Source organism: Leptodactylus fuscus, chromosome 5 (genome assembly GCF_031893055.1).
Source record: "Leptodactylus fuscus isolate aLepFus1 chromosome 5, aLepFus1.hap2, whole genome shotgun sequence".
In the NCBI taxonomy this organism is placed as follows: domain Eukaryota; kingdom Metazoa; phylum Chordata; class Amphibia; order Anura; family Leptodactylidae; genus Leptodactylus; species Leptodactylus fuscus.
Genome location: NC_134269.1, coordinates 203,025,972 through 203,098,060, shown reverse-complemented (window position 1 = coordinate 203,098,060; position 72,089 = coordinate 203,025,972). Strand labels below are relative to the sequence as shown.

The 72,089-nt window shown below is 43.0% G+C and overlaps 1 protein-coding gene across 1 annotated transcript; it reads left to right on the top strand.

Moving 5' to 3' along the window:
- Positions 1–27,526: 27,526 nt before the first annotated feature.
- On the top strand, positions 27,527–70,252 carry RGS14 (regulator of G protein signaling 14). The gene is made up of 15 exons (XM_075275020.1): positions 27,527–27,656; positions 37,294–37,315; positions 39,122–39,276; positions 41,198–41,290; positions 44,096–44,239; positions 46,708–46,872; positions 49,363–49,486; positions 58,384–58,493; positions 59,174–59,377; positions 61,153–61,229; positions 61,580–61,706; positions 65,974–66,055; positions 67,007–67,059; positions 67,794–67,962; positions 69,470–70,252. The coding sequence occupies exons 1-15, from the start codon at positions 27,612–27,614 to the stop codon at positions 69,841–69,843; spliced, it is 1,944 nt and encodes a 647-aa protein (XP_075131121.1). The 5' UTR covers positions 27,527–27,611; the 3' UTR covers positions 69,844–70,252.
- Positions 70,253–72,089: the final 1,837 nt, after the last annotated feature.

Genomic DNA, 72,089 nt, shown 5'->3' with positions numbered 1-72,089 from the left:
TGTCGTAGCTGAATAACAGAACAGCAATGTCTTAGTAATGGTTACCTTCTATAAAGACATACTATAAAAAAGCGACATTCCTGAGAGATCAGTGAATTTTACAAATTTACATTTACAGATGCAACAATAGCAAAAAAATTTTATTTCTTTTTTTTTTTTTTACTATAAATTCAACTACTAGTATATATTTTTATTAGAAATAGGGAAGTGTAGTAAATTAAGTTTTTAGTATTTTTTTCAAACTTTCTTAAACTTTTTCCCCTATAACAGGGGTGCCCAATACGTCGATCGCGATCTACCGGTTGATCGCAATGGACCTATGGGTCGATCGTGGGATGCAGCCAGGGATCCCCGGTGTCTGCTTGTTCACAGCGCAGGCTGAGAGTTATCTCTGGACACTGGCAGGCTGGGGCTGCAGCAACCCCGCCTGCCAGTGTCTGTAGATGACTCTCAGCCTGCGCTGTGAACAAGCACTCCGGACACTTGCAGGCTGCTCTTAGGGAAGGAGAGAGCCGGGGTGCTGCTTGTTCACAGTGCAGGCTGAGAGTCATCTACAGACACTGGCAGGCGGGGTTGCTGCAGCCCCAGCCTGCCAGTGTCCAGAGATAACTCTCAGCCTGCGCTGTGAACAAGCAGACACCGAGGATCCCTGGGCGGCCACAGAACGCCGCTGTCTCCTGCTCTCACGCTCCGCCTGACCCTGCCCACAGACACGCCAACACCAGGATTAGCCAGAATCCCATTCACTTTGCAGGTACTGCTTTTTTGGAACTTTCAGCCTTAAGTATCCATATTGCATTTCCATATGTTTCCATACGTACCCCACTGTATAGATTTGACTGTCCAGGGACACAACACAGGACACGATGTCTGTATGTTGATGGTCTGAAAAGCTCTTCTTCAGGTTTATAACATGTCCGCAGGTCTTTTGCTCATCCAGAGGATAAACAGAAAGATGTTTCTTGAATCCACAAACCAAAAGATGTCGTCTGAGGTTTATTGCGATGCTAAAGATGGGACCTCCGAGCTGAGGGACACAAGCATGTCAAATAAACTAATAACATTAACCCTGTAGACTCTGTAACTATTGCTCTATAAGAAATCATATGACTATATGGATGAATTCCTTTAAACTTTAAATAGCCGCTAACTTTTCAGCAAACTAGGCCAAAATCAATAGGACACATGACTATAGGAGACTTTGTAATATACTTTATATCCCTTATACTCTGCACCTACCAGGCTTTATACCAGCACCCTTACCCTCTGCTAAAAGCATCAATAAGCATCAGGTATATCAGTGCACATAAGATCATTAGAATAGATCAGGCAACTATTAACAGAACAATGTGGCATCAATAAGTGTCAGCTCTGCAATACGCCCCCTTGTGGTAGACAATATAAATGGCTTCCCATATAAAGCTGTACGACTAAAAGAAGGAAAATCAAACCAGACTTGCTTTATATGTTTTACTTACTGTAGTATTGAAAAACAAGTGATGGTTAGTAATAGCTGAGCCCAGTATATGATAAGAGAGGCTTAATATGGCACTCTGTCCAGTAGGCAGTCTAAAGATTGCTGGTTTTGACCATAGAAGTAATAACCTAGTGTGCAAGGCTGCAAAAGACAGGAGGTAAGGATGGAGAATAAGGAAAATTAAGTCATCAGCTATCTGGGTGCACTCATCATTGTGGAAGGCAGGATGGATCAACACAAGTATGCATCTATCCTTGCGGACCATGTTCACTCCTACATGCGAATTGTTTTTCCTCAGGATGATGGCATCTACCAGCAGGATAATGCGACGTGTCATAAAGCTCGCAGTGTACGTGCCTGGTTGGAGGAGCACCAGGATGAGTTACCGTACTCCCTTGGCCAGCAAATTCCCCGGACTTGAACCCAATCGAGAATCTGTGGGACCACCTCGATCGGTGGATGCTCAACCACGTAACCTAGCACAGCTGGCCACGGCACTAGAGTCGGCATGACTCAACATCCCAGTGATCATCACCACAACATCCCCTCTCTTCCTGCACGTCTCACAGCGGTCCGCTCTGCCAAAGGTGGTTATTCTGGATTTTGACAGGTGGTCATATTAATGTGACTGGACTGAGTACATAACCAATGGTTCCTCCAGTTCATAAAGTTGTTGTATGCCTATATACATCTATACCTACCCTGACCTTATCGAACACCACGGCTCCAGACGTCCAGACAATCAGAGTACCATCATTTGATGAGGAGAAGACTAGCTTTGTCTCTGCCCAGTATAAGAGGTTGGTGACCATCCCCGAATGTTCTGCTGCGGACTGACACAAGCGTCCACTGTCCAGATCCCACCACTTTATCGTTCCATCTAGAAACAGGATCCAAGAGATAAATTGATCGGTGGTAATGTGTCAATTCACAAAAAGTAGACTCCTTAGGGACTAACAATGAATACATTGGGTCCACAAAATTATGGTGATGGACCAGAAGGATCCATTATGTTCTGTTTTGACTGATAATGGGTCTGTCAGGATTCCAGGAAAGAGAAGGAAACCGGGTACCGGTCATATAATGGAAGGCTACTCCTGTTATTTCTCTATTGTATGTGTATTTCATTAACCCCTGTGTGCCAACAATCTAACTACAGTGTACTTACCCTCAAAGCCTGTGAGAAACTCTCTTCTGGCCATGTGGAACCCAAGTGCGGTTATGGATCTTTGGTGACAATCTCGAACAGTAAAATGTTTCTGCATAGCCATAGCGCTTTGGGTTGTGACGCTCTGGATATACGGGCTGTAGATATCTTAGCATTGGCTCAAAGTCACATAGTCACTGTCAAAGTATTCTGAAACAATAAGCATAAGAAGAACACGTACAGATATGTCGGAGCCTCTGTGCATGACCTTGAATGTTTAGACCTGACTTGGGTAGTCCTATAAGTCTTACATGCCATCAATAAAGTACAACTGATAGGTGCGGATTTAGGCCTGAGCACTATAAGGTACTGGGGTCGGTTTAATAACCTTTTTGGTACTGACAGATTCCCTTTATAGAAGCCCATGGCCAGCTCGACCAGTTAAAGGGGGTGTCAGAGGACCTGAATGACAGAGAGTCCGTCGGCTAAAACAGTGGCTACCTGCGGACACCCTATAATGGGGTCACCTGGAGACTCTGACACAGATGTGAACCTAGCCTTAGTCCAGCAGCCATTTCCTTGTGACTTTATCTCCATTATGTTTCGACTTCCCATTATCTTGTGCTATGATGTGAATAAGTAAAGCCACTTCTCCGTCGTCTTCAGAGATAAAAGAGGCTGCTGATGGCGCCGCTCTCTGTCCTGTTAGATGAACTGCACCTGACGTTGATTTATAGCATTTTGTCTACTGACACTGTTTTATAGATGACACATTTTTAAAGGTGTTGTCGAGGAATTTCAAAAATTTTGCAAAAAGAACAGAAACGTTGAAACAGTAAAATACTATCTCTGTTGGTTTTATAGAGTTGTAGAATATGGTATTTTAATGGTATTAATGATGTGGAATATGCTGGAAAATCAGCTTTTGGACAGTTACCCTCCAGGCGCATAGCCTGGCAGAGGGTGCACATTATTTTTAAAGAAGCATGTATTGCTCCATAAATGAGCAGCATCCCCCACTCACTCCGGGATTAGCTGAAGTCATCTCCTTCACATCCGGGTGCAGCCTGTCACCATTAGACATGCTCAGTACAGTTAATAGGCTATGCTGAGCAGCAGTTAGCAGCGGCAAATAGTAAAGCCCATGATGGAAATCAGCGTCCATACAGCCCATTTACGGGAAGCATGATGGTATTTTATTGAAAATTGGAGCCAAAAAACTGCATCTAAAAACTGTGGAACAATATCACAGTTATGTTCTAAGGTTTTGAATATTTATAGAAAACCATGTGCTCAAGTGACAAGGCAGATGGTCAGTATTAGCTGCTCATGATCCATGAGCCCTAAGGTGGCGCTACATTAAAAATAGGCATGAATTGGTAACACAAATGACTGTATTCTACAAATGCTTCCAGAAATTGTTGTCTTTTGACATCGTTTAATCAGAGGTGAACCAGGCCTCTCTGCCATCTGTGGTCAACTATAGAAAGGTGCCCCCTCCAAAAAAAATGGATACCCATCTCGGCTGTCTTTGGTTGCATGATTGGGCCCACCTTCTGATATGTGCCCTAAATTATATATTGTGTAACTTTCACCTTCTGATATATGCTCTGTATTATATAAAGTGTAACTTTCACCTTCTGATATGCGTTCTATGTTCTATTAAGAATAAAATACGATTCAAATGAGATTTCCAAATTATTGCATTCTTGTTTTCTTTACATTTTACACAATATCCCAATATTTTTGGAGTACTGAACTAAGTATTACCCTGGCATGACACAAGGACCCCCCTCCCCCACACCCTGTCTTCATTCTAAGCAAATGTTATTCTGTTAAAACCAGTAAGTACATAAAAATCTTGGACAGGAATATACAACGTATCAATACAGAGAGGGATTGATCATCATTGTCTGGAATACCTGTATACCAACTTCTGTCACAGAGAATATATTTACCGTAACTAGTGTTGAGTGAGTAGTATTCGTTGAATCGAAGCCTTTAACCCCTTGATGTTCGGCCAATTACATGCATTCCTATGCCGGGCAAGGTATTTGACGAATACCACTCACGCAACACTAAATTTAACCTATACCAAGTATTGTTTATTTGCATTTTACACAATAGAATTACATTGTTACAATAGAATTTTGACACTATTTTTCTTCCAGTGTTTTCATTATATACGTCTTCCTATCCACATCCCTTTCTAACGGCAGATGGAGCGTGTCAGTGTATAATCCCTACGTCCAGGTGTCCTATGCATTTATGCTATATTCTTGAGTGCGCCTCTTATCTGCAGTACAAGACCAGAGCCTTGCACAGATTCCATTACCTGAGTGAGCAGTAACTTGGTCCGTGTCCCCTGTCTGGGCCTGTAAGAAGACTTTATGCCCCGTCCATGTTGTACGACTAGTGTTTGGGATATTTGTATTGCTTCCTGCTGTTGTCTCTATGGGAACCTTTTTCTAGACACTCGCCAGCTTTAGAAAAGAAAGTGACTGCTGAGTGATCCTGTCCTCGCCCCGGCAGCCATGTGTCCTGCACAATACACAGCCTTGTGCCAAATGAGCTTGTATATCTGGCTGCTTATTACGTCTGTCTGGTCAAATGCTATTACTAGAGAGAAGGGAGACGAATACAAAGTATACAGCACATTGAGGAGCGATATATAATGCTAAACAAATTATTACAGTAATTCGTTTTTCTGTCCGTATGTTCCGTATGGACACCACGCGGAAAGCACACGGTCAAACTTCAGCTCATACCTTTTATTTATTTTTATTTATTTTTTTATTTATATTATTATTTTTATTTTATTATATATATATTATTTTTATTTTATTTTTATTATTATTTTATATTATTTATTTTTATTTATATTATATTTACCTAATTCATATAAGTTATGCAGGTAGTTATAATTTATCATATTTTCTTAGTCTTGTGCCTACAGCTCATATATAAACCTATATGTCCCAGGTAATGATCTACGTATAAATCTGCGATAGTATGTTGTGAGTTTGATCCCCAGGATATCCTTAAATCCACCGTGGAGAAATCCGCCGCTTGTGTGTAGGGTTGTGTTTCTGTAAAAGATAAGCTGCTGTCAGAGGTGTCGGGCCGCAACGTAATCCCTATTCATTACTGAACTAAACATGCATGCTTAGCCAAGTTACAGTCAGATATATGCGGGTATCGCCTATGAAGGGTCGGCTTTACTAGGACTGAATTTGGTCAGTTGTCAGAAATCTTTTTAAAACAGAAAAAAAAAAATCTAAAAAGATGTATGTACCCCATAATGGTGCTAATAAAAACCACAGTAAACCTCACATCTCACCTCGCATAAAGAGCCCTTATATATACAGTTCTGCATAAAGTATAAAAATATTTGCAAAGCAAATTTTTTAAATTTAGAATTTTAATTTTTTTTAAAACTATATAAATTTGTAATTAATATGATCAGACCGGCCCACAGAAGAAAGGTAATGTCATGTCTAGAGATGAGCGAACAGTAAAATGTTCGAGGTTCGATATTCGTTTCGAGGAGCCCCTCAATATTCGACTACTCGAATCGAATATCGAACCCTATTATAGTCTATGGGGGGAAAATGCTCGTTTCAGGGGTAGGCAACATTCGATCAAATTATACTTAACAAGTCCACGAGTGAGGGTCGGGCTGGATCCTCCGATAAGTCTTCTCCTTGCAGCGTCCCCGCGGCATCTTCCGGCTCTGAATTCGCTCTGCCAGGCATCGGGCCTGGACAGAGCCGACTGCGCATGCCCACACTACAAGCGGACATGCGCAGTCAGCTCTGCCCAGGCCCGATGCCTGGCAGAGTGAATGAAGAGCCGGAAGACGCCGCGGGGAAGCTGCACGGAGAAGACTTCTAAAGGTAGGAGAAGAACCAGCGTTGATTGGCTGACTGTATAGCATTCGGCCAATCAATGCTGGTTCTGCATCGAACTTTTACATTCGAATAGCGAGTGGTACTCAATCGAGTAGGAGTATTTCGAATATTGTAGTATTTGATCAAATACCTACTCGATCAAGTACTACTCGCTGATCTCTAGTCATGTCTATTGCAAATGTAAAAACAGCAAAAATCAATGGCAGGATAGATTTGTTTTTATAGATTTTTTTCCCATTTTTGTCACAATTTTTTATTTTTTGTACCACATTATATTGAAAATGTTATGGTTAGAATTAGGAAATCCAGCTTGTTTTGCAAGGAACAGTTATAGTTTAATAGTAAAAGTTATAGTTTTTGAAATATAGGGAGAAAGAAAACCCAGTAAAACCAGAAAATCATCAAACGTGTCCTCAAGGGGTTGAAGATACCAAAGTAGGGAGCCACAGTTTGTCGCGGCCCTCCAGTCTGCCTTACCTAGGGTTTTGAGTGTAGTGACCCTGTATGGAATTGGTTCACTCTACGGCTGGGGCCCCACGGGCCGGAAACGCCCCGATTCGCAAATTTTCAAAAACGCCTGTACTGTAAAACACAGCATTTTTTGCTCCAGCGTTTCTCAAGTCGTAAAAACGCTTAGTTTTCACAACATTAGCCTTTCACACCCGGATATTTCTATCAATTTAATGTATGCTTCAGGAAGACTCCCACTGGATGCATTGAACTGATCCATCCTGTGTAGGCGCCATGTTAAACTTATACTGTGTAGTATACATTTTTGAGAACCTCATGAAAGTGTGGCATTATATACCGCTAGAAAAGCCGACAGTGCACTGAATATTTGGTAGGTGCCCCAGTGCTGTAAGATATCGGTTCGGCACCGATATCTCCCCACTGTCAGAAGGGTGTTCCTCATAGTTCACCATAGCCTTGTACTGCCAGTGGGGGCGTTCCATACAGCCTAGTGATGATGGTGAGGTATGAGGAATGCCCTTCTGACAGTGGGGAGATATCAGTGCCGAAACTAACACCACTGATATCTCCAGCACCGAGGCCCATACTGGGATAGCCAACAGTGCACCAAATTCAGCACACTAGCGGTATATAAAATCCCATACGCATGAGGACCACTTAAACTTGATACAACTGCCTTCTGAGCTTTTGCATTTACTGAAAATACGCAAGCCAGCTGGATTTCACCAAAACTAGATTCTTCATAACAATATTGTTAGATACATCAGTTTTAATAGAACTTTCCCATTATGTTACTAGACCTTGAACTGTTCATTTACTGTATTATGCATTTTAAAGTGATTGTCCATGTTTAGAATAGAAGGTGTACTTTTTTTCCAGAAATATCGCCACCCTTATGCATGGGCTATGTTTGGTATTGCAACTATTCAAGTGCATGGGACTGAGCGACGGTACTGGATGTGGGCGATGCCGTCTCTGGGAATAAAGGAGATCCTTCGGTGTAATTCTGGACTACTCCTTAAAGTTCTAAAGAACCATATGTATTACCATACGTTTATGGAATATTATATAATACATAGTGGCGCACACTTGCAAATACTAATACAGTGCATTTATTGGCTGAGCGGCAATAGAAGGGCGCTGATGCTTCCCTGTCTGTTTACCAGCTGACATACTAGTCAGGGTTCAGTCGGAGCTGGGAAGCGTCCTCAGCCTGGATATGGAGTAGCCGCAGCCTCTGCACACTCCGCGGGCTCTGCTACATGCCGGCTGCTTGTTTTGGTCCAATGTACTTTCTTTCCATAATCACAGTGTTGTTTACTTTCCTGACAGAGCGGGAGCCTGCACGCTTCTTACAGACGTCAGCATCTGTGCAGATTTTTTTTTCCATAGTTCAAAAGTCTCTCCCTGTTCGGACTTGTATCAGCTCACGTCCTGATGTTCCTCCGGCTCCTGTAAGGATCATTCCCAGGATGTTCTCCGAACCCGAGAGGAAGGTACGGAATATTTATGACATGTATTCTTTCTGCACTTACGCTCACCTTCTGGCGTCACTTCAATGTCTAGTTTATTCTGCTATCAGGGCTTGAATGCGTCTCCACATGTGTCCGTCATAGGTTAGTACATATAAGGCTGTGCTGGATCAATCCCAAAAGAACCCACTGACTAACGGGGCAGTCAGATATCTGTTACATTACCTGTCATTGTGTCGGACGAAACACAAATTTTAGACGGACCCTGTGACAGATTCACGAAACCGAACCTCTGCCAGATGCGGATACTCCCTACGCAGTTTGCCATTTGTATCCAGTGTTACGCTAGATTCACACCTGCGTTCGGGTTTCCATACCAGTGCCTTGTTAGACTGTCTAGTTTTTGTTTATACAACCTGTAGCCTGTATAAGTTTCTGACAAAATGTGCCGTAATTCTTTGGCATTTTTGGTGCAAAGTGGTACATTGTAAGCCACATCCATTTCACACAAGCCCTGCCTCCTTTCCAGTAAGTTCCACCCACCTGACACGCCAAGCAGAGCAATGGCCGCAGGGGGTCTTACCCCACACAATGTTCAGGTTTGCACCGAGTGCTGTTTTTGCTTTCAGATAGTATACCTTTACCTGGGGCAACTTTTTGCAGAACTTTATGTTGTGCTGTTCCCCTGTTGTCCCTCCTAGGAACATATATAAATTGATAACTAAGGCCGGGTTCACACGATGTATTTTGGTTCGTAATGTGGCACGTAGACGGCGCGGGAGCTTTTGCGGGCCGTATACGCTCCCATTGATTTCAATGGGAGCAGGGACCATATACGCGACACAATCACGGCCGCAAAATAGCGCCACGTATACGATCCACGCTCCCATTGAAATCAATGGGAGCATATACGGCCCGCAAAAGCTCCCGCGCCGTCTACGTGCCACATTACGAGCCAAAATACATCGTGTGAACCCTGCCTAAGTGTTACCAGTTGGGGGCATGTTTCTACCCAGTCTGATGCTGTCCAATCAGTATGCCAGTCTCTGACTAAGGACACACCCCTTTGTCAAGGGAAACTGAAACACCCAATTGTCAAATTATTGATACAGTTCGGGATTAACAGGAATGGTACAACACAAGTTACCATATATCATCCGCTTTAGGCAGAATTCCACCATCTTTGTCTACCTAACAACTTGACTCATTTTGGAAAAATTTTTTCATGTGTTCCATCCTATGTACGTAGATAGCTAGATGTTGTTGGACTCCCTTGGAAACAGACATCCGATTATCTGTTTTACTGTCAGACTTGTGAGCTAAGCTTATTTTATCTTCGCTTACTTTAGACCAAAAGAGGAGGCTTCACCCCAAAGCAAATCTATGGGTCTATGGAAAAATGTGGATGTCTTCCATGTGATGTCCATTTTTTTCAAAGTCCAAGAGACTTGGAAAATTTCTAAAAAAAAAGAAAAATGAACCACGCACAGTACCTGCCCCGAAAATAAGCAGGGTTGTGTCATATACTGGCCATGATTATTGTAGATTCCCCATATGGATCTGAACGATGGAGAACCCATCCGCTAAGAAAGTGGTTACCTCCGGAGATCTGCAGACCCCATAGATTATAATGGGTTCTGCAGAGTATCCATGGCGTTTCTGCTGATTTTAGATCTAGATTGTCAGGAACGCCCTCCTGACGGTGGGCAGAGATGAGTGCCGAAACCAACGGCACCGATATCTCCAGCCCTGGGGCCACCTAACGGGAAAGCCAACAGTGTTCAGAACTCAGCGCGCTGTCTGCTTTCTAGAAATATATAAAACCGCATGTGCCCGAGGACGTGAAAGGTTCTCTTTCAAACTCGGCAGCCTTTCCGCGAAAAGCAATGCGACTCTATAGTCAATGATAATTGATTAAAAGGCAACATACCTGCCCCTTTAACAAACGCCTTATGGTATAACCATAGCACAACTGGTGTCATGTCATGTTAAGGAGTGATAGCGGAGTCCGTCAGTGCTTGGGGTTGTACCATAGGCCAATATCGGAATTGTGGAGTATGAATTATCCATACCTGACAGTAGAATATTTTGGGTGCCGAGGGCCAACCAGTAATTTATCCCAGGGACCCACGATACAGTCAGATGCAGATATTACCTAGTTCTCAATTTCGTAACATATCAACAACATATCGACTAGTGACTACAGAATATGGGGCCTAGAGAAGAAGGATTCTGGTCGGCCTGACTCTGCACCTAGAGGTCATCATGGCTACCCAATGTGTCTACAGCACATAAAAAGAAGCGGAGACGTTTCTTAAATAATCTACCCAATATATTATAGTGACACATAGCCTGGGTGAGATTCATTGCAATGAGCGTCTGTATGAAGTACAATGGCCTAGAGTTACTAAGAATTAGACAGACCATCTGAAAATATGGCAGATTCATCACATGACTGATACTGGATGATAAATCTGGTGCATCCATAGACTGCTCAGTCTGGGTTTATACTATGTTTTACTTTAAGCCAGAATTTTTCGATACTATTTTGCATATTTAGCGGATTTAAGTTACAAGAAAGGATGGCACAATACAGAATTTTTAGAACAAATTTAATATTTTATGTCATATTTTTGTTATGTATGTCACTTTTGTACATCTGGAGAAAAACAAGTCTTAGGCAAATGAACCAATTGCTGCACTGGGTGTGGGATTTAGGCTCAATGGAGCACGGCCATTGCCACTAAGACCGATATCATCTACTGCCTACACCACCCTGTACAGTGAGAGTTGATCCTCTTATTGCTATGTTGTCACCCATACTGCTTGAGATGCAAGAGCAATGCTCTGAGAGATGAAGACCCGCCTCCAGTGCACCAACTTCCTCATTTCCATAATTAGGGTTGAGCAATCGGGAAAGATCGGGTCCCGATCGGCGATCGAGCAAATTTTGTGATTGGGATTGGCTGGAAAATGATCGGAAATCAGATTTAGAAATCTCAAGATCGGCTCAATCCTAAAAGTAACTTTTCCCATAGAGAAGCATTGACTAGGGTCAATCTTTCCCGATCGGCGATTGAGCAAATTTCACGATCGCAATCAGCTGGAAAATGATCGGAAATCGGATTTTAAAATCGTTCCTGAAATCTCAACCCTATCCATAATACTTCAAAATTGTCTTTCTCAGTATCTACAAGGGTGACATAAATAAAAAACGCTCATCACTGTAATATGCTATGTAACATGGTGGTGACATCTGAATATCCCTGGAGGACGAGGTAGACTGTCCTATAATCTAAATGACATTGACCATTGGTAAGGCTTTCTTTCCACTGGTAACTATTCACACTTTCCAGAGTTCTTGTGACACAGTGGGATGTTATTAATTAACTTCAGACGCTTTGCATATATATGACTGGCCTCAGGAATTAAAAATAGCAGCCAGAGGATGTAAGAAAGGAGAACAATAGCAACTTCATGTTCTGTAATGCTTTACCTACCATCGTCCGCTCTTGCCAAGTGCCATTTTGCCCCACCAAAGGTGGCGATAAACATTAGACTAAAGTTATCGTCAACCGATGATATCTGTTGTATGAAATGTAACACAGAACAATCTTTTCGAATGAAGTCTACCACCATGTTTGAAATATTTGGCCAATAGTCTCCAGAAAAGTCTTCCCCTTTTGTCAAGGAACATTCCTCAAAAGAACATTACCTAAACTTTACCAGAATGACTAGGTGTCCTTTACTGAAGATGTATGGTCATGATGGACAGTAATGGCCAATATAGAATGTGTAAGTTGTGTCTACAAAGCAATTGTTCACCAGATCTACTTGTACTTACCTTTCACTTGCATAGGCCTTGCGAACAAAGAACATGATGGCACTTGGCCTATAACGTGAAATGACATTCAGGGTTCAATATTTTTCACACACATTGCTTCATATATCCTTGAAGTGAAGAGAGAAGGGAAGGGGACCAAGGTACGCAGCTATAAGTTAACACTTATTGAGCTCTGAACTTGCAGGTCCACAAGCAGTCATGTTGGAGAAAGCAGATTTTCAAGCAACTTGATTCCCTTCCATAAAGATCACAATTTTCGGTTGTCCTTAAATAAAAATACATCTAAATTTTACTATTAAATAATTCACAATTTACCTAGTATGGTAGAAACATTGTGCTGTGATAACAAAATACAAATGGTTTCGTAGTATATTGGTTTTGTCACATGGTACGGATGGCATATACTTTATCCTTGAGAGTATAATCACATCCCATTCAGTTATTGATCCATAGTGGAAGACATTGAAGAGATTCTTTGCAGATCGCAGGCCTATTTCGCGATCCATGTTCCAAGACATTTGTACACACAACCGACCATGTTCTACTTGTAGTATAGTAATGTCCTGTCAATGGGGGTTGGTTTCCATGAGCACAGATGATCAAGGGCCGTCACCAAGATATGACTAAGGGCCTTGGTGTCATGTACTGACGTGAGATATGGAAGAAGGGTTGTTATAGCAACTTTCCTGAACAAATATTGGACAATCTGCCTGCCCTGTGTTTACCTATCACATGAAGTAAGAAAGGTTCAGCGGGATGTGCGGGGCTAAAGATATTTTATTAAATCTATTATAGTCCTAAGTCAGGAAATCAGCCTATAGAATAAGCACATCTCAGAAGTTCTTACCACTCTTTGTAGCTGTACATTTATCTGGGTCGTTGAGTCAGTTGTAAAATATTCTATGAAATAATCAATGCAATGTAAACATAGTAAAGGCAGTCGGCTCGTGACCCGAAGGATATTTCACTTACTAGAAATTCCTCAAATTACTTTCCTATACAGCAAGATCTTGTCCGAGGCAACAAACCTTTCCTCGAGAGTACTATTGTGGGTTTTATTTTATTCTACCAGCTGATATACTGGATATGTATTCTTTCTGTAAAACATAATACTAAGACCCCATACTAACTATTACTACTTATACATACTACTACTACTTAATACATACTACTAATAACTACTACATACTACTAATACATACTACTAATAACTACTACATACTACTAATACATACTACTAACTACTACATACTTCTACTACTAATAATAATATTAACTAATACATACTACTAGTAACTACTACATACTACTACTAATACATACTACTAACTACTACTACTTAATACATACTACTAGTAACTAATGCATACTACTAGTAACTAGTACATACTACTACTAATACAGTCCTATGAAAAAGTTTGGGCACCCCTATTAATCTTAATCATTTTTAGTTCTAAATATTTTGGTGTTTGCAGCAGCCATTTCAGTTTGATATATCTAATAACTGATGGACAGTAATATTTCAGGATTGAAATGAGGTTTATTGTACTAACAGAAAATGCGCAATATGCATTAAACCAAAATTTGACCGGTGCAAAAGTATGGGCACCTCAACAGAAAAGTGACATTAATATTTAGTAGATCCTCCTTTTGCAAAGATAACAGCCTCTAGTCGCTTCCTGTAGCTTTTAATCAGTTCCTGGATCCTGGATGAAGGTATTTTGGACAAACAATTCAAGTTCAGTTAAGTTAGATGGTCGCCGAGCATGGACAGCCCGCTTCAAATCATCCCACAGATGTTCAATGATATTCAGGTCTGGGGACTGGGATGGCCATTCCAGAACATTGTAATTGTTCCTCTGCATGAATGCAGAGTTGATTTGGAGCAGTGTTTTGGATCATTGTCTTGCTGAAATATCCATCCCCGGCGTAACTTCAACTTTGTCACTGATTCTTGAACATTATTCTCAAGAATCTGCTGATACTGAGTGGAATCCATGCGACCCTCAACTTTACCAAGATTCCCGGTGCCGGCATTGGCCACACAGCCCCAAAGCATGATGGAACCTCCACCAAATTTTACAGTGGGTAGCAAGTGTTTTTCTTGGAATGCTCTTTCTTTTTGGACGCCATGCATAACGCCTTTTTTTTATAACCAAACAACTCAATCTTTGTTTCCAAAATGAAGTTGGCTTCTCCAAATGTGCTTTTGCATACCTCAGGCAACTCTATTTGTGGCGTACTTGCAGAAACGGCTTCTTTCTCATCACTCTCCCTGACAGCTTCTCCTTGTGCAAAGTGCGCTGTATTGCTGACTGATGCACAGTGACACCATCTGCAGCAAGATGATGCTGCAGCTCTTTGGAGGTGGTCTGTGGATTGTCCTTGACTGTTCTCACCATTCTTCTTCTCTGCCTTTCTGATATTTTTCTTGGCCTGCCACTTCTGGGCTTAACAAGAACTGTCCCTGTGGTCTTCCATTTCCTTACTATGTTCCTCACAGTGGAAACTGACAGGTTAAATCTCTGAGACAACGTTTTGTATCCTTCCCCTGAACAACTATGTTGAACAATCTTTGTTTTCAGATCATTTGAGAGCGGGCTGTCCATGCTCGGCGACCATCTAACTTAACTGAACTTGAATTGTTTGTCCAAAATACCTTCATCCAGGATCCAGGAACTGATTAAAAGCTACAGGAAGTGACTAGAGGCTGTTATCTTTGCAAAAGGAGGATCTACTAAATATTAATGTCACTTTTCTGTTGAGGTGCCCATATATTTGCAACAGTCAAATTTTGGTTTAATGCATATTGCACATTTTCTGTTAGTACAATAAACCTCATTTCAATCCTGAAATATTACTGTGTCCATCAGTTATTAGATATATCAAACTGAAATGGCTGTTGCAAACACCAAAATATTTAGAACTAAAAATGATTAAGATTAATAGGGGTGCCCAAACTTTTTCATAGGACTGTACATACTACTAGTAACTACTACATACTACTTGTAACTACTACATACTACTTGTAACTACTACATACTACTAATACATACTACTAACTGCTAAATACTAATACTTATACATACTACTACTACATACTTCTAATAATAATAATAATAATAATAATAATAATAATAATAATAACTAATACATACGACTAACTACTACTACATACTACTAACTACTACCTAATACATACTACTAGTAACTACTACATACTACTAATACATACTACTACTACTACTACTACTTAATACATACTACTAGTAACCACTACATACTACTAATACATACTACTAACTGCTACATACTACTAATAGATACTACTAACTACTACATACTACTACTAATACATACTACTTGTAACTAGTACCACTAATAATAATAATACTACATACTACTACCTAATACATACTACTACTACTACTACTACTACTACTACTACTAACTAATATATACAACTATCTACTAAATACTACTTACTACTACATACTACTACTAATTCTACTACTACTAATACATACTACTAAATACTGCTAACTACTACATTCTACTAATACATACTACTGAATACGTCTAATACATACTACTACTAAATACTACTAACTAATACATACTATTAGTAACTACTACTACATACATACATACATACATACTACTACTAACTACTACATACTAATTACTACTTACTACTACATACTACTAGTACCTAATACATACTACTAACTAGTACATACATTAATAGATCATTTTAATTTCAAAAATGTTTTCCAGTGACAAAAAAAAAGGGTTTGGATTATTTGCAAAAGTAGATTAATAACATTTACAGATATAATGTTATTATAAAATCTGTATCAATCCCCTCATTTTGGCACCTTCTATTGATCTCAGGGCCTCCATTTGCGCTTTTTTTTAGCATCACAGGCAAAAGGTTTCCTCTGGCTCAATTCATTGACTCAGTCAGTGCCCTCCTCTATTTCTGCACTGGCCACAACAGAGAAGGGAGCTGGTTTAGATAAGGAACTGAGACAGTCAACCAGCCACCTCCAAAAGCACAGAAAAGGAGGAAGGTCCCTGCTTGTGGTGATGTCATCAAAGAAATTGAGATTCTGGGACCAGGGTGTGGCCTCATTTAAAAATTATTATACGTATGTATGGATATGATTATATTTTTGAGGATATGTGAAAGACATTACAAAAACATTGAGTTATTATTATTATTGTCCTGATCCTATTAGTATGCATGCAATGATTTGGAAACCTGATATAACCATACCTTATTCACATTCAACATAAAATTGCAAAGACTTTCAATATTCCACCATCTAGAGTACATAATATCATTAAAACTTTGAGAATTTGTATACATCCATGTACAAAAGGGACTAGGTCGATGGTCAGTATTGGATGTTCATAATGTACGGGCCGTCAGTACTGTATTAAAAACAGACATGAATTGGTAATGCAGATTGCTATGAACACAATTCACTGTGTAATCCACAAGTGCAAGTTAAAGCTGAATCCTGCAAAGAAGAAGCCATTTAGCAACATAACCAGAAACGCCACCATCTTCTTTAGTCAAAGCTCATTTGAAATAGACTGAGGCAAAATGGAGAACTGTTCTGTGGTTTGATGAATCAATATTGGAAATTCCTTATGTAAACCACGTCCACCATGTTCTGTGTACTCCAGATGAAAGGGAACAACCAGCTTGTTATCGGTGGACAGTTCAATAGCTTACATCCCTTTTTTATATAAAGAAGAGGGGAGACATGGTCTTGTTCCAAATTTTTGAGATGTGTTGCCGTCTTCATTTCCGAAATTAAGTAATTTTTGAAAATGAAAATCGAGAAATATCTCACTTTTTTCTTCTGATTTGATCTTAGTTCTACTGTGAATAAAATATGGTTATATGAGATTTTCAAATCATCATATTTTTATTTTCTTTACATTTAACACAGGAATTGAGATTGTCTTCATTATATGACTGTGTAAGTGGTGTTTAAATGTTTCTAAGTGAAATATGAATATAATGTATGTTTTAATGGATTGTCAGTAGAGATGAGCGAGTAGTATTCGATCGAGTAGGTATTCGAATGAATACTACGGTATTCGAAATACTCGTACTCTATCGAATACTACTCCTATTCTCAGTAAAGATTCGATTCAGAACCAGCGTTGATTGGCCGAATGCAGGCAGTACGCGGCAAACACACGGAGTCCATTATATGCTATGAGGTCCGTGTGCTTAACTGTCTAGCGCTTGCAGTTGCACTGATATTCCCTTTGGGGGTGGGTCTTCCTGCGGACTCCTTCCGGACGGGAGGCAAGCACTAATGTGAACCAGCCTTTACTCATCCTGCAGAACCAGCATTGATTGGCCGAATGCTATAATCAATTCTGGTTCTGCAGCAGGCTCGTCTTTGCTAGTCGGGAGAGTTGGCAGCTTGTGGTTATGCGGAAGCTGACTTTTTCTCATAGGAATGTATTGACCGGAGTCTAAGATCGGACCACAATGGAGACTGCTGTGGTCCGATCTTAGACTCTGCCTCGTCAGAGACGAGACTCCGGCAGAACCAGAGTTGATTGGCCGAATGCTGTACACTGTATAGCATTCGGCCAATTAACGCTGGTCAATGCATTTCTATGAGAAAAAGTCAGCTCCCGTATAAATGCAAGCAGCCAGCATTCCCGACTAGCAAAGACGGGCCTGCTGCAGAATCAGCATTGATTGGTCGAATGCTATACACTGTGTAGCATGCGGCCAATCAATGCTGGTTCTGCAGGACGAGTAAGGGCCGGTCCCCATTAGCACTTGCCTACCGTCTGGAAGGAGTCTACAGGAGGACCCCCCCCCCCCGAACGGAGTATCAGAGCAACTGCAAGCGCTGGACAGTTAAGCACACGGACCCCACAGCATATAATGGGCTCCATGTGCTTGCCGCGTACTGCCGACATGAATCATTCGTGTGGGCAGTTCACTGTAAGCACACGGAGCCCATTATATGCTATGGGGTCCGTGTGCTTAACTGTCCAGCGCTTGCAGTTGCACTGATATTCTGTTGGGGGGGGGTCCTCCTGCGGACTCCTTCTGGACAGGAGGAAAGCGCTAATGTGAACCGGCCCATAGTCTATGGGGTCCATGTACTTTAACTGCACAGCGCTCCTCCTAAACACTCTCCTCCTGCTACTCGTGGACTTGGTGATTCAACTTTAGTCGAATAGTGGTTTCCCCTGAAACGAGCATTTTTTTCCCATAGACTGTAATGGGATTCGATATTTGATCGAGTAGTCGAATACGAATATCTACTTGAAACGAATATCGAATATTTCACTACTCGCTCATCTCTAGTTGTCAGTATGTGCGGTTAGATAATTCCTCTATGCTGTAGGTATGGTGTTTTTCTTCCTGCATTTTACCGGACTATAAAACACTACTTGTATGTACAAAATGAAAATTGCTGCAAAAAATGCTTGATGAAAATGTGTGTGTAAATGGTTCCTGAGATTAACTACATGAAATTATTAAACACATGACGCGTTTCGGGAAAACGGGTCCCTTTCGCAAGTGTGCCACACTAGATAGGGACCTGTTTTCCCAAAACGCGTCATGAATTTAATAAAGGATTTCCACTTGGTCCAGCATTCCCTCTGCCTCTTCTAATGGATAGGTCATCAATATAATAGTCTCAGAACCCTCTGTTCTGTTAAGAGGACCTTTCACCAACATCAACTCTTTGCATTCTTCAGTAGGTGCTGTTCCTCTCATTCTGGCACAATTTGGATTTTTTTCTCTAATCCTCACCATTACTGAGTAATCACTTCTGTTACTTTCAACATAACCATACACACTCTCAACAGTAGAGGGCAGAATTGTGCTGAAAATCACCAAAAGGATTGCTCGGGAATGGTGAGGGCTAGAGAAGAAATCCCAACCACACTGGAATCAGTGAAGCAGCAACTAGTGAAGGAGGTAGAGTTGGAGTTGGTGGAGATGGTAAAAGGTTCTCTTTAAGGTATGTAAGGATGTATTCAGTTGTGTAGATGACTGGTAGCTAATTTGAATGAAGAATGAAATGACATGTAATGTGACTATGGGGTCTGATACTGGGAGAAGCAGAGGGCTGCCAAAGTAGCAGACCAAAGTCAACCAGTCCAAGTTTGTACAATGTCATTTCAACTATGAAATAAAGTCCTCTCCACTATAGACATGTTCATAGAACCTGCAGCTTAACCCCTCCATGAGACCTCCTCCATCTCCAGAATTAGGAAGTCTAATATTCCATTCTTGACATTCTTAGCCATCACTTTCTGCTATTATGAAGAAGAGATACTAAGGAAGTAACCACCAACTGGCTGCGGCTAAATGTCATTTTCCAGATACGTTATCAGTGTGTTTGTCAAGGTGCCAGATTTATTGAAGTTTTCATTAACCACTGGAGAACCAGCACTGTGGTGGCATAGTACAGGCAAGAGTCTTTGGAGTTCACTGCCACTGTACCCATGTACAAGGACGTAACTTGAGGAAGTGCAGAGGGTGCAGTCGCAGCAGGGCCCAGGAGCCTTAGGGGGGCCATAAGCACTGGCATCGGTATTGAGGTTGCAGCTTCCATCTGGCCCATAAGCCAAGGAGACCCACAGATTACCCGAACCACACTAAGGTGAATTAGACTCCTTAGCACCTGTAACCATCACTATCAAGAATTCGCTGTAGGGATGAGGTAGGGAACCCGGACAAAAGATTGCACCGGGGCCGACAAGACTTTAGTTACACCACTGCCCATATAACTTGAAGCTCCAGTACAATGTTTGTATTGGAACTCCTACATTGTGCCATTTACAATAGTGGTATAATTTATGTGGTTGAGGGTCCTTTGGTGATCCCCTCAGGGTCCAGGTCTGGTAGCGACTACTCTCTTTGCATCCCCTAAAGCTATGCCCTTGTCTTCAGCTGTTTACACAACCAATAGGCTGCTGTAATGGCTGTCGTCTCCAGTGTTTAACCCCTCCATATGTCACAATGAAAGTAGGGTTGAGTGATCGTGTTCGGCAAAGATCGGATTCCGATCAGCGATCGAGAAAATTTCACGATCGCGATCAGAATTCCGAACACGATCTTTTTATGTGGGATCGAGATTGGTGATCTTTTCCCACAATGCTTTTCTCAGCCTTCTCACTGAGTATATGCTGTATACTCAGTGTGAAGGCTCCGCTGCAGTTCCATAGGAATGAATGGAAGCAGCCGACACACAGCCTTAACCCCCTGCACGCCGGCTGCCTCCATTCATTCGAATGGGAGGCTAAACTAAACATCTCTAACAGCTACTTATCTCTAGAGATGGCTGCTCCAGTGCCCTCCTTCTTCTTGCCTCGCTGCCTTTGTGCCTTAGGAGAGTGTGGGCGGGTATAGGGCGGGGAGACGTGACGTCTCCCCTCCCAGTACCCGCCCACACTCTCCTAACTCGCCCACACTCTCCTAACCTGGGGGGAGGGGGAAGCGAAGGGAGAAGAGCAGCGTGGAGCGGCATCGAGGCAAAGAAGAAGGAGAAGACCGGGCACCAGAGCAGCCATCTCTGCAGATAAGTGGACACCAGGGGGGACTAAGTAGCAAGAGGATTAAAATAAATCCTCTGGCTACTTTAGTGATTCAATACACAGCGTGGATTCTAACAATTGTTAGATTCCATGCTGTATAGTGAATAGGATTGCTTTTAAAATCCGATCTCCAATTAATAAAAAAATCCCATTGACTTGCATTAGGATCGGAATTGGGATCGAGATCGGGTTCGAATGAAAAATGATCGGAAATCGGATTTTAAAATCGATCCTGAAAAGTCAAGATCGGCTCAACCCTAAATGAAAGCTGATGGCGAGATATTTGGGGGGAAAAAAGGGGACAATTCCCCTTTACTTGTACCGTACATTTGTCAATATGCATTGACTGAAAGAGTATAAAGCCGTAGAGTAAATCTTCCTCCGACTTAGGCCACCAATGCTGCCGACACTCGCGGCTGTATCTGCTGCGGATATATTTAGAACTTTTGTCAAATTTGTTTAGCATTTTTATCTTGACATGTAAAGCTCTTAGGAAAAGCGAGAATTCACTTGATGTAGTAAACAGTGGTTTAAGAACGTCTCGAAGCTGTAGATGAATCACCGAATTATTTTCCACTGAACTTGACTGCTCACATTAATAATTGTATATCTCTAAACATGTCCCTATCTTTTCATTCCTAGCGTTCCCTTCAGTTTTTGGAGTTCTCTTTCTGGGACGTTAGAAACCCAAAAGGTCGACTGTCCACGCTAAGGAATAAATTCAGAGCGTCCAAGTCTTTCTACATCAACCGCTCACTGGAGAAGAGGGAGGTGAGAAACTTTAAAAGCTTTGACTGAACGCCAAGAGGTGACAGCTCTGCCCGCCACAAAGTTAAAGGGTCGAAGGCATCAGTTTCAAATATTTGACTTATGACATGAAGTCTTGAGATCCAGTACAACAAGTACTGAAATTCATCGTGAGTGACCTTAAATGTATCCCGGGGACTGTCCTTCTCTGCTGCATGCTGAACCAGATCGCTGTATGGGCAACCGTTCCCTTTTACTTGGGAAAAAAAGTTAAAGTAAAGGTATATTAAAGAGATTCTATCATTAGAATTAGAGATGAGCGAGTAGTATTCGAAACGGCCGTTTCGAATAGCACGCACCCATAGGAATGAATGGAAGCGGCCGGCATGCAGACTTTGCCGGCAACCCCCTGCGTGCCGGCTGCGTCCATTCATTCCGATGGGTGCGTGCTATTCGAAACGGGAGTTTTGAATAGTGTTCGCTCATCTCTAATTAGAATCTCTTTTTGAACAAAGACCCCATCGGAATAGCCTTAAGAAAAGCTATTCTTGTCCTACCTTTATTACCGTATATACTCGAGTATAAGCCGAATTTTTCAGCACAGTTTTTGTGCTGAAAAAGCCCCCCTCGGCTTATACTCGAGTCAAGCAAAAATATATATATATATATTTATTTATTTTGGGGGGAGGGGGTCTATGACCAGCCGCAATAGTAATGAATAGAATCTCCCATAAAATATTGGAAAAAAAGAAGCTTTAAAAAAATTATAATAAAAAAATAAAATAAATAAAAGTTGTAAATCCCTCCTTTCCCTAGAATACATATAAAAGTAGAAAATGACTGTGACACACATACACATTAGGTATCCCTGTGTCTGAGAGTGCCCGGTCTACTGAATATAGGGGATCTGCAGTGCTCCTGTTCTGTCAGGAAGGGGTTAATAGCAGCACTGCAGATACCCTATATACAGCCAGACTGAACTCCAAGTGGGGGAAAAAAAAAAACAGTCCTCAAGCTCAGGGAAGGGGCAGACAGACAACCAAAACACCCCCTCCCCTTTCCCAGCACCCAGCAACTACTGCACCCAAAAACTCCGACCATTTTAATTTTTGAAATTTTCTTGTGGTAAAATTAGGGGCCTCGGCTTATATTCGGGTCGCCTTATACTCGAGAGTCGTCGCTGGAGAGTCTTCAGGGAGCACAAAGGACGCCCCCTGTGCTTTCTGAAGACTCATTTGCATACAGACGAAAAACGAAATTACATCGGAACGGTGGCGCAGATCACAATAAGAAGAAGAATAGCCTTTCTAAAGGCTATTCCAACATGGTCTTTGTGAAAAAAGGGATTCTAATGATGCAGTTAAGTAGTAAAGTAGCATGCCCAAAAATTTTTATTTTCTGGCCTGAAAGGTCCATCACAGAAATTGTAATGCAGGTAATTACATTACTGCAGGCTGTATTTGCAAGTTATATATAACCTTCTGGTCCTTAGCTGTGTCATGTGACCAGCAAGAAGACTCTTCTCAAGTCGAGGCTTTCATTGAGATGAATAGAGAAACTGCCTCTGATTCAACATCAGAGACAACATGTGTCAGCTAGAGGATCTTATTATGTAATAACTTACCATATATACTTGAGTATAAGCCGACCCGAATATAAGCTGAGGCCCCTAATGTTACCACAAAAAACTGGGAAAACTTATTGACTCGAGTATAAGACGAGGGGGGGAAATGCAGCAGCTACTGGAAAATTTCAAAAATTAAAATGGTCGGAGTTTTTGGGTGCAGTAGTTGCTGGGGAAGGGGAGGGGGTGTTTTGGTTGTCTGTCTGCCCCTTCCCTGAGCTTGAGGACTCGTTTTTTTCCCCCACTTGGAATTCAGCCTGGCTAAACATAGGGGATCTGCAGTGCTCCTATTAACCCCTTCCTGATGGAACAGGAGCACTGCAGATCCCCTATATTCAGTAGACCGGGCACTGTCAGACACAGGGATACCTAATGTGTTTGTGTTTCACATTCATTTTTTACTTTTATATGTATTCCAGGGAAAGGAGGGATTTAGAATTTTAATTTACTTTATTGTTTTATTCTATTTTTTATTTTATGGGAGATTCTATATATTACTATTGCAATATTTTTATTTTTTTTTTTTTTTTTTGCTTGACTCGAGTATAAGCCGAGGGGGGCTTTTTCAGCACAAAAACTGTGCTCAAAAATTCGGCTTATACTTGAGTATATATGAGTAATACAACCCACTGGTGAGAATATTATCTTCATTACAATTAACATCATGAACCTAACAGGATAGAGAATCATTTTTTTTGCGGGACTGCCAACGTAGAGGAGGGAGGTCAATAGGTCTATTATTGGTGATAAAATAACCCCCTACCGTCCAATCTGTATAAAACAGGCACTGAGGATATCTCACCCGCACATCATCTTTTTCTCAGTAACCAATGTTGGAAACAACAAGAGACGTAAACACGTTGCGTTGCTATGCTGTATACTCGTAATATCACAGTCCAGTCTGATCGCTGTTGCATCAGACAGTTCCTGCTTTCTAAAAGGAAATTGAGGAAATGGATTTTTTTGTGTGTGCTAGACTGCGGGTCAAAGGAATATGTTCCTCTCAGTATATAGAACTAGAGTTGCAGATATTTGGGTTGATCAACTCATTTTTATTCATGGTTTTTATGCTCAGGATAGGTCATGCATGAGAGATATATGGGGGGAGGTCTATGTCCTGAGACCCCCATGGAGTGTAGGGGCTATGGCACTTGTGTGACCTGAGGATAGAACATCAATAAAAGGAGTTGTAAAGTCTCTTTTAAGTTAAAGTGTAAGTAAACTTTTGATTTTGTGACATTGAAGCCTAAGGCCGGGTTCACACGATGTATTTTGGCATGTAATGTGCCACGTAGACGCCGCGGGAGATTTTGCGGGCCGTATACACTCCCATTGTTTTCAATGGGAGCCGGTACCGTATACGCGGCGCTATTTTGCCATCGCAAAATCACGGCCGCAAAATCGGCACTTCAATTACCCAGAACCACCACTATACAGAGGATGGGGCTGCTGTGCCAGTCCTATTACTCGAATAGTAGCTGTCCTGCATCTTGTCCACCAGCAGAGGCTGCTAGAACAGTCGTACCCCGACAGACATACTGATGTCCTATCCTGTGGATTGGTCATTGGTATCAAAAATCAGTTTGCAGATTGAAAACCCCTATAAAATAGTGATTTCATAATACCCTTTTCTGCCCCCAGTAACGACAACCCCCTTTTTGCCCATACACAATACAAAATGAGGACCTTTGTTTCGTCTTATGAGTTACCGTATATACTCGAGTATAAACCGAATTTTTCAGCACAGTTTTTGTGCTGAAAAAGCCCCCCTCGGCTTATACTCGAGTCAGTTTTTTTTATAGTAAAATTAGGGGCCTCGGCTTATATTCGGGTCGGCTTATACTCGAGTATATACGATATTATTCTGCCCGTTAATAAATAATCGTGCCCCCCTATAAAGCAATAGTTCCCCTTTATTAATAATAGATCATCCGTATAAATAGCACCCCTTAATAACAGGGTCCTGCACAGGGGGTGCAATGCAGTGACGTCATCACACCCCATCTTCTGTGCAGTCATCTATGTCAGAGCAATGACTTTATAGCTTCCTGCTCTGGTATAGTTGTTGACAATGCATGTACAACAAATGTATTGCCGTGCTTGGCATGCCCATATGCTTTATAAGTGATCCAAGTCATCAGGCCAAACGTCTAGTCTTGCGGATCTTGGGGCCCTTTTGAAGATGGGGGGGCACTGGTCATTTGCTCAAATTGCCCCACGCTAATGCTGGCCCTGTCAACTGCTATCACTGCAATACAAAGCACATTACCATGATAAATAACCTACCTTTGTTATATAGGTCTCTTTTGTAGATTTGGAGACAAACAACTTTGAAGTCTTATGCAAATGAGGCAGACGTGCACTGGGGGCGGGTCTTCAGCTCTGGGGTGCACAGTTCTTGCTGATTAGGTACGTACATGGGGTAACATAGATGATCTTAATGGCAAGAGCAATACTTCATGGAGCAGAAGACCCGCCCCCAGTGCACTAGCTGCCTCATTTGCATAAGATTTCAAAGTTGTTTTTCTCCAAACACATCAACAGATTTTGCATTTGGGCCTAGAAGCTTCTCCTCTGTTTGTACCCCCTCACCAGGACGGGCTCTTACATCCTATTATAGTTAAAAGACCACAATCCGCACATAACATTCTACATCAATTTCTGGTAAAAGCTTAAAAAGCTCATTATACAATAATTACTCTCCATTTACATTACATGTATCGGAAAGCCACTCACAGTCCCATACAGAACATATAAGTGCAGGCTCGTTCAGTTTGAGCCTCGTAGTGATCTCTATGACCATCTTACCATCTCGATGGTAAAAATGCTAAAAATAGCAAATATGGCCAAAAATCTGATAACGATCAGTTTGCCAGGCTAGGTTTTGTCTCCTTGCCATTAAGAGGATTCCAAAAAGTTTTATTGTTGTTGTTATTAATTACTATATGTAATATAAGGGGTGTATCTATATAGGGAGCAGAGGCGGCAGCTACACCTAGGCTGTGGTGTGTAAAAAGTCCAGTGTTTAGCATCTGTTAATAGTCGTTGCTCCACTGATTCTGAAGTCATTGGAAATTCTTCTCTAGCTCCCACTCTTCCTGAGCATCAGTGCGGGTAGTTTTGCTACCCGATATGCTACTTAGGCTCTCTACTGTCAAGTGGGTGGTGTCAGGCAGAAATAGGCAAGGGGTGCGATTCTGAGCCCTGACACTGTTCACCAATGATTGGAGTTCTGAATCATACCCCCTTGCCTACACCTGTCTGACCCCGCCCCCCTGACTGTACAAAATTAATAACAGGTGGTGAAAAGCCCTCTTTAAAGGCCCTCTACAGTATTATTAATGGAACATGGTAGAAGAGACCTGTTATTGGATTTTGTAGAGGTCCAGGAGCCTAATCTTATGCCTCTGTATGATACATTTATTGCTAGTGTATAATGAAGATTACTCTGATGTCTGAGACGTAGTAATAGTGCTACACAATAGAAGTATATAGAACCTTTCCCCTTGAAGCATTGATCACCTGTAATCTGTATGATATAATACATGTTTCCTTGTTGTCATAGAATTTTAAGGGGTTATCCACGTTCTACAATTGATGGCCATTCGCTGCTCGCTACAGCGGCAAGCAGTACTACAGTACTGCCCCATTGAAAAATATGGAACAGTGCCTAAACTCGCGCTACATTTTATATGGGGAGTGAACAGTGCGGCTCTGTACCGGTGACCTGTAGGGGTCCTGAGTGTTGGACCCCACATATCTAATATTAATAGTAAATCCTAAGTGGATAATCCCTGTAATGGAGTGTCATGGGCATACTTTGTTCTCTACTGCCGGATCTGCTGCTGGACTACCATGGTCCCCAATATGGCGGTCATTGGTCTTACCCTCACTGATCTACCATGTATCTAGAGATAATAACCCTTTAATGATACAACTGTTATATAATGTTCTTTTATATAAGCATCAGCCCCCATGTTTATGACTATACATGGAATTACTACGGTATTATTCAGCTTTGTAAATGCATTTTATGAATTGTGGTCAACAATAACATGAGCGGTGAGCTGTGGCAGGGTGCGAAGACCCTGCTTTTATGAAGACATCTGTATATATCCTACTGAGAATAGCTTTTCTTCATCTGAGAACATAGCTTCCTGCTGTGGTTTAGTTTCTGCAGCAACGCTTCCTGTGGCTTTGGTAAAAGAGGTAGTATGGCTTTTGAGGATGCTTGGGGTTGATAGGACTGGGTGGTGCTGTTTTCTTCCAGTCTCACCATCTCTTCAGCAATGATAAACACGACTCAGAGCATATGAGGGGATGCCTGGGAAGATGAAACATCTGGAGGTGCCTAATGGCAGACTGGTAAGTGCTTCATTCTGATGAGACAACTATTCAGATAATGTGACTACCAGAGGAGGAGAACAAGCCTAGTTAGGTAAGGTGACTACCAGAGGAGGAGAACAAGCCTAGTTAGGTAAAGTGACTACCAGAGGGTGAGGACAAGCCTGGTTAGGTAAGGTGACTACTAGCAGATGAGGACAAGCCTGCTTTGGTAAAGTGACTACCAGCAGATGAGAACAAGCCTAGCTAGGTAATGTGACTACCAACAGATGAGGACAAGCCTAGTTAGATAAGGTGCAGCAGATGAGGACAAGCCTAGTCAGATAAGGTGACTACCAGCAGATGAGGACAAGCCTAGCTAGATAAGGTGACTACTAGCAGAGGAGGACAAGCCTAGCTAGATAAGGTGACTACTAGCAGATGAGGACAAGCCTAGTCAGATAAGGTGACTACCATTAGATGAGGACAAGCCTAGTCAGATAAGATGACTACCAGCAGATGAGGACAAGGCTAGCTAGGTAAGGTGAGATGTCTGATGACTTCTCCTTGGCTGTAGTTTCTTCACAGTTAATAAATGCATGCTCCTTCCAAGCTGGAATACATTATTTGAAGAGAATTGGGTTAAAGTTAAGAGTTGCAGTTTGTAGCAAGTTAGACATTTTTAATAAATAATCCTGTTGTTGCTGTCACTGGCCAGTGTTTATACTCTGCGGGCTGTCCGGTTTATCTCCCAGTAAATATTACAGCCCCATATAAAGAGTTTGAGTACAGCTGTGCACAGCGGATCCTGTAATACAGCCGTACACAATCCTACTGGCATTTGTACTGCTATCTAAATGATCTTATAGGAAACTTGAGTTTTAATTTAAGGAACTGCACCAAAGAGAACCCGATGCAGATGTATCGGCGAGCATGCGTATTTTCTTAAAGCTCCATGTTGAATCAATCCTCTTAAATTCCTATTGGAAATGAATGGGCATTACCAGTCGGAGGGTGTCCCTGCATACTGTGACACTATGGTGGAGGCACCCTTATGACAAGAGGAAAGGTAACGCTCGTGTAATTTCTAGGAGGAACAATAGAGGGACGGCACAGAATTGTTTTGTAGGGAATACAAGAAGTTACTAGAACAGATATGAAAAGATGACAAGTTGTATTTATGGGACTTACTTTCATTCTGTACGTAAAGTGGAAGTTCAAGTGTTGAGTTTTTCGCCGAATTTTTTCAAATGCAGCTTTATCGTGGTATTTTCTGCAATGTGCGGATAAGATGAAATAAAATTCCATTCACCGTTTCCGTTGCACCCAAAAATGCAGCATTTTCATAGACCTGGTAATCCATTCAGGGGAGTCTGCATGGGGACCCCCCCCAAACGGACTACCAAACGCATTGGCAAGCAGTCTACAGTGAAAGCACAGGGACCCCATTGACTATAATGGGGTCCGTGTGCTTTCCGCACAGTCTCCACACGGGACATGCGGACAGAAAAGTAGTTCATGATCTACTTTCTTGTCCGCATGACTCGTGCGGAGACCGTGCACATGGACAGTTAGCCACACATTGCCAATGCATTCGGTAGTCTGTTCGGGGAGGTCCCCATACAGACTCCCCCGAACGGATTACCAACGCAGATGTGAACGAGGCCTTAGCCTAAAAGTCCACTGCTGTTACAAGTTAAGTTGAGCAGTTCTCTAAATAGACAGAAACTTACAGCCCTGAGACTGTAGCTCTGTAGTGCACATAATATTATACCAGACGTTCACAGGCAATGGCATATCTACCATGGAGGCAGGCTGGGCATGCGCTATGGGTCCTGCAAGGGTAAAGAGGTCCTTCTAACAAAACTTTACCAATTTTGATATCTGGCAGTCTAAGGCTATGTTCAGACTACCATTTTAATGTCTGTTGCTGTCATCTGTCCTAGGATGACAGCAATGGACATTAACGCTGGCAGTGTAATAGACACAGAGAGCCCCATGTTTTTTACATTGGGGTGTATACGGATTGACCACCGACAGGGAAGGGTAGGGGGTTCTGTCTGCTTCTGTCATCATGTCCTTTGCTCTCATCTTGTGACGGACGTCAATAACGGACAATAACGGTGTGTAGGGGAAAAATAGATATGGAAAATAAAACACAATGGAGGGATGGGGAGTCAAAATAATAGTCATATCGACCTATGGCTCGTAACTGAGGCACAAATTAAAAGAAGAAGCTACCTCATGTATAAACATGTAAATTGTACTGGGTGGGGGGGAGAGTAATATTAACCTCTAAAACCCATTGAGTCACATGAGTAACACTTTCCCAAGCAATGGAAAGGAAAATGTTTGCTTTCACCTGTAACACACCTAATGTAGTGTATTTAATAATGTGCACCAAATGTCCCACTGATAATCTGTATGTTAGAGAGACCGGACAGCAGCTTAGAATGCATATGAATTCACATCGCCATACAATTAGAGAACGAAGACTAGACCTTTCCGTGTCAAAACATTTCTTCAATGAGGATCATAATATCACCGATCACATTAAATTTTTGGTTTTAAGAGGGAATTTTAAATCAAGGAAAGAGCGACGGATTTATGAGTATAAACTTATGACCCTGCTTCAAACACTGGAGAAGGGGTTAAATCTGTCATATGGGTTCATGGCATCCTACAGAAATCACTGACCTGAGACCCTGAGATCTGATAAGAACCTGGAATTTTTTATATTGTTTCTACCAATAACTAATAACCCTCTTTACCCCTCCCTCCTAGAATTCTATCCCTATGTGTCCTTTTGTATATAAATATGCATCCTTCAGAAATGGTTTTTAAATTTACTTGAGAAAGGAGCCGAGAGTTCCGAAACGTTGTAATCTGTCATCATTATTAGTTAGCCATCAACTACTGAAGACTATCAAGTTTTTTGTTTTTTTTTATATTTCAAGCAATGGAAAGGCAGCGTTCCCCCAACACCCTAGATAAACATTCTTCTGCAAAAAAGTATTGAGGGATCATTCTCCTGTAAATGTCCTGATACCAGGACCCTAAATGCAAGGCAGTCCTATATTAATCTTTATATCTGTAGACCGTAAATAAAAATATTCCCAAAGTCCCACCTGGGTCTCCTTCCTACTTTTCCAAGAATAGCCTAAGGCTAAGTCCACATCTACATTGGAGTTTATGTAGAAGACTCCACCATATAAAACTGGTTTCAGTATACACCCAGCAGACCCCACTATAGACTATGGGGGTCTATGGGTGTCCACGGGTAACCGCTTGCTTAATGGACAGACTCTCTGTCTTTTGGGTCCCATGCAGACACAACAGAGACGAACACTGGTTATTAGTTGGCTTAGTTTCCGACAAGAACGCCAAAATTTTGCTGCATTTTTTGTGCACTTACATGTTTACTATGTATACCCCTGCTCATAGCTGTAGACAGTTAACCCTTTAAGGACGCAGGGTAGTGTGTACATTATTGCCTGACGACTTTTTTATATCGTCCCTCCCAGTCTTCCATAACTTTTTTATTTTTCTGTCTACATAGCTATGTGAGGGCTTAGTTTTTGCGTGAGGGCTTATTCTTTCATTTGCCACCATTTTGGGGTACATATAATGTTTTGATTAACTTATATTTCTGTTTTTTTGGGGGAACATGTTAAATAACACACAATTCTATGATACTTTTTTGCATTTTGTTTTTACCGCATTCACTCTATTGGTGCCAATGTTTGCTATTAGGACTTTTTGATCACTTTTTATTGTTATTTTTTGGTCAAAGCAAAGTGTCCAAAATATGTTAATTTGGGCATTGTGGGGTTTTTTTTTTTTTTTTTCAGCATTCACTGTACGCTGTAAATAACGCTATTTTGGATAGTGGGGACTTATATACATGTGGGGATACCTAATATGTTTGTTTCTTTATTTTTGTTTGAATATAAAGGTGGGGTTTATTTAACGTTATTTATTTTTGTGTGTTATTACTATGTGTTTTTGTGTTTCTTGACCACTTTTTTCCTGTCCCACTAGGGGACTTGAAGCTGGGATCTCAGATTCCCTGAACATCGCGCATAAGTTCCTATGTGACCTTTCTGTTTCCTATGGGACCTTTTATCCCTGTTCTTATGGGAACATCACGCATAAGTTCCTATGGGACCTTTGCGTGGCCTCATGGCTGCCTTCGGAACGTGCAATCTTATTTTGGGGGGTCCGAGGCACAATAGATGGGGGCAATTTTGTCCCCGGATCCCCTGGATGCCGTGATCACTATTGATCTTGGCATCCAGGGGATTAATCCACTGGAATCAGAGGATCTTTGACTCTGGCGGCTGGTCCCGGAGCAGTATGTAATGCCGCAGGTACAGCTTCTGTGCCCGCAGCATTAGGCCGGGTTCACACGGAGTATTTTGGTTCGTAATGTGGAAGGTAGACTCCGCGGGAGCTTTTGCGGGCCATATACGCTCCCATTGTTTTCAATGGGAGCCGGTACCGTATACACGCCGCCATTTTGCGGCCGTGATTTTGCGGCGGCCGCAAAATAGTGCCGCGTATGCAGTACCGGCTCCCATTGAAAACAATGGGAGCATATACGGCCCGCAAAAGCTCCCGCGGCATCTACGTTCCACATTACGAACCAAAATACTCCGTGTGAACACAGCCTTACAGTGCTATTACTGAGCTGAGTGTTATGTATATGCTCAGCTTGACGTAATAGTACGGCAGAGAGTGGGAACGGGATAAGGCAGAGTCATAGTGGCCACAAGGATCTGGGCACAGAGCGGCATCCCGACTAAGTGACTGAGAGGTGACATGGATGAGGCTCCCTGAGAGCCATGGTGGCCCAGAAGGAGAAGAAAGAGCCCACAGACACTTAGGCAGAGCCTCTGGCCCAGTGTACGGTCACTCAGAAATGGTTGTACCAGCATTTGACCTAAAAACTAGCAGCTCGGCTGCAAAGATCTCATTCCCTTTGAGGGGTGTGCTGGTAAGCAGGAGCTATTTATAATTTCACTAATAAATTAGCCCTTTTTCTATCTACATTAAGGCTTAAGTTTCCGAGAGACTCAGAATTTATATATTTTTAATAAATTCAAAATGGAACGTAATGGAATGTAATGGACCTCATTGACATTAACAGAACCTCTTAGTTCTCCATTGTCGTTTTCTGCATAAAGTGGTGTATATACCCAGCTTATAGGTCTACGTTTTTCCAGCCATAAACTGAGGCCAGCTGATGTCTTAAGTGCTGTCTCAATCAATGAGGAGATAATGGAAACATCTCAACATTTTTCTATAAAAATGACAGAGCAGAACAGGTTAAATACATACTAATAGGAATATAGTCATATGATGCTTGAGCTCAAACGCAAAAGCTTCCATTTCCAAGACTCCTTTGAGATCTGTGACGTGAAAGTGGTCTTAAGCGGCACATACATAATGGATGTGTATCGGCCGACGATATCCCTTGTTTTCGATAGGCCCAGACAACCACCTAATATATATGAGGACCTCCCGACTCTCCCAGGTGGCCTCGGTTTGTTCTCAGAGATATGAGCAGTGGATTTCACCCCTCTCTCTGTTCTGATCCCACTATACATGTGTATGGGAAAGTAAAGCAAAAATAGTAAGCACGTGGTGGCTAACTAACTAACGTACAGCCAGTATTACACGTGGTCGAGGGCTTGTATGACATTGTGTGACTATGTATCTGCACACGGCCTATGCTGTAGATCTGAGAGCCTCCATAAAATGTAACCGCTTGTACCAACACCCAATAGATATCTGCTACAGTTCAGGAGTCAATCTTGGAGGAGATATGAGTAGAGATGAGCGAACATTGTGTGGATCAGCCGATCCGAACAGCACGCTCCCATAGAAATTAATGGAAGCACCTGGCACGTCCACTTTGCCGGCGGCCGGTCGCTTGACCCCCCGCGTGCCGGCCGCTTCCATTCATTTTTATGGGAGCGTGCTGTTCGGAACGGCTGTTCTGAACAGTGTTCGCTCATCTCTAGATATGAGGTAATGAGCCAACTGGAATTTTTCACGTGCACACACGAATATATTTAAAATGAGATCACGTGAATATAAGAAAAATAATTTGATCTGCATCCATAACAAATGGATGATTTTTAATACAGTATATATAAAGGTTCGCACGGCATAGATGGACTTAGGCCTGGTGCACATCTTCATTCGGTATTTAGGGAGTCCACTTGGGGACCCCCCCGAACAGAATACGGAACGCATTAAAAAGTGGTGAGCAATGAAAGCACACGGACCCCATAGACTATAATGGGGTCCGTTTGTTTCCCGCACAGTGTCCGCACGAGTCATGCGGAGAGAAAAGTACTTCAAGCAGCACTGACTCATGTGGACACCATAGGAAAAAACACATGAACCTCATTATAGTCTATGGGGTCCGTGTACTTTCATTGCTCACCGCTTTTTAATGCGGTCCCTGAGCGGAATACCAAACACAGCTGTGAACCGCGCCTTAAACTTGGAAATGGCTGGAGACAATGATCTCTGTATCCTCAACTACACAGGCTATAATAGCACATGATGGGTCAGCGTGGATAAACACTAAGTTGTAGCAATCACAAAATGTGGGTCCATGTGCCCTCTGTGCAGTCTCTTGTAGACTCTGACAGTACAGAGACCAAAGATAATGTAGGAAATAGCCTGTAGCTGCCTGACAATACAACATTGTGCTGAGAATCACATTAGGAAGGTGTAAGATGTTTCGGTAATGACTGTTAGTTCTCTTTTGCACAACGTGTTGCTATACATTTACTTCCTACTATCAAAAACTTGTCGGTACGTCACTGTTAGAAGCTTGTGTATCTTGCAGAAATCCCCCAGGTTTCCCTAGTATTCTTTTTTTTCTTCTCCTTTTATGCAGTCTATTCCTAAGATACCAAACAAGATGTCTTCTCCCGAGGTTGAGCCTTCTTCATTGCTTTGACACTGTCCAGCATGGTCTCACAAGAGAAGGTTGATCTCACAGGATCACTCTGTGCCATGCTGCTCTGAAGATGAGTGAACATGGTCAGAAAAATGAAGACTAAGCCTTGGAGAACAGCTGTGGTTGGCGTTTGTTGGCTGAGGGGAAAACTAATGGGGGTCAAGCTCTGGAATAGGAGAGTTTTAAGAAAGAAAAAATAGCCTATTCAAGGGTTAAAGAGGACTTATACAATATGCGCAATTTTCATTTTAAAATTAGTGATAGATACTCTCCAGGTTACAGTCCTATGTAGCAGCCGCAGCAAAAAAGCGTTGTGGGAAAACCGCAAAGGTATTGCATCACGTGTCTGTAGGTAAATTTGACATGCTACAAAATGGTTTTGGAAATCGCAGCGTTTCTGCAATGTGTGGACGGGATGCCAGCTAGAACTGCTGCGTTGTGTCTCCATGTTCAGGATAAGAGATTAGTTAGTCATAATAGTGTATTGTTAAAGTGTCAGAGGGACAACTTGGTCCAGATAACGTAATACTTAGCAATGCAGGGCTAATGTGGCGGAGTGACAACATGGACCAATTACTGTGTGCAGGAGCCCGGATATACAGTAGATACAGATCAGTGGCGTAACTACCGCCACTGCCGCAGAGGCAGCTGCCACAGAACCCGGGACATAAGGGGCCCGGTGACGGCCGCTACCGCTGCAATCATTATACGAGTATAAAAAACACTGTTACTTACCTCTCCACGATCCGTACAGACTGCGGCCTAGTCATCTGACGTCTCATGACCCCGGCCTGCGTCCCGGGTCCTGTGACGTCTGACGTCATTGAAGATCGACTACTTCGGAGGCCGACAGCGTAGGAGACGGGAGATAGGTGAGAAATAGAGGGTTTTTTTATGTTTTTCTCCCCCTGGGTCTCCGATTATTATACTCTGGGGTCTGAGAAGACCCCAGAGTATAATAATTGTTTATGGATGTCCACAGTGGGGCATAATGTTGTGTGTAGGGGCCACTATGGGGGATAATACTGTGTGGAGGGGCCACTATGGGGGATAATACTGTGTGCAGGGGCCACTATGGGGCATAATACTGTGTGCAGGGGCCACTATGGGGTATAATGCTGTGTGCAGGGGCCACTATGGGGGATAATACTGTGTGCAGGGGCCACTATGGGGGATAATACTGTGTGAAGGGGCCACTATGGGGTATAATGCTGTGTGCAGGGGCCACTATGGGGGATAATACTGTGTGCAGGGGCCACTATGAGGGATAATACTGTGTGCAGGGGCCACTATGGGGGATAATACTGTGTGCAGGGGCCACTATGGGGGATAATACTGTGTGAAGGGGCCACTATGGGGTATAATGCTGTGTGCAGGGGCCACTATGGGGGATAATACTGTGTGCAGAGGCCACTATGGGGGATAATACTGTGTGCAGGGGCCACTATAGGGGATAATACTGTGTGCAGGGGCCACTATAGGGGATAATACTGTGTGAAGGGGCCACTATGGGGCATAATAGAGCACGCAGGAGTGCGTAGGAGGGGGTTGGTCGAGGTCTTCGGTGTCGGTCAGGGGGGGCCATGTCAAAAGTTCGCCACGGATCCCCACCATTCCTAGTTACGCCACTGATACAGATAACAGATCAGTTCACATCAAGCCAAAACTGCCACTGACAATGCGATCCATGAAAGCGTACTCTGTAATATATTCATCTTATAAGAAAGCTATTACAGTAATTCTAAGTACATAAATGCAGCCATGCCAGCCTCATGGGGCCAATAATATTGATAGGGAGTCACATCACAATGCTGCGATCACTTGGCTGTGTCGTTGTAATGAAGAATAGTTATCAGCTGCCTTGTTATCTATCCCCAGATATAACACTGCTGGTCATAAGAGGATTATAAAGGTCATCAGACATATTAGTCACAGCACTCCAAGCATCAGAAATCATAGATAATAAAATATGGAACTGTTGACCTCACCAATGAAAGCGACACAATACCATATACAGTATATATCCAATAGGACACAGGCAAATGTAACGTGTGCAGGAACATTCAATGCTCTCAGATCTAGTGATGTGAGGGGAAGACACCACACCTAAATGTATCATCATCATCCATCAAGACAATAGAGGGTGCCATACCGGAGTCATGCTGGGCCAGGAAGGCCCTGTTGACATCTCGTTTTCAGCGTATTTCATAAGTATATATCAGGCGAATCACTTGATATAGAGATATAGCAGAGTTAACCCAAACTTCTGCAATTGGTTAAACTGCTGCAGCCTGATCTCTTATCACAGAAGACAACAAAAAACTATGAAAACGCTGTTGCAAGACGTTCTTCTAACTAATTGCAGAAGTACTGACAAGACTGACTGGGTCAGCACTCATGATGGACTGAGTTAGCCTTGTATACTGCACATGTGCATGGATTATGTTGATACATTGCAACTGTGAGGCATTGCACTGTGTATACTGTATAGCTGTATGCTTTGCTTTATACTGTGAGGCATTGCACTGTGTATACTCTATAGCTGTATGCTTTGCTGTATACTGTGTGGTATTGTGCTGTGTATACTGTATAGCTGTAGGCTCTATAATAAATATAAAGACAACTTGCCTGGTAAAGTGTTGTATATATATATGTAACTAGGTAATATATAGCACTTACAGTTGTATTATTCTCTTTCAGGTGTTGGCCGTATCTGATGGAGGTGAGTGACATGAAATAAAGCAATAAGGAAGTAGGCTTCCAAAACACCCGCAAGAAGATCAAGGGACAAAATGTTACCATATCTGGTATTCCAAAGGCATGCATGTTATTTGACCCTCTGCAAACTCAAACTTTTTGTTACCTGTGGATGATGCGTTGTTCATAATATTACCATGGGTATAATGGACAGTCTTAATCCCCTATGTCCTGGAGTAGAGATACACTGAATATATTAAGAAAACAACTCCAGGACATTTTGTGTCCTCTGTAGGAGGTGACGTAGAGTTGGGCAATAATTTACCTAATTTTAACAAATCTGCTAGGCCATGCTCACTATCGATGAGTCCCACCCTCAATACTCACTTTTTAGGAATATGGAATGGAGGGAGCAAAATGTCTAAGATTAAGTGTAACTTGTATGAATAAGGTGTTGAATGGGTTGTGCATATGGCGGCCCCGGGTTGGGCCTTGCAGAATCAGTGGGTTTTGGAGCCTTCCCCATCCCTTGCCAACACACACCCACAGCATTTAAATTACTCCCGTGAGTTTCACCCGTAGATGCCCACCTGTGCAATGCAAACCCTCAGGGATCTTCCAGAGAGAGCAGATGGGCCACAGTGTTGGTGTTTTTTGTTGCAGCGTCTTGCCGGAGACCACATTACAGAATTTACCGGCAGAGGTTTGCAGTGTGTGGCCTTTAGCCTGACTTATTCCTTCCTACTCATAGATACTTGGCCGAGGGGTTAACAGTCTTGCCCAGAATATTTGTTACTATATCCGCCATTAACTTATTTTTTCTTGAAGGAATACAAGCAAGGGTTCCCTGAAAATGGAAACTGTGTTCACGAAATTCCCTAATAGTAACAGGATTAAAAATGAATGATCTATTCAATCCTTTGCGTTAAATCCAGTAGTAGCATATATCTCTCTCATGTCTTAGGCCCGGTTGACATCTGCGTTCGGGGAGTCCACTTGGCACTTTTCTCTCCACATGTTTCGTGCGGAAACCACACGGTCCCCATTATAGTCTATGGGGTCTGTGTGGTTTCCTTAGGTAACGCGTACAGGTTTCCGTTTGGAGGGTCCTGATCTTGGGACATAAATCGTCCTAGAAAGTTACAGACCGTACACTGATTTACGTAGACCTTCATTGTTACTCTCCCACCCAATCTGACATCTAAGTCACAACGACATGCTCGGAGATCCAGTATCTTGCTCAGCCCAGTGACTATCATGGCCAGGACCTATTCTATGTAGTGTGTGATGCTCGCTGATTGCCCAGATTAGGCGGGAGGGACATTGGAGGGACATTTTAAGCATTCTTCCATAGGCATACTGGTCTGCTTAAGGGCAAATTCTTCTTCACCATCTCACAGCAACTTCTGCCACTAAACACAGAAACAATAGTGTGCAAATTTGGCCTGACAGTGTTTTGGAGACAAAGAGAGGTAAACAGGGGTTTTGTGAATGTGTCAGGCATATCTCTTCCCTCTTGCTGCTGCAGCACATAGACCGCTCTGGAACGCTTCCATCACACCTGCTAAGGGGGCATTTCATCACGAGTAGGACCATGCACCCATCATCTCTCATGTGTGTTGTGTGTTTTTTGAAGCATGCTTTATTCCATAGTCATCATAGCCAGGATAGCCATGATAGTCGCCATAGGCATCACAGGCATCGTAAAGGTAAGTGGTGGCTTCATATGACTGCACCACAACAAGGTTATATATTGCAAAGACATCAATAGTGTTGAAACTGAAAGATTATTATTAGAATTTTTTGCTGATCCATTTTGATTCTTTTGTAGAGTTAAACAACACCGATGGACGAGGCAGCGACCAGAGTCTTAACAGTCTGCCCAGTGTCCAAACAGCTGGACTGGAGTCGGACCGCTCAGTCGCCAGCTGGGCAGTATCATTTGAAAGGCTTCTTCATGACCCGCTTGGGGTTGAATATTTTACGGTAGGTTCATGCACTATATAATGTGAACATAGGTTTGGTTAGAGAGAAACAATGTTTTATGGTTGTCTTGTATTGCAGTGATTGCAGTGTGTCGCAGTGTTCTGTGTACACATGGACGTAATGGTCAGTATTTATGTAGCTCTCTATTCTAGATGGGACATTTTATTTATTTTGTACTTTTGGTTGGTATTTTTAAACTAGGGGTCCATGATGACTTTTGGTTGTGAGATAACAGTAAAATTTTAGGTTACAGTGTCATGTGACCTCAACGTCTACCTCTAGACAAAATGTTGTAGACTAACAAAAATTGTGAATTTTTTCACACTAATACAATGTCGCCATCACACAGCCAAAGTCCGAATGAAGTTCTAGGCTAGGACCAGTTATGTCAACAGCTAAGTATATACTGAACTGTATGTAAGGGTGTGTAATATGGATCCATAATAGGGTATAATAAGGATGAGGTTACATCAGTGCAATATTCATATATCTTCAGAGATCTGTAATACTGGTAGGTTGTCTTTGAAGGAGGAAATTACATAAGACAGTCCCAGATGCAGTCCTCGTGACCTGTATCTTAAACACTCCGCGTAGACTTGAGACAAATTTTCCATTTTAAAATGAATGAAAATAGTGTTTACAGATTTTTTTAAATAAATCCGTGTGAATAGCGTCATAGATAAACATGAAGTCCATCTTAGGCCGGTTGCAGACAACCATGCTGCACCCGGCCTGCCATGATTTAAAAGCATGGGCTGCACATGGAGATGTCACTGTGTACCGCCCCTGTACAGGCCGCGTTTCCGCAACTGCTTTTCTTAACTGAATAGGAGCCACGGAAACATGGGCTGCAAAATAGGACCCGTCCCGATGGGGTGTACGGGCCCATAGATTAGTTTCCAAAGATGTCTTCATTACGTGCTTGAAAAATTGCAATGTTTTGTGATATGTAAATGGTTATATAGTACTTTGGGGGTTGTTTTAGCTCAACTGGGTCCAGGTTCTGCTCCAGCTTCTCTCCGCTGTATTCTTCCTAGTGACATCTTCCAGGACTTGATTGACAACCTGGGACGGTTTCCAGCATTAGTGTCATGCCTTGCTGCATTGTATCGCCTATGAAGCCATTTTCTTCTTCTTTCGGGTGTAGGCTGACATCTCCAGGCATGTGCAGTACAGGCAGTACAACGCGTTTCCATAGGTATAATTGACATGCTGCAATTTCCAAAACCGTGCCAGTTTTGGAAATAGTCGCGTGTCCACAGCTTGGTGATTACTTGCAAAGTTGGCATGCGATTCATTAGAATCCGATCCACTTTGCGCTGACTGTAAAACGCTGCAATTTTTTCAGCCACTTTTCTGCCATGGACAAATCGCGGTGTTTACACCACGTGGGACCCCGGCCTAATAGTAGGAAGCCTGTATTACAGCTGGGGTCACACGAGACAGACATGATGCAGGTTTTCCTGAAAGCCGGTGCAACAAAAACTACCTACAATTTTTTTTCATTTGCAATTCATGCTGGTGCGCCAAAGCAAAAAGGTTGAAGGCTGCTGGAAGAATTATTGACATGCTGAGGGTTTAAAACTTGCAGCGCAGTATGTCTTTGTAGAATGGGAGGAAATCCACGCAAACAAGGGGGGAACATACAAACTCCTTGCAGATGTTGTTCCTGGCAGGATTCAAACTCAGGACTCCAACGCTGCAAGGCTGCAGTGCTAACCACTGAGCCACCGTGTTGCCTCCCAACAGGTCTCATTGTGTGAATGCTACCAGTTACCACTGGCGGTCTACAAAAGACCCAACAAGGGCAATGACAGGCCCTGAGATGACTGACTATAGATCCTTGTCACATATATGTTTGTATAGTATAACATTGTTCCATACGTCTCCAGTTGAAAATTTCTGATCTCCATTTCTGCAGGAATTTCTAAAGAAAGAATACAGCGCCGAGAATATATTCTTCTGGAAATCATGTGAAAAGTACCAGAACATTCCGGCGCATGACACTGAGCAGGTATTACTATGACTATGCGGGTTTATATATATATATATATATATATATATATATATATATATATATATATATATATTTTTAGCAATTTGGACATATTTGGCTCTATGATATGGCGTAACTAGGAATGGCGGGGCCCCGTGGCGAACTTTCGACATGCCCCCCCCCCCTCCCCGACCGACACCAATGCCGAAAACCTCGATCAACCCCCCTCCTATGCATTCCTGCGCGCTCTATTATGCTCCATAGTGACCCCTGCACACAGTATTACACCCCATAGTGGACCCTGCACACAGTATTATACCCCATAGTGGACCCTGCACACAGTATTATATCCCATAGTGGACCCTTCACACAGTATTATACCCCATAGTGGCCCCTGCACACAGTATTATGTCCCTTAGTGGCCCCTGCACACAGTATTGGGGCCACTCTGGGGTCTGAAAAGATCCCAGAGTATAATAATCGGAGACCCAGGAGGAGAAAAACATAAAAAAAAACACTGTTACTCACCTATCTCCCGACTCTGCTTGCAGTCCTCCGCCATCGGCCTCCGCTGTAGTCCATCTTCAATGACGTCAGACGTCACATAACCCGGGACGCAGGCCAGGGTCATGAGACGTCAGACGACTAGGCCTGCCCAGATCGTGGATAGGTAGTGTTTTTTATGTTTCTTACCTCTCCCGGGCCTCTGATCATTATACTCGGGGGTCTGAAAAGACCCCTGAGTATAATAGTGCTTGTGGAGCCCGCGGTGTCACTTACCGATCCCAGCCCTGCCAGGATCGGTAAGTAAATAGGGCCCATTACCGACTGGAGCAACTCCAGCCGGTAACGGCCTATTAACAAAAAATAAAAAAAACACAGCGGTAGCTACTGTCGCCGGGCCCCTAATGTCCGGGGCCCTGTGGCAGCTGCCTCTGCTGCTACGGCGGTAGTTACGCCACTGATGATATACCTTCTAGTCCTGTGCGTTCTGTAGGACGTCATCGTGGTAATGACAATGTGACAATGTTTTCTTCAGAACATTCATTAAAGCCATGAATAAACAGTAAGTCATTGCGCCTACTGCCCCAAATCGTGGTAAGACATTGGTGTACATTGGTGTACGTTTTCCCCCAATGCTAAGACGGTACTAGATAGTTGCAGGACGCCATACCTCGCTTTTGGTTGATATTTAGGGAAAGTGAATCATTACTGTACAGTATGTCAGAATCATAGTTCTTGTGGTAACCAGGATATCCTGTCGTACGGAAATATAATCCGGGTGTCACATGTATATGACAAATAGCTGGGTAATATAACCAAAAACTTATAGACAATGCAGTGAATTCTCGGAATGGCAACCACAAGAAGTCTGCTTTAGGTTTGACTTACTATTTTGCAGTTTATTACAACTTTGGTTAGGGATGAAGTCATTTTTTTGAATACCGTACTTACACTATGTGGTTAGACTGTATGAATGAACCGGAAAGATTTCCTGGGTGTGTCTCCGACACTTTGATCACAATTCACATTATGAGTTTGCTGACGATAGGGATTCTATCATTAAAACTCTTTTTTTTTTTGTCCATATCATGTAGGAATAGCCTTAAGAAAGGCTATTCTTCTCCTACCTGTAGATGTCTTCTCCGCGCCGCCCTTTGGTTAAAATCCCCGTTTTCGCCGGTATGCAAATGCGTTCTCTTGCAACACTGGGGACGGTCCTCAGCACTCAAACAGCACTGGGGGCGTCCCCAATGCTGCGAGAGAACTCTCCAGCGCCGCCTCCATCTTCTTCAGGAACAGGATCTTCACGCATCTTCTTTCAGGGGTTGGCTTCAAACTTATAGGCCTAGGGCAAAGCCAACTGCGCATGCCCGGGCCACAAGAAAATGGCCGCTTACATAGTATTGTAAGCGGCCATTTTCTTGTGGTCGGCAGGCTTGTGCAGTTGGCTGCCCGAGGCCTAGAAGTTTAAAGTCACCGCCGGAAGAAGACGTGTGAAGAACCCGTTCCTGGAGAAGATGGAAGCAGTGCTGGAGAGTTCTCTCGCAGCATTGGGGACGCCCCCAGTGCTGCGAGAGAGCTCATTTGCATACCGGCAAAAACGGAGATTTGAAGCTCACGGCGGTGTGAAGACATCTAAAGGTAGGAGACGAATAGCCTTTCTTAAGGCTATTCCGATGTGTTAGTGAGAAAAAAAAGGTTTTTAATGGTAGAATCCCGTTAAAGTCATTGAGCGTAACACCCATTGTGACACATTTACTAAATTCTCACTCATCTCTCTCATCTCACTTTTCTAATTTCCTGTTTATTTGTCTATATTTTGGCCAGATTTATTATTAAGGCACATGCTGTTTAGTATTTACCTTGTATTGTCTTTGTGCCGATAAGGCTGAAGCCCCACGTTGCGAAAACACTGCAGCAAAAACCCACAAAGTGAATTAAATTTTCGCTAATCTCATCCACACATTGCAGAAAAGAATCTAAACGACAACAATATAACTTATATTATTTTATTTATTATTTTAGTATTACTATCACGTGACCGCTCGGGCCTACCAGTGGCTGCAGGAACAACCTCATCACATATGCAAGTGAGGTCACTGGGTCCTTTCCAGCCACGGTTTAGGCCACGGTCATGTATCACGCAGGACTGCTGGCTGTGATTCTATCCGACCTGACACTTTTGTGCATTTTACTACTTGCACATTGGTGTAAACTGGGGCAGGAAAATGTGTCAGGTCAAGTTAAATTTTGCTCTATCTGTTCCTATGACATTATGAATTAATAATGATCCAGTCAATTCCACCATTTGTTTTAAAGCTTCTGCAGGAATCCCGTCAGATATACAACGAATTCCTCTCGAGCACCTCCTTGTGTCCGGTCAATGTGGATCAGCAAGCAGTTATCACAGAGGAGATGCTGGAGAAACCAACACCTGACCTGTTCAAGGTTCAGCAGCTGCAGGTAAGAAATAGGTTTATTATTCCTATTGTGTAGATTTGAGGAACAACAACTTTGACGTCTATTGTAAATGAAGCAGTTGGTGCACTGGGGGCGGGCCTTCAGCCCTGGGAGCACTGCTCTGGCTGCTTTGGTAGGATGGATGATGTCATAGCAACTCTCATTGCATGGGGTGGCACAGGCAGGAGGAAGACTCCCTTTAAGTACCTCCCTTTAAGTATCATCATTAGAAAAACACCTTTTGAACTAATGGCACATTGGAATAACCTTTAAAAACGTTCCATTCTATTCTTGTATCTGTCTGATAAAATCTGTTATGCATATCCATTGCGTTATGCAAATTACAATCACGTAGCACAGTGGCAGTTGCCCTGTTCTCCAAGCACCCCCGCGTCATAGCCTTCTGCTGTCTGCTGGCTGCCATTTTGTGGTGGTCTTCTACACGAGTGTACTACACCTGCATGCAGTGTGCTCAGTATGCACAGTTCTCCAGAACAGACCACCGCAACATGGCAGCCCAGGTATGCGCAGTCAGCTCTGCCCGAAGTGGCAGAGCCGATTGCTCATGTGTGAGATTTCACATCCGTACAACGCTGATGATGATGAAGATGATGAGGAGAATGAACACAATCGGCTAAAGGGTGGCGGAAGGTTGTGCCGCGGGGGTGCTTGGAACACAGAGGAAACTCCCACTGTGCTCCCTGTTTTGTAATTTGCTTAACGCAAGAAACGGACTTTATCAAAAACAGCAGGGAGAAGAAAAGAATGGAAGGTAGGAGTAGAATTGCCTTTTTAAAGGTTATTCCAATGTACCATTGGTTCAAAGGGTGTTTTTCTAATGATAGACTCCCTTTAAGTAATGGGAGCGGAGATGCAGTAACCTAGCTCGGCCACCACACAGTGTAAGGAGCTGTCAGCCTCCACACTGTGTTTTGCTAGCAACTAGCTCCTGCTATTAGCCAATTGGTAGGGGTGTTGGGTGTTAGATCCCCCCACATACTGTATCTGATATTGATGACCTATCCCAAGTATGGGTTAACAATACTAAAATCCTAGAAAACCCCTTTAAGTGTATTTACTTGCATTAAACAAATACATTAATGCAAAGAACATTTACACAATGGGGAATTTCAGTCCTGCCCATTACAATGAGTCAAGTCTTTGCATTGGGCGTAACGGATATATCTAATGGACCGGTGACTGTGCAGCTGCAACATATAGGAACAGAGGAATGTGAAACCGTGACGTGACGTTATAGGAAGCAATGGCTGCAATTATTGCTGCAAAAACTTATTTGGTTTAAGGCCATGTGCGCACGACTTGGATTTTGTTTGGATTTTCCATGCAGATTCTGAAACAAAAGTTTCACATTTCAGGGTAATATTTTCACGTTGGGTAATAGATGATCATTATAATGGATGTTTCCAGCTTCAGAAGCTCAGTGTTATAGCAAAGCTTTATAGTCTGCCATAAGTCATGGGCGTCTTGTGGATGTTGTATTTATATGGCATATCGCGCCAATAGCGCCATCCTGGTGCATTTCTTGGTTTGGCTTCTACTGCACAAACCTTTCTATTGGAGGAGATTCCTTGCCCAATAGGTTAGACAAGTTTAGCACATCTTCAGGATAGGCCATCATTAGGTTCAGTGTTCTTATTTCTCCTTATTGTTTCCAAACGTGACAACAGGAACTAGAATTACAAATTACAGGTTTAATATTCCTAAGAGACTGATCAATAGATGCACCAACCTGTTTGGAAAACAGAAATACCAGAAACTTCTTTATTATTGGAATGACAACAGGGTACACCGCGTTTCGGACCACTGATGGTCCTTTCTCAAGTACACAATTGCTTGTCTGGATGGCTCAAGAGCATCAGTGGTCCGAAACGCGTTGTGCCATGTTCTCATTCCAATAATAAAGAAGTTTCTGGTATGTCCGGGTGAGCGCTGTCCTTCGGCCTGTATCCCACACAGGTTGGTCCATCTATTGCATTTATATATTACGTTCTTGCGACGTCACTGCAGCTGCTGCCCATTGAACTATCCAGCACTGACTTATGTCTAAAGGCTCCATCGGGCTGTTGTGACTCCATCACAACCCGACCAGGTGAGCGGACACTCGTCTCTTTGTGTTTCCAATTCACCCTGTGATAATACACGAGGATCGGCTCGGTGTCTCTCCTTGTTTTTAAGAGACTGATCAGTCCGGACATGGATATAAAAATAACTATTTGTGTACTATTTTTTTAGCAAAATTTGCCTTTCCTGTTGTCCCTATTTAGATGCAAAAAGGAAACAACTGAATGATAGAGATTGATCTACAGTAACGGGGGGGAGGGCACATGGAATGAAATCAGTAGATTACAATCGGAAGAACCATTGGGAATGTGTTCTCGTTTTTGTGATACATCCTGGGACGTGTAATAACTGAAATCTCTCCTAGCTCTTATTCTGTTTCTTAACCGCAGATCTTCAATTTGATGAAGTTTGACAGCTACGCTCGCTTTGTTAAGTCCCCCTTGTATCAGGAGTGCATGTTAGCAGAGGTGGAAGGACGTCCTTTACCGAACCTTAACTTCTCACCCACCAGTGTAAGCTCAGGCTGTGCCGCTATCTCCTCCGGGGCAGTGAAGGTAATAATAATAATAATATATAATAAATTGTATTTATATAGCACCAACATATTCCGCAGCGCTGTACTATTTGTAGGGTTCAATTACAGACAGAAAGATACATTACAAAGAAAGTCATTTCATACAATGGGATTGAGGGCCCTGCTCACAAGAGCTTACAATCTATGTGGTAGAGGGGGTGACACAAGAGGTAGCAGGGGCGGCATTGCTTATACATTGGTCAGACCCTTTTGTAATAGAGGTGACTGTCATTACACTAACATAAATCTGTATGAGCCATCACCAGTCGTGTCCTTTAACATGTGGATGGAGCTTGGACCTATAAAGTTAGCCTGAAATGGCATCATATCATGTGTGGAAATGTGGGAGCGGGGACAGAGGAAGGTTAAGGGTTTACATTAGGAATTGTGATCGGCCTGTCTGATAAGATGCGTCTTTAGTTTGCATTTGAAGCTGTAGAAATTGGGAGTTAATCTGATTGTCCGGGGTAGAGCATTCCAGAGAAGTGGTGCAGCTCGGGAGAAGTCTTGTATACGAGCGGGGGAGGTTCTGATAATAGAGGATGTAAGTGTTAGGTCATTGAGTGAGCGGAGAGCACGGGTTGGGCGGTAGACAGAGATGAGGGAGGAAATGTAGGGAGGTGCGGCATTATGGAGAGCCTTGTGGGGGAGGGGGATAACTTTATATTTTATTCTATAATGAATAGGCAGCCAATGTAATGACTGGCACAGACCGGAGGCATCGCTGTAGCGTCTAGCCTGATAGATGAGCCTGGCCGCTGCATTCAGAATAGATTGTAGAGGGGAGAGTTTAGTGAGGGGAAGACCGATTATTAAGGAGTTACAGTAGTCAAGGCGAGAATGAATCAGAGAGACAATAAGAGTCTCTCTCAATAAGGTAATGTACAGGCTTGATAGCCATTGAAAAAAAATTGGTGTATGTCCTCTAGATTTACAAATAGTTGATCAAGACAATCTTCTTGGTAGCCTCTAATGGTGGATGAACCCACTTTTGTCATAGATCCTAGACATTACACAGTAGAACATGTTATAGATAATAGGGTTTCCTGGAACCAGAGGTTCAGTATCTGTATACAGCACTTGTCATACTGTACAGGTACGTTCACAACGAGATATAATCTCCGGCAAGTCGTAGAAACTTACCATTGGTGCCATATTAAAGAGGAAATTCTCAGTTCAGATGCAGATGCAGGATTTCCAGAGAGATCACTGGTGGGAAACAGTCAGGATTGGGATATATATATATATATATATATATATATATATATATATATGAAGCTGCATACAGGATAAACTTTCTAAGATGGGTTCCCACCAGCGCCCTGTCTATGGATGGTTTTCTCTCCGCCTTTTTTATGCCTTTTTACCTATTTAAGCAGATTAGGTTTCCCTTAAACCCAATGCAGGTGTGAACCTAGAGACATCCTGAATGTGTTTTCAACCAGTAGTATCAGAAAACCTAGAACTGCAGGTAATAGATGATGAGAATCTCCTCTTTCATATGACACCAAAAGCAAGTTTCTAAGGTCCATCAAACCTGAGATAAAGCCATTTGCAATGACCCTCCCCTAGCCCTCACTTCACATCACATAGCCCCCTACTCTGTACACTATGACAACTCTTAATAGACAGGCAAGGTAAAGACTGAAAAAAAAATGCAGGACTTCACATAAAGGAGCCAAAATTTGTTAATAAAATACATAGCAAAATGTATTAATGACACAAAAGCTGCCAGAAAATCAAAAGTTGTCTGAACGTTTAGTTACATCTTAAACCCCAATCAATGTAACTGTAAGACGTTGGTGTGGTATTTTATTGACTTTTTTGCTTTCTGAAAAGGGCTGTCCAGAAATTTGAGCAACCCATGTGCATAAATAAAAAATTCTGCATGCTCACCTGTGCCCATCACTTCATTGTCTGCTGCCATTGTCCGTTCCAAACTTGGGCAGGGTTATTGATACTGGAAGTCCTCAGCCTGTCCTGACCACTAAGACCAGTCAGCAGCCTCAATATGTGTGACGTCACCAGTCTCTCTCCAGTGACCAAAGCTGCTGACTGGTCTAGCGGTCGTGTGAGGCTGAGGACCTGCTAGCATCAATACTGGTGTGAAAAAGAACAGACAATGATGGTGGACATTCTCCAGCTGCCAATCGATTTGCTCCGATTCCTGGACAAACTCTTTGAGGTCAGTGCGGTTTTATCTGGGGATGGCAATTTTTTTTTTCCAATAGACTTAGAACACATATTACAAATATAACAAATTAAGACAAAAATACAACACAATGCTTGAAATTAATACGATTAATTGTAAGAATTACCAACTGGCCCTGCCCCTTATATCTGTCAATGGGCTATGTCAATACTGACAGTCAGCACAGTCTAGGGTGAATTTCACATGATTGTACTTTTTATACAAAGACAAAATATTTTTTGCATTTTTTCTAATTAACGTTTTCGTTCTTACCTTCAGAAAAAGAAGCTGAGACCGGGGAAGTCATTGCCCATTGGCGTGGAGGCATCGGGTTTGGACAGTATAACAGATGGTCACAGAGTTCGGTCCTTCAAGAGGAAGAATCAGAAAGGAAATACTAGAGGTGAATTTAATGACTTCATTTATTCTTCTGCATAGTTGTGATAATAACACGCTATTGTGGCACGTTGATATAAGTATCGTTACTGTATCATCGAAATGGCGCAATTTGTTTCATCTTATTCTGAAAAATGGGGTAAGGAAAAGCGTATTGTCCCACCAAGTGTGAGTTTTGAGTTATAGTATAGTACACCAGCTTCAGGGGCTTACGCAGGATTTTCCTGATGGGAGGGGGAGGTTTATTTGCCACCAAATCACCCCCCTGTTGCCATCTTCTGCCATTGCTAACTTCTCTCTAGTCGTATACAAGTGCCACCGCTTTTCTGCTGTGCCAGACCCAGATTGCGATGATGAGCCTCACCATCGTCCCAATATAACAGGTCAATGGTGGGATATGTAGATCAAAAGGGTTGAGCAGAGTCCATTGCACTTAGTGTGCACGGATCAAGGGGTCAGTTTTAACTGGAAAACCACCCCCTGTCCTGCCCCCCTCCCCGCGACATTGCAATAAATGTATTTAAGGCCCTGTTCACATCTGCATTCGGGTTCCCTTTTGAGAAGTCCGCCTAATGACCCCCCCAAACAGAAACCTACACGCATAAAAAAGCGATTACCTAAGGAAACCCATGTACCCCATAGACTATAACGGGGTCCGTGTGGTCTCCTCACGAAAAATGCGGAGAGAAAGGTGCTGCTTACAGGAGAGGGGAATGGAATGGCAATGGAATAGAGTCATGACGTTACATTAGATTCCATATTAAGTAGATATTCTCCTCTAGATACATTGTGGAATACACATGATCAATATTGTAAATTTAGAGGCCCAGTTTACTAATATTTAGACAGGCAGTCAAACTACACCAGATTTATCACAGTGACTGATGATAAATCTGCTATAACTTTAGACTGTATGGTCTAGGTTTATACAGCCTATTACTTCGCTTACTGTGAACCAGAATTTTCCAACAATTTTCTGACATTGTGGCACATTTAATCCGCACCAGAATCCACAAGTCTAACAAGCTGAAAAAAAATGTATCCCAAGTTAGTTGTGCCAAGATGCGCCACATTTTACCACTGCATTTACGCCATTGTCTAGTCCACATTTCTTATGTAAAAAGAATATAATACGGCTGTTACAAGTTTATGATGGTGTCTATTATGTGTTATTATCCGTTACAATCTACTCAATTTTAGTAATTCACTTAAATATTCGTTACTGCTTGAAATGCCATATTAATAAAGTTATCAAATGCAAAGTGCCGCTAACAGTATGGAGCCATTCTACCGTAGTAGTTTATAAATAGCTTCGCTATTCTGTTACCTGGTCTCCTATTACCTGTATAACCAGTTTTTCTACTTCTTTCAAACAATCAACCTGCTCTCCTGGAGATTTGCTACTAACAGAATTAAAGGGGTTGTCCATGTTTTGCTATTGTAGAAACCATGCTGTGTCATTGCAGTTTGTGGTATTGCAGTTCAGTGCTAGAGATAACAGGCTACCAGTGCTAGAGATAACAGGCTACCAGTGCTAGAGATAACAGACTACCAGTGCTAGAGATAACAGACTACCAGTGCTAGAGATAACAGACTACCAGTGCTAGAGATAACAGGCTACCAGTGCTAGAGATAACAGGCTACCAGTGCTAGAGATAACAGGCTACCAGTGCTAGAGATAACAGTCTACTAGTGCTAGAGATAACAGTCTACTGATGCTAGAGATAACAGTCTACTAGTGCTAGATAACAGTCTACCAGTGCTAGAGATAACAGACTACCAGTGCTAGAGATAACAGTCTACTAGTGCTAGAGATAACAGACTACCAGTGCTAGAGATAACAGGCTACCAGTGCTAGAGATAACAGTCTACTAGTGCTAGAGATAACAGGCTACCAGTGCTAGAGATAACAGACTACCAGTGCTAGAGATAACAGACTACCAGTGCTCGAGATAACAGACTACCAGTGCTAGAGAGAACAGACTACCAGTGCTAGTGATAACAGGCTACCAGTGCTAGAGAGAACAGACTACCAGTGCTAGTGATAACAGTCTACTAGTGCTAGAGATAACAGGCTACCAGTGCTAGAGATAACAGTCTACTAGTGCTAGAGATAACAGGCTACCAGTGCTAGAGATAACAGACTACCAGTGCTAGAGATAACAGATTACCAGTGCTCGAGATAACAGACTACCAGTGCTAGAGAGAACAGACTACCAGTGCTAGTGATAACAGGCTACCAGTGCTAGAGAGAACAGACTACCAGTGCTAGTGATAACAGTCTACTAGTGCTAGAGATAACAGGCTACCAGTGCTAGAGATAACAGTCTACTAGTGCTAGAGATAACAGACTACCAGTGCTAGAGATAACAGACTACCAGTGCTAGAGATAACAGACTACCAGTGCTAGAGATAACAGGCTACCAGTGCTAGAGAGAACAGACTACCAGTGCTAGTGATAACAGGCTACCAGTGCTAGAGATAACAGACTACCAGTGCTAGAGATAACAGACTACCAGTGCTAGAGATAACAGACTACCAGTGCTAGAGATAACAGGCTACCAGTGCTAGAGAGAACAGACTACCAGTGCTAGAGAGAACAGACTACTAGTGCTAGAGATAACAGACTACCAGTGCTCGAGATAACAGGCTACCAGTGCTAGAGAGAACAGACTACCAGTGCTAGAGATAACAGACTACCAGTGCTGGAGATAACAGACTACTAGTGCTAGAGATAACATGCTACCAGTGCTAGAGAGAACAGACTACTAGTGCTAGAGATAACATTATACCAGTGCTAGAGAGAACAGACTACCAGTGCTAGAGATAACAGTCTACTGATGCTAGAGATAACAGGCTACCAGTGCTATAGATAACAGTCTACCAGTGCTAGAGATAACAGTCTACTGATGCTAGAGATAACAGTCTACTAGTGCTAGAGATAAAAGACTACCAGTGCTAGAGATAACAGTCTACTAGTGCTAGAGATAACAGACTACCAGTGCTAGAGATAACAGGCTACCAGTGCTAGAGAGAACAGACTACCAGTGCTAGAGATAACAGACTACCAGTGCTAGAGATAACAGACTACCAGTGCTAGAGATAACAGACTACCAGTGCTCGAGATAACAGACTACCAGTGCTAGAGAGAACAGACTACCAGTGCTAGTGATAACAGGCTACCAGTGCTAGAGAGAACAGACTACCAGTGCTAGAGATAACAGACTACCAGTGCTGGAGATAACAGACTACTAGTGCTAGAGATAACATGCTACCAGTGCTAGAGAGAACAGACTACTAGTGCTAGAGATAACATGCTACCAGTGCTAGAGAGAACAGACTACCAGTGCTAGAGATAACAGTCTACTGATGCTAGAGATAACAGACTACCAGTGCTAGAGATAACAGGCTACCAGTGCTAGAGATAACAGGCTACCAGTGCTAGAGATAACCGGCTACCAGTGCTAGAGATAACAGGCTACTAGTGCTAGAGATAACAGGCTACTAGTGCTAGAGATAACAGGCTACCAGTGCTAGAGATAACAGGCTACTAGTGCTAGAGATAACAGGCTACCAGTGCTAGAGATAACAGGCTACTAGTGCTAGAGATAACAGGCTACCAGTGCTAGAGATAACAGGCTACTAGTGCTAGAGATAACATGCTACCAGCGCTAGACAGAACAGACCACCAGTGCTAGAGATAATAGGCTACCAGTGCTCGAGATAACAGACTACCAGTGCTAGAGATAACAGACTACCAGTGCTAGAGATAACAGACTACCAGTGCTAGAGATAACAGGCTACCAGTGCTAGAGAGAACAGACTACCAGTGCTAGAGAGAACAGACTACTAGTGCTAGAGATAACAGACTACCAGTGCTCGAGATAACAGGCTACCAGTGCTAGAGAGAACAGACTACCAGTGCTAGAGATAACAGACTACCAGTGCTGGAGATAACAGACTACTAGTGCTAGAGATAACATGCTACCAGTGCTAGAGAGAACAGACTACTAGTGCTAGAGATAACATTATACCAGTGCTAGAGAGAACAGACTACCAGTGCTAGAGATAACAGTCTACTGATGCTAGAGATAACAGGCTACCAGTGCTATAGATAACAGTCTACCAGTGCTAGAGATAACAGTCTACTGATGCTAGAGATAACAGTCTACTAGTGCTAGAGATAAAAGACTACCAGTGCTAGAGATAACAGTCTACTAGTGCTAGAGATAACAGACTACCAGTGCTAGAGATAACAGGCTACCAGTGCTAGAGAGAACAGACTACCAGTGCTAGAGATAACAGACTACCAGTGCTAGAGATAACAGACTACCAGTGCTAGAGATAACAGACTACCAGTGCTCGAGATAACAGACTACCAGTGCTAGAGAGAACAGACTACCAGTGCTAGTGATAACAGGCTACCAGTGCTAGAGAGAACAGACTACCAGTGCTAGTGATAACAGGCTACCAGTGCTAGAGAGAACAGACTACCAGTGCTAGAGATAACAGACTACCAGTGCTGGAGATAACAGACTACTAGTGCTAGAGATAACATGCTACCAGTGCTAGAGAGAACAGACTACTAGTGCTAGAGATAACATGCTACCAGTGCTAGAGAGAACAGACTACCAGTGCTAGAGATAACAGTCTACTGATGCTAGAGATAACAGACTACCAGTGCTAGAGATAACAGGCTACCAGTGCTAGAGATAACAGGCTACCAGTGCTAGAGATAACCGGCTACCAGTGCTAGAGATAACAGGCTACTAGTGCTAGAGATAACAGGCTACTAGTGCTAGAGATAACAGGCTACCAGTGCTAGAGATAACAGGCTACTAGTGCTAGAGATAACAGGCTACCAGTGCTAGAGATAACAGGCTACTAGTGCTAGAGATAACATGCTACCAGCGCTAGACAGAACAGACCACCAGTGCTAGAGATAATAGGCTACCAGTGCTAGAGATAACAGACTACCAGTGCTAGAGATAACAGTCTACTAGTGCTAGAGATAACAGACTACCAGTGCTAGAGATAACAGGCTACCAGTGCTAGAGATAACAGGCTACCAGTGCTAGAGAGAACAGACTACCAGTGCTAGAGATAACAGACTACCAGTGCTAGAGATAACAGACTACCAGTGCTAGAGATAACAGACTACCAGTGCTCGAGATAACAGACTACCAGTGCTAGAGAGAACAGACTACCAGTGCTAGTGATAACAGGCTACCAGTGCTAGAGAGAACAGACTACCAGTGCTAGAGATAACAGACTACCAGTGCTGGAGATAACAGACTACTAGTGCTAGAGATAACATGCTACCAGTGCTAGAGAGAACAGACTACTAGTGCTAGAGATAACATGCTACCAGTGCTAGAGAGAACAGACTACCAGTGCTAGAGATAACAGTCTACTGATGCTAGAGATAACAGACTACCAGTGCTAGAGATAACAGGCTACCAGTGCTAGAGATAACAGGCTACCAGTGCTAGAGATAACCGGCTACCAGTGCTAGAGATAACAGGCTACTAGTGCTAGAGATAACAGGCTACTAGTGCTAGAGATAACAGGCTACCAGTGCTAGAGATAACAGGCTACTAGTGCTAGAGATAACAGGCTACCAGTGCTAGAGATAACAGGCTACTAGTGCTAGAGATAACAGGCTACCAGTGCTAGAGATAACAGGCTACTAGTGCTAGAGATAACATGCTACCAGCGCTAGACAGAACAGACCACCAGTGCTAGAGATAATAGGCTACCAGTGCTCGAGATAACAGACTACCAGTGCTAGAGATAACAGACTACCAGTGCTAGAGATAACAGACTACCAGTGCTAGAGATAACAGGCTACCAGTGCTAGAGAGAACAGACTACCAGTGCTAGAGAGAACAGACTACTAGTGCTAGAGATAACAGACTACCAGTGCTCGAGATAACAGGCTACCAGTGCTAGAGAGAACAGACTACCAGTGCTAGAGATAACAGACTACCAGTGCTGGAGATAACAGACTACTAGTGCTAGAGATAACATGCTACCAGTGCTAGAGAGAACAGACTACTAGTGCTAGAGATAACATTATACCAGTGCTAGAGAGAACAGACTACCAGTGCTAGAGATAACAGTCTACTGATGCTAGAGATAACAGGCTACCAGTGCTATAGATAACAGTCTACCAGTGCTAGAGATAACAGTCTACTGATGCTAGAGATAACAGTCTACTAGTGCTAGAGATAAAAGACTACCAGTGCTAGAGATAACAGTCTACTAGTGCTAGAGATAACAGACTACCAGTGCTAGAGATAACAGGCTACCAGTGCTAGAGAGAACAGACTACCAGTGCTAGAGATAACAGACTACCAGTGCTAGAGATAACAGACTACCAGTGCTAGAGATAACAGACTACCAGTGCTCGAGATAACAGACTACCAGTGCTAGAGAGAACAGACTACCAGTGCTAGTGATAACAGGCTACCAGTGCTAGAGAGAACAGACTACCAGTGCTAGTGATAACAGGCTACCAGTGCTAGAGAGAACAGACTACCAGTGCTAGAGATAACAGACTACCAGTGCTGGAGATAACAGACTACTAGTGCTAGAGATAACATGCTACCAGTGCTAGAGAGAACAGACTACTAGTGCTAGAGATAACATGCTACCAGTGCTAGAGAGAACAGACTACCAGTGCTAGAGATAACAGTCTACTGATGCTAGAGATAACAGACTACCAGTGCTAGAGATAACAGGCTACCAGTGCTAGAGATAACAGGCTACCAGTGCTAGAGATAACCGGCTACCAGTGCTAGAGATAACAGGCTACTAGTGCTAGAGATAACAGGCTACTAGTGCTAGAGATAACAGGCTACCAGTGCTAGAGATAACAGGCTACTAGTGCTAGAGATAACAGGCTACCAGTGCTAGAGATAACAGGCTACTAGTGCTAGAGATAACATGCTACCAGCGCTAGACAGAACAGACCACCAGTGCTAGAGATAATAGGCTACCAGTGCTAGAGATAACAGACTACCAGTGCTAGAGATAACAGTCTACTAGTGCTAGAGATAACAGACTACCAGTGCTAGAGATAACAGGCTACCAGTGCTAGAGATAACAGGCTACCAGTGCTAGACAGAACAGACCACCAGTGCTAGAGATAACAGACTACCAGTGCTAGAGATAACAGGCTACCAGTGCTAGAGATAACAGGCTACCAGTGCTCGAGATAACAGGCTACCAGTGCTAGAGATAACAGATTACCAGTGCTAGAGATAATAGGCTACCAGTGCTAGAGATAACAGACTACCAGTGCTAGAGATAACAGACTACCAGTGCTACCACATGGAAACCACATGAACCCCCATTATAGTCTATGGGGTCCGCATGTTTTCCCAGGTAACTATTTTCTATAGGTGTAGGTTTCCGTTCAGGGGATCCCCAAGCAGACTCCCTGAACGGAATACCAAACACAAATGTGAACTGGACCTCACGTGCAATTGTGTATGTCGCGCCTTATACTACATTTACGCCTGGGTTGGAGTGATTTTGCACCTAGAAATGTGAGACTTGAAATAAACAATTGGTGAATTTGACTAATTTCTCCCATGCCATGCAGAACCTCCCTCTTTTACGAGAAGGCGAAAATATTACTAGACAGGTGTCAATCTGTCAGAAAATAACGTAAAAAGTTGATGAATATGGCTAATAGTAAGTACGAATAAATTAGGTGCACGTGACGAAAACCATTTTATAAATCCCCCTCCATGTAACACGTCTTACACTCAAGGCTAGAACTCTACAAAGGGGTGGCTTCCGTTACCTTACAGTCATATGGTGCCCTATGAAATCTGCAGTACCCACTCATTTCTCCCATAACTGTAACATCTACTTAAGTCTTATTAATCAAATAAAATTTTTCGTTATTCGATGAGCATAAGGTCAATGGCGTATATCTGTGCCATAGGTACGTAATGCCAACACAACAAAATGGTCAACACACTTGACTAGTTTTAGTTAGACTGATATTACTAATTCTCTTAGGTAAAAATATGCAAATCTATTCTCCAGGATGTAATTAGGAGAACAGTGCACTCTGTACGCCGCCCTCTAGAGGGCAGCATCCTTAACATCATGCATGACTTAGTTAAAAAGTCTAATATCATGGTGCGGATTTAATTGCCAAATTAGTATTTCTATTCCAAAAGGAACAGATTCCCAGCTATGGACGGCGCTGTTTTGGCCTATTGGACCTCTTCAGCATAGCGTAGGGATACTGATTTGGCAGAGTGAGAGACTATAGACCAGGGTCAGGGATAATCGTACACATCAGGGAGAGTGTGTGCCTACATAGGCAGTACGGAGACTTACAAGTCATTCCTGCTCCGCTAGGGATTCTGGGTAAAAAATATGCTCGCTAGAGTTACTAAGATGCTCCAGCCTAGATTATAGACTATAATGGGGTCCATGTGTTTTCCGCACGAATCATGCAGAGAGAAAAGTGCTGCAAGCTATCCGCGACACAAGGCTCCCTCCCGATTAGGCCCATTCATTCGGGCCTAATCCAGAGTGAAATGCCGCGACGGATGACGGTGCACTGAGCCAGCATCCTGTTGCGGCTAGCCACGCGGAATGCAAATTCCACCATGTGAACATACCCTTAGGCTTCCTGCACATGACCAGAGTTTTTATCCACAACTTCAGACCCATTCATTTCTATGAGCCCATACACACCACATATACAAGGACTACGTTGCAGCATGTCCTACTCTTGGCCACATTTGCAGCACAGAGAAGTGTAGGGGATCATACAAGTCTTTTTGCAGATTATGGATGACATTGCGGATTGCAAAATTCACTACGGCCTTAGATCTTAGTATCATTATTCACGGACTGTTCCTTTTATTTTATTAGATGCCTTAGACAGTAATGGACTCCTAGCACGACACGAATCTGAAGGTTCTCTGCACTCCACAAACAGCATGGACCTCAGCATCATGTCTTCCTTCTCTGGCAAATCTGAGGTACAGTACTTGGAATACAATATTCCTCATTGTTTTGTCATATCTTACTTATCAGTGAAAGTCATTGCCTAATGCCAAGATCTGGAATAACTTTCTTATCTCAGGGGGTTCGGATGTCAGGAGTTGACAGCGGCCTACTAAATATAGTAGTGTGTGATGGTAACCAAGGCCCGGTCCATGTTCTCTAATATCCAGACATCTGCCTCCGATTTATATTATATATTCTTTTAATTACCTCAAAGCTTTTGTGTCCCCTAAGAGACTCGTTCATGTTTTTGAGACATCTGCAAATGTTCCCATCGTACTTGGAGGAGTTGGTGGAGTTTTCCACTGGAAGCCCAGAAATATTAAGTACTGTGACCTCTGCCTTGGCTTCGTCTCCTTTTGGGGGTACACATGGGAATATTGGAGTATAAGACAAGGTCCAGTGTCTTGAGTGCCTAAAGGAGGTGTCTTATCTATAATATCCCGGCATGAGATCCTGAGGGGTCGCGCTAGATTAGAGAACATAGCATGAGATGTCTTCGGCCTCTCCTACCCGGTTACAGTAAGAGCTCGGTTCTTCCCCCATCCGGTCATTCAACCCCTTTATCAGCAATGGCTGTAGCCCGGGATAAATGTGCTCAGGGTCACACAAGCCTACAGTGGTTTTATTGTACATTTTATACCTATCCTTGCAGCATGACAGTGCCAGCCAGGGCAGCACCGAGCACGATGCGGACAGCAAACCTATCAAATACTGCTGCGTGTACCTACCGGACGGCACCGCCTCACTGACCGCTGTCCGACCAGGACTGACCATACGAGAAATGCTGGCCGGAGTCTGCGAGAAGCGAGGGTATAATTCTTCAGACGTGAAGGTGTACCTGGCTGGAAATGAGCAGGTATTTGTATAGTGAATTGCATAGAAGATTATATGGGGGTGATTTAGTATAGGGCTCAGTATACAGGTTGATCCAGGGGGTTATTTATTATAGGGCTCAGTATATAGGTTGATCTAGGGGGTCATTTACTATAGGGCTCAGTATATAGGTTGATCTAGGGGGTCATTTACTATAGGGCTCAGTATATAGGTTGATCTAGGGAGTCATTTACTATAGGGCTCAGTATATACAGTAGGTTGATCCAGGGGGTTACTTATTACAGGGCTCAGTATATAGGTTGATCTAGGGGATTATTTACTATAGGGCTCAGTATAAAGGTTGATCTAGTATGTAGTACAGTATATAGTAGATCCTACAGTAGTTATCGTTATAAGAGGTAAGTATGCCGTATAATGATACAATATGGACAAGGAGGTGACGGTATCTCTATACATAGTAGATTAGATTTACAACCAAATAAATGAATCCCAGCTTTCATGGTATTAGGTGTAACCCAACATTCAGACAAAGACTCCGTTTTGTATGACGGATGAGCAGCTCTGTGTTGCTACAGCGGATCCGCAGGATCCCTAAATACCAGATAGCCCCTATAAGATCTTAAAATTCTCAATATAGAGCACTGTATTATAATAAACGGAACATAAAAATGTATATATAAATATAATATCTTACTCCTAAATCTATAACATGTAATTCTCACCTTCGGTACCTACCTGGTATATTGGTTTAGAGCAGAGTATCAACAGATGGACTGTCAACTTTAAATTGACCACTAGATGGCAGATTTGGTCTTCTATTGTTACTAGAGAGAGAAATTGTATAGATGCAAATGTCATAGAGGATACTACAGTATATAGCGCTAAATATCACACACCAGAATCAAACTGTACAGAAGGGGAAAATATAAATATATATATATATATATATATATATATATATATATATATATATATATATATATATATATATATGGATGCACACATAAATACAAGGGAATGATCCCACATCATTGCAGAGGCCTTTGCTGCAATGATGTGGGATTTTACATTCCCACATCATTGCAGCAGAAGCCTCTGGGAAGGTCGGGCATGATGTTAAAGGGAGCGCCCCCTAGTGGGCAGCATAACTGTTGCACTGTCTCCCTATTTAAATCTTGGGAGGCAGATTTGCATATTCTTCCCATGATCCCCCACAGTGGAGCGACAATGGCTTAGTAAGACTCCACACACCTACATGGTGGTCTCTCCCTAAGTAGTGACAATATCCCCTTAACCCTGTCTAGAAGTCTCTCACTTCTGCCAAGTCAGTCTTCTCTACGCTGGGCTGAAGAGATCTAATCAGATTGAAACAGCTGTCCTCAGCTGTGAGACTGACTTGGTAAAATCCCACAATATTGCAGCAAAGGCCTCTGGGAAGGTCGGGCATGATGTTAAAGGGAGCTCCCCCTAGTGGAGCACTGAGGCACTGTCTCCCTATTTAAATCTTGGGAGGCAGATTTGCATATTCTTCCCTTGATCCCCCACAGTGGAGCGACAATGGCTTAGTAAGACTCCACACACTTACATGGTGGTTTCTCCCTAAGGAGTGACAATATTGCCTATATATTTATACATAAAGCTTCTGCTATGAGCTGATCAGTAAGTGTGTGTATACATGTGCGATGTGTCTGTAGATATGATTGTGGTTCATTAGATCAGGTTCACAGGACTGTACCTGTATTGATGATAATATATGTATATCCTCTTTACTGTACAATATATATAATGTACTTGCAGAAGGCGCTGGCCCTTGATCAGGAGTGCACCGTTCTTACTGACCAGGAGGTGAAACTAGAGAACAGGATCAGTTTTGAGTGAGTTTCATTTTTTTTGCACTATTTTGGATAATAAGAAAATAAAAATTCCATCTATATGGAACAAAGTAATCCTTATTATACTTGCTACATGTGATACGTGTAGTTTCTTAATAGACACAGGGGTGGCTCTGTATTGGGCCCTATGCAGTAGCCCCCAGTAGCAGCACCATTGGTAACTGTATATGCATCCTCTGGACACAGATATAGTTAACTCTATGTACAGCGGGTAGCTGCATCATTTTCAAGAGCACCTGGTACCCTATGATATAATACGGGGGCCGTATCCTGTCTTGTCGAGGAAGATTATGAGGGTAACAAGATCGATCTGAAATCGCGGTTCTTCTCAGTTTGCAGATTGAACCGATGAATAAAAGTTTGCGTATTATGGCTAAGCCCACAAAGACCATACACGAAGCTTTACAGTCGGCTTTGAAAAAGTACGGACTAGGAAACCACCATGCTGTTCTGCACAAGGCAAGTACCGGACGTATATTTCCTTATGTAAGTCATGAATTATCTCCGGATCTCGTACAATGGCGACTCAAAATATCACAAAATGAGCACAACCGATTTTTCCAAGTCTGTGACAATGTGTGATGGTCGTCAATAATAACAACACGCAGAAAACATTATAATTTCCCCTTTCTTTGTCAGATACTTAAGAAAAGTCATTATGGCACACGAGCCTATTACACAATAGGAAATGGAAGCGGCCACATGTCACACAAATTGCAAGAGTCGGAAATGAGTCAGGGTTTCATTATCTTGTCAGATCGGTTATGTTGTGATGAAGGTCATTCGGTATCTTAGCATCGCTCTCCGCTAATATCCTGATAAATGAGTCCTCCTCCCTAAATGCGCTGTGACTGAAGTAATAGAAATAAGATTAATCCAAATCCTATTCATATAGGGCTGCGGTGTGTACATATCTGATCAAACACAAGGGACACCCTAGTCTGGTACCTTTACGGCACCATTAATCATATATGTCCTTGTTTGGATCTGGTCCAGGAATATCCTGTCTTGGGATTGGATATCTGGGTAGGCTATTCCACAGATTCACTGCCCTCACAGTAAAGCTTCTCCCCAGATTTTTTGTATGGACCATTTATATATTTATACAGGTTTATCATATCTCCCCTTATACGTCTCTGATTTAACTCCAGGCCCCTTTTCACTTTTGTGGCCCTCCATTGAACCTTTTCCTACTCTAGGACATCCTTACTATGTACTGGTGCCCTGAACTGAACTACATATTCCAGATGGGGCCACACCAATGATTTAGAAAGTGGTAATATTATGTCCCCGTCCCGTGACTCCATACTCCTTATAATACCTGACAATATCCTGCTGGACTCTACCAATACACCCAGATTCTTCGCCACCACTGACTCTCCCAGCTTTGCTCCCCCCACGACATATGTTACATGAGGATTATTTTATCCAGATGCCTAACTTTACATTTATCCACATGGAACCTCATTTGCCATGTGGCTGTCCAAACACTCAGACTGCGATGCACATAACTTGGTGTCATCTGCAAAAATAGAGACCGTGCTATTAATCCCATATTCTAAATCATTAATAAATAAGTTAAATAACAGAATAAGTTAAATAACAGAGGACCCAGCACTGAAACCTGGAGTACACTATTTATACCAGAGGACCCAGCACTGAACCCTGGGGTACATCACCTATAACAGAGGACCCAGCACTGAGCCCTGGGATACATCACTTATAACAGAGGACCTAGCACTGAGCACTGGGGTACATCACTTATACCAGAGGATCCAGCACTGAACCCTGGGGTATACCACCTATAACAGAGGACCCAGCACTGAACCCTGGGATAGACTATTTATAACAGAGGACCCAGCACTGAACCCTGAATTATACCACTTATACCAGAGGATTCAGCACTGAACCCTGGGGTACACCACCTATAACAAAGGACCCAGCACTGAATCCTGGGGTACACCACCTATAACAGAGGACCCAGCACTGAACCCTGGGGTTCCCCACTTATACCAGAGGATCCAGCACTGAACCCTGGGGTATACCACCTATAACAGAGGATCCAGCACTGAACCCTGGGATAGACTATTTATAACAGAGGACCCAGCACTGAGCCCTGGGATACATCACTTATAACAGAGGACCTAGCACTGAACCCTGGGGTACACCACTTATACCAGAGGACCCAGCACTGAACCCTGGAGTACAATATTTATTACAGAGGACCCAGCACTGAACCCTGGATTATACCACCTGTAACAGAGGACCCAGCACTGAACCCTGGGGTACACCACCTATAATAGAGGACCCAGCACTGAACCCTGGGGTACACCACCTATAATAGAGGACCCAGCACTGAACCCTGGAGTACACCACTTATTACAGAGGACCTAGCACTGAATCCTGGAGTACACCACTTATTACAGAGGACCCAGCACTGAACCCTGGGGTACACCATCTATAACAGAGCACCCAGCACTGAACCCTGGAGTACACTATTTATAACAGAGGACCCAGCACTGAACCCTGGGGTATACCACCTATACCAGAGGATCCAGCACTGAACCCTGGGGTACCTCACTTATAACAGAGGACACAGCACTGAACCCTTGGGTACCCCACTTATACCAGAGGACCCAGCACTGAACCCTGGGGTACACCACTTATACCAGAGGACCCAGCACTGAACCCTGGAGTACACCACCTATAACAGAGGACCCAGCACTGAACCCTGGGGTACACCACCTATAACAGAGGGCCCGGTACTGAACCCTGCGGTACACCACCTATAACAGAGGACCCAGCACTGAGCCTTGGGGTACACCACCTATAACAGAGGACCCAGCACTGAGCCCTGGGGTACACCACATACCAGAGGACCCAGCACTGAGCTCTGGGGTACCCCACTTATACTTGAGGGCCCGGCACTGAACCCCAGACCATAGAAAGTTCCAAGGTCCGATCCAAGAGCAATTGACCACACAGAGTGTCAACATGAAGATGTCTAGAGAAAACCTTTAAAACTCTGAAAAATCTTTCATGGGAAAATTCCTTTAGGCTGTTGACTGACACATACAGTACAACCAGCAATTACAATAATAATTGACCTAGGTTCCCTTTAACGTTATCCTACCATGGTTATCTGTTCCCGTCCATGGCCAACAATATAACCCATTCCCTACAAATGGATTCCTTTTCCTGGCTTCTTCGTGCACGGTTTACTAATAATGGATATATGGACAGCGGATACTGATGATCTGAAGTTTTCCATGACTTTATTGTGGTCTATGCTGTAGACTTCTTAGACCCTACAAGGCTTTCTTGTGGTTTTATATTGTGTAATTGTAAGGCTGTAGAAGTAAATACCAGCAAGTGACTGCAGATCTAAGACATCAGATAATCCATAGGCCACGTGCAGATCTGGAGAAGATGGATATAATCATCAGTAGGTCGGTCGGTCAATCTTTCCTATAAATGGTAAGATGTCAGACGTGCTTTACGCTAGTACTTTCATAGTTACATAGTTATGTTATTAGTACATAGGCCAACAGCTATTAACACATCCCAAGAATGGGAATGGACATGGATGAAGATAAAGGGCTACAAATAAATGGAAATATTCTGCAAAGAGAGCAAGACTTTCTTGGAAATTTAGCTGCAACATTATTAATGATATAGAAGAAGGGGTTAATAGCACGGCCTCCATGTTTGCAGATGGCACCAAGCTATGTAGTACAGTACAATCTGTAGAGGATGTACATAGGTTACAGGAAAATGGTGCATGCCCGTCGGCCATTTTCCTGTAGCCGAATGGGAGAGGCCACAGAAAAATGGCTGACGGACATGCACAGTTGGCTGTTTTGGATGAAGACGGGATGGTAGTGCCAGAAAAGAGGCCATAACCGGTTGTAAAAGGCCTGATACATTCCTGCATTGTTTCCCCTGCTGGAGTTGATCTTTTTGGGATTATTTTTTCACATTTTTAATTTAAAGAGATCCTATCATTTAAACTCAATTTTTTTCTGGTTGACATGTAGGAATAGCCTTAAGAAAGGCTATACTTTTCCTACCTTTAGATGTCTTCTCCGCGCTGCTGTTAGGTATATAATCCGGTTTTCGTCGGTACTCTCCAGCGCCCCCTCCATCTTCTTCAGGAACTGGTCTTCTTCCGGCAGTGGCTTCAAACTTCTAGGCCTCGGGCCTAGCGCAAAGCCGACTGCGCATGCCTGCCGGCCGTAAGATAGTGGCCGCTTACAATACTGTGTAAGCGGCCATTTTCTTGTAGCCAGCGGGCATGCACAGTCATCTTTGCCCTAGGCCCGAGGCCTAGAAGTTTGAAGCCACTGCCGGAAGAAGACCAGTTCCTGAAGAAGATGGAGGGGGCGCTGGAGAGTTCTCTCTCAGCATTGGGGACTTCCTTAGTTTCAGCGCTGAGGTCCGCCCCCAGTGCTGCGAGAGAACTCATTTGCATACCACGAAAACCAGGATTTCTATGGAACGGCGACGCGGAGAAGACATCTAAGGTAGGAGAAGAATAGCCTTTCTTACGGCAATTCCTATGTGATAGGGACAAAAAAAAACTGAGTTTAAATGATAGGATCCCTTTAAGCCTAAACAAGAAACAATAAAAACACAAAGACTAAATATCCAGTATTAGTTTATGCTTTCTGCTTTATTTTGATCTAGTCGGGATAAGTAACTGGATCTGACCTTCTTCCTTGTACAGGTGGGCGATTCCCAGGCTCTAGACCAAACTATATCTGTCAGTCACGTGGCAGGACAGACTCTAGTTTTGCAAGTTCATATAGGTAAGACATTTTGCATTTGTTGTTAGATGTTGCGATCAGGTCGTGGCAGTGCCGTGGTCAAAAATCGTAAATGCAAAACCACAGTAAAGTAGTATGTGGTTGTCCGTGTCAGATTAAGCTGCATTCACACAGAGTAACGCCAGGCGTCATTTGTGTGTAATTTGTGTGTCTTTTACGGCCGTCATAAAACGTTTACATAGAGTTCTATAGGAAAAGACGGCATTGTAATGACGGCCGTAAATGACTGCTGTAAATTACGGCCGTCTTTTCCTATAGAACTCTATGTAAACGTTTTATGACGGCCGTAAAAGACACACAAATTACACACAAATGACGCCTGGCGTTACTCTGTGTGAATGCAGCCTAAGGTTTCATGGGCCCGTCTGCCATCTGTATAGAACGTGTGCGCGTTTAAGGTCTTATTTTTTATATCATTGGACATAATATCATTAAGATCTAATACGTTATTTGTAAATCGCCCCATAAGTAGTGAGTGGTGACTTGCCCAGGTCCCGAAATGCTGATGATGGACCCTGGGGCATCACCCCTAGGTCACGTATTTGGAAGCGACAATCTGGTAGTTACACATGGGGTGGGCTTTACTATAGTCCGCCAGTTCCCATCGCATAGGTAAAGGATTCTTGTCATTCAGTCCAATCCTGGCAGATGTAGTTTTTGGTCATAACATGGCCACACATTAACCACTACATGTAACCTCACCCTTAAGGTCTAGTGAAATTTCGCCACTGTGGGACTATTAAAGGATTATCTCATCTTAGTGGGGCAAAACATCATTTAGAGACACCGTTCAATTGTATACAGTTTAATGGAAATGATTATATAGGTTCACCCTATTTGTACAATGGCTGGTTGAAGATTTCTATTGAAGTCGGTGTCTCTCTGTCTAGGACTGCACAGAATATTATTATTTTTTTCTTTCTAAAATTGCAGATATGAAAGACGTTGCAACCATTCGAGGAAACACAGCAGAAGTACAGACTAAGGTGAGCGTCTTAGGATTCTCCAAATAATTGTATAGGTAACTCCATATACTTCAGTTTCCTCCCACTCACACACTGACAATAGATTTACTTAGGCCCGGTTCACATCTGCATTCGGTGTTCCGTTTGGGGAGTCCGCCTGGGGGAACCCCGAACGCAATACCGAACGCATTGACAAGCGGTAAGTAAATTAAAGCACACGGACCTCATAGGCTATAATGGGGTGCGTGTGTTTTCCGTGCATACGATTTATGAATCTGAAGGGTTAGTCTACCCTCAGAACACAATAGACATAATGTATACCAAATATTGTCTTGTATATAGACTCATATGTAACGTTATTTTTCATTTACGGCACTATAGTGTGATTCTTTTCCAAAGGGAGTTAATCACTAGAACCCCGCATATAAACCCAGCCTTCCAGATAAGTTAAGGTCAGGGGCGTAACTAGCAAACCCCATAGCAAACTTCTGACTTGGGACTCCAAGACTGAATAGAACCCATTTTCCTCTTACGCACATAGCAAAACACTCCCTTTACTGGCTTCCACATGGTATAATATCCCCATTTACACACAATATAATGGCCCCTTCACCAAGTATGATGTCCCATAGTGGCCTCCATACAGTATAGGGTGGAGTGGTGGCGGTCATGGGCAGGAGCTGGGATGGGTAAGTAGGGGCTATTACAACCTATTAAAAAAAGAAAAGTACTAATAACCATTATATGTCATACAGAGAGAACACGGAAAGGAAAAACATATTGAAATGCGTGTGCCAAGGTTAGACATTCATCACTGGACCCATAAAGGGGGTAATAATGATCAGCATACCGTACTAGCGCACAGACGTAGCGGAATAAGACCAGACAAAGATGTGATCTATCGGCATAACCAAGATATCGAAGGTATGAGCATATTCACTACATTGTATAATAACCTGTTATGTAATACAATGAAGACTATGGTGAAAAGGTTGTGGGCGTCCTATAGTACAGACAAGAATGCTTGACCCTATATTCACACAACAGTGAAAATCGCGGTTGTGACGGATATTTTGTTAGCAGCTGTCACACGGCTGCATTACTTTCACTGTCTGTTAATGGGTGCTATTCACATTAGATACTTTGCCGGTCCGTTACACACCATCAAAATATACATCCTGCTCTATTTTTGTCCATTTTCATGGCTCCCTCCATACACTGCAGTTCCTCTGGTGTGGAACAGCCTTGAAAAATTGATGTTTTTCATGGCTGCTTTCACCCACGGTCGTGTTATTGTAGGCTTAGACTAGGTTCACACCTGTGCTCTGTTCTTCGGGTTCGCTGAGACTATAATGGGGTGCATCGCATTTTTTAAGGTAACAGAATCCCGTACAAAAACCAGGTACAGGTATAAACCTTTGCTAAGTCTATACATGTGCATCTGAATAAATCTAAATGTTCCCGATCTTGCCATTTTCTCAGCAAAAATCAGAATCCCCAGCAAAATGCATCTTAAAAGAAGCCTCCGATTCTGCCACCCTATAGAGTAAAAGGGGAGGCAGATTCTGGCTGTAATTTGGAATCCACCTCAGAATGAGTTTTGTATTACACTTAAGGGTATGCTCATATAGCGAAAACCTATTGCGCCTTGTGAAGTCTACCCGTGGTCCCGCTCCTGATTAGGCCCAAATGAATGGACCTAATCAGGAGTGAGTCTGGAGCCGCGGATGCTGCGGCTGACTTGGTCACGGAATCCGCGGTAAGATAGGGCATGTCGCTTCTTTTTTCCGTTAGCTAGCGGAAAAAAAAAATAGACATCGGCTCCCATCGAAGTGAACGGGAGCCTTTTTTGCAGGCGGATTTTGAGGCAGATTCCGCCTCAAAATTCGCCTGCAAAAAACTCTGCGTACCACAGCAGCCACTTATGCAGTGCATTGGCGTTCCGCCACGGCATCTTGCTTCCGATTAGGCCTGGATTAATGGGCCTAATTTGCGGGAAGTCTTGAGCCGCAGACTCCGCGACTGAATCAGCCACGAGGTCTGTGGCAAGATCGAGCAGGACGCTTCTTTTTGCCGAGTCCTGCTGTATTCTCTGCCTCCAATTGAAAACAATGAGAGGTGGATTTCGGGAGGAATCTAGTCCAGACTCTGGGTGAAATCCAGACACAAATCCATGACAAATTCCTCTGTGTGAAGACACAGCCTTAGGGTCTTCTTCCATTTCCACCATGACCTTCCATGATCTTCCATTTCCACCATGACCTTCCATGATCTTCCATTTCCACCATGACCTTCCATGATCTTCCATGACCACTATGACCTAGACCTTTGTCAGCAGTTTTATTGGCTATACTTTGTGTTATGTCTAGTTATGTATATCAACAAATGTTATGTATATAACAAAAACCATTCCACTATTTTCCATTCACAGGGTTGGTAGAAATGCTGAACAGGGTCCAGAATACCCGGGCAGATGACCAGCGTGGCCTGCTGTCTAAAGAGGACCTTGTTCTGCCCGAGTTTCTGAAACTCCCATCAGATGAGCAATGTGATTATTGTCAGACGAGCGGCCAGGACACCGCGGATCTGCCATGCCCCATTATTTCCACCACGGACTGCAGCGAAGAAAACATTTGCTCAGGTTGCCTATCGCCATCCCAAGAAGCCCTGCACACATCTACCCACATAGAGAATCCCGACGCCTCCACTTGCATTTCTAATGACAGCCATGACCAAGCTGTGACAGCGATGGCTGACAATGTAATTGATAAAGCACGTACAGAAGAGAAGAACACTGCACTTTAATCTTTAACCACTTCTTCTATTTATTCTATTAACCCAGTCTGGATATTAACGGTATTGCCCAGGGGTGTAGCTATAGGGTGTGCAGGAGTAGCAATTGCACCCGAGCCCTGGTCCGACTGCCACTAGTATATACACTCCTTTAGTAAGTCACATAGGGTATGTAAGGGGCCCTGTTACAAGTGTTGGATTGAGGCCCAGATGCAAGACGTTATGGCTCTGGGCTTGTCGCGTCACCACAATATATTTTCAATGAACAAGACCAAGTTAACAAATAGACGGCAGGTCTGCATGGCCATCCATTCCATGTATGCGATATTCCATGTATGCTGTATTATTTTGGATAATGGCAGCTATTCTTGTCATTGCTTGATTCCGCATGGCTAATGTCAACTCCTGATTATAAAGAATCTTGTGCCGATACTGTATCCGATATGATGATATTTCTTTCATTTAGTGATAGTTTGCTCCAACTATTCATCCTACTTTTCAGCCATAAACAAAAGTCCACTCAACCTACAACCTACAAGACGTCCTTGCTATAGTTATTTCTATGGAGGGGATCCATCCAGGATTGAACCAGTTCTATAATTATATCAAAATGGAGCCTCGGAGGCCCCATCAGATGGCACACTTGGTTGTCTCCTTGTCTTTTTCTTGGTTGTATACAATTCAATGGTGGTGAGCCAATGGATGAGCGTATTACGGGCACAATTGTGGACCCATATTAGGGATGAGTGTTCTGGCTGGGATACTTGTCCCTAATATGGGGGCATCTGAAACTGGTCATGTCTTCAGAGGGCAATGAAAAATAACATTCATACGGAGAGATTGAGTCGGCAAGATCACACCTTTAAAGGGGTATTCCCACGTCGCATACTCACCAGTCTTCACTGCTGTAAAATCTTCTTTCTTCCTGGTTTCTTGCATCATTTGGTGGGCGGGGTTTCACATGCAACCTGCAGTTTAGCTCCACCCCCAAATTATCATGTAGCTCCGCCCACCACATAGCGTGATCCTATGGGGGCGGCTGAAGGGCCTGTGATGTCATCAAAGGTCCTTAAACAACACTATATGCACAATATTGGACTATGAAGTACAGGCAGGAGCAACTCCATTCTGTGTTACATACAGAGACTGCCTGTCTCTGCCATAATGAACACAATTGAATTAGCTAGCCTGATAACTGGGAGAACAGAAGACGAGTTCAGAAATGAAAGCAGCTCCTCTCCCCTGAGTGCAGGAAGCTAGGTCATGTGGTGTAGACACAGGAATAGCTAGATACACAGGCTCGCTCCCTGCACTTAGCCCCCCCCCTGAGAGTAGCAGATACATCACTTGACTTTTGAGCAGATAAGTCAAGGGCTGTGTCAACAATGAATTGAATAAAGTAAGATAGTGGACAAACAAAGCAGTTTTGCTGAAGCAATGTATTTAGGAAAAGTCTTACATCCACATTAACAAGCAGTATAGATAGGATCCTTGTGATGGGACAACCCCTTTAACTACAAGTGGTGGTGTTTCTGCCACAGGCAAATTGCGGCATTTCCGTCCCGTGGGGCCCCAACCTCAACCATACAAGTATCCAGATAAGTACATGCACACAATAACATCTTGGACTAACTTACATAAGCGCATCTTAACGTGGATATCATGAGGTTTGTCCACGTGAAAACTGAGCTGAATAGCAAGACAAAAATAAAACATATGAAAGTCAATGAGATTCTCTCCTCTTCTGGGGACAGAAATGGCTTGGCTTTATATTTAACCACATTGGGTCACAATTTTGTTTGTGATTCACAGAAAGGACACTGATGAAATATTTGCATAAAGAAACTTCAGAGGAGACTTCTATACAAATGTGCTGACCTCTAGTTGTAGGCAAGTGTCTTATATTACTGATATATTGGAGGATCTTAAAGGGGTTTTCAGGGCAGAAAATCTTTTTTTTATTAGGAAGGTCTGTTAGTGCTAGTAATGGGTTAATAAGTGCACCTATATACCTTTAGCAGTGTTTGGAGTGATTTCTGGGTGTTTCTGGTTGCTATTGCATCCTCTGCGTCTGTTTACTGGGTGCAGCTTCCTGCTATACAGCTTCTACACTAGTTCCCTCTCACTCAGACCCTCCCCCCTAACTCAGTTACAAAACTCTCCCTGTCTCACTAAGCCTAGCGATCCCGCCCATTACTAGGCCCTCCTACTCTCCCATCTCTCTAGCCTAGCGATCCTGCCCATTACTAGCCCCTCCT

Excerpts from the sequence above, each read along its gene's own strand:
- RGS14 (XM_075275020.1), top strand. The coding sequence starts at position 27,612 with ATGCCTGGGAAGATGAAACATCTGGAGGTGCCTAATGGCAGACTG. Across the intron at positions 39,277-41,197 it reads TTGGGGTTGAATATTTTACG|GAATTTCTAAAGAAAGAATA; the intron begins GTAGGTTCATGC and ends CCATTTCTGCAG. Across the intron at positions 61,707-65,973 it reads ACCATGCTGTTCTGCACAAG|GTGGGCGATTCCCAGGCTCT; the intron begins GCAAGTACCGGA and ends TTCCTTGTACAG.